The 72,089-nt window shown below is 38.3% G+C and overlaps 2 non-coding genes across 2 annotated transcripts; both read left to right on the top strand.

Annotated features, from left to right (window-relative positions):
• Positions 1-29,383: 29,383 nt before the first annotated feature.
• On the top strand, positions 29,384-29,490 carry LOC141635545 (small nucleolar RNA R71). The gene has a single exon (XR_012540225.1). It is a non-coding gene; the product is annotated as a small nucleolar RNA R71 (small nucleolar RNA).
• Positions 29,491-32,588: 3,098 nt separating this feature from the next.
• Positions 32,589-32,695, top strand: LOC141635140 (small nucleolar RNA R71). The gene has a single exon (XR_012539844.1). It is a non-coding gene; the product is annotated as a small nucleolar RNA R71 (small nucleolar RNA).
• Positions 32,696-72,089: the final 39,394 nt, after the last annotated feature.

The following is a 72,089-nucleotide window of genomic DNA, read 5'->3' on the forward strand; positions in this document are numbered from 1 at the left end:
TTTCTCTTTTTTTTTTCATTACTCTTTTTTTTTTCTTTTCTTCCTCTATACTTACGCCAACTCCAAAACAAGAAACACGGACCAAATTGCAAAGGAAAAATATACCGCAGAAGAACATACTAACTAGCTTGACTAGGAAGGCTTAGTTTGGGATGTAGCTAATGGGTCAAAAGGCAATTTTGGCTTATGTGGAGCTAAATGGGTGTAAAGTAATAAGAGAGGGAAATTTGCAAGACCCTCCCTGCATGTGACACCAACCACAAACCCGAATATGTGCATTTGACAAGAAATTGAATGTCATAAATGTGCAAATGAAATGAACATGCTATGCAAGGAGTACTACTCAAAATTCCTAATGAACTGGTCATGAATGTCACCAGTTTATGGCTCTAAAACTCAGAATTTTTAAGTAGTTTGCCAATTCATAGGTCAACTCTAAACAGTCAGCTATATTTGAACAAAAATTCGTAGACTATGCGTATGACAAAGCTAATAACTATCAGTGAAAGTGCAAGGCTCAAGCAGAAGGACAAGTTATAGTGCATTGTCATTACGGGAATCTACCGTTCCGACTCAACCTATAAGCAGAAATAAACGTGAAATTTTTTGAATATTTGAAATTTTCTAATTTTTTTTTTTGGATTTTTGATGGAAAATAAAGAACAATGCAAGCTGAAAAGTAAACGTGAATGCAAAACAAATGCAGATGCAGGCTCAAAAGGATGCAACATACCCTCCCCAAACCAAAACGGACAACGCCCTCGTTGTCCTCCAGCATACACCAGCAGAAATATGGGGGAACGGGAGTATACAACCAAAAAGAAAAATAAAGACAATAAATAAAGGAGACAAAATAAAAGAGTGGAAAATACATACAAAAAAGCGAACTTACCCAAACCAGCCAGAAAACTGGGGAAGTGAGTAGACCAGTAGCTACTCGTCGTCGTCGTCGCTCCTGTCTCCATCACCATCCGCCCGGTACAACGGGTCTCTCGCCTCCTCTCTCCTCTCCCGCTCCGCAGCACGAGCTCTCGCCACAGCCACCTCTGGGTCCTCGTCCTCCGACTCGTCAGAAACCGGGTACCCCTCAGGTGGGTACCGGAAGAAGGAAGGGTGTGGCCAGTCTTCCGGGATCGGTCTGTGTCGCCGCAAGTGGTACTCGTACAGAGGGTGTGGGGTCAAAGCTAAGTCCCTCTCCATACGAGCCTGACGCTCTGCAAGCTCGATCAACAAACCGTAAAATGCGCCCCCTTAGTCCTGGACCACGGGCGCTACAAAGGGAGGGGGTGGTCTAAAAGTAGCCGGGAAGAACGGCTCAGTCTGGGTCTGGTCAGTGGGAGGTGGAGCAGGAGTAGGAGTAACAGTGGGAGTAGGGGTCGGATCGGGAGTAGCCGTGGAAGGCTGGGTACTCCCTGAAGGTGTGGACCCCTCTCCAGTCTCAACTCGCCGCTTCTTGGCGACAGGTGTGCGAGAAGATGGACGAAGTGGAAGGTGAAGTAGAGGCAAGGCAGGTAGACGGTGGCCCTTTACCACAGTAGGTAAGGGCTCAAGATGGGGGAGACTGTCGCAGGGTAAGTCAACTGACAAGGAGCCGTCAATCTTCCAAGATTGGTAGTCTGGGGTAAGCCAATGCTGAGCGCGCATGGCAGCCAGACTCGGTGACCTCTCTCCCTCGAGGTATTGCAAGTCGCGTGGCCAGGTGGGGAAAAGTCGGTGGGCAAGAATGGTGGCTATGCCACCGCAGGTAGTGGTTCCCGCCTCCTTCTTCCCCTGGTCGTGGAGGTACTGGGCGGTGAGGTAAGCAATGTTGAAGGTGAAAGGACCTTCACAGTCGACGTTCAGATAACCGCCCAGGATGGAAAGCTCGGTGTTGGTAGTGTTGTTCGGCTCCTTTAGGCCGAAAATAGAGCTCCCCATCAGTCTAAGAAAACAACGAATGGGGGGATGGTGGACCTGGTGGAGCTTTCGCTCCTGAAAACGTGTCTGGGCCAAGCGCCGCCAAACCTGACGGTAAACCTTCCTCGTGTCGGATGTCACACCCGAGGAGGTAAGGTCAAGTAACCTACCAAACTCCGCCAGGGGCATCGGGAAAGTCCGGTTGAACAACCGGAAGGAGACTGACAAACAGTCGGGGTCAGCAGCGTATGCCCCTGAGGAGAAGGTAAAAGAGCTGAGAAACTCGAGACTCAGCTCTAAGAAGGTGTGGCCTCTCATAGTAATGAGCCCAGGCATCCCCGTGACCCATAGTAAAGTACAGACTGACTCGTAAATAACGAGTCTGTCTAATACCGATTTATCCAAAAATCGGGAAGGAACATGTACACACTTGACCAAGTTTAAGAATTTCGTACGATGAACAGCGGTGATAATTAATACCTGTGGGTAGTCCGGGTGGGAGTCGAGGGAAGTGTCCCCTCGGACTGTAACTGTCTCAGAGGTAAGCGGAGCGGCAGCTGGAGTAGGAGCGGAAGCAGCAGCAGTAGCTGTGGAAGTGCTAGCTGTGGTGGAAGTAGAAGTAACTGGAGCTGGTGTAGCCCTGACTAGTCGACGACCCCGGCCTCCGTCTCTGGAACGCAAAGCAGCAGCTCGCTCTCGGACTGTGTAAGGAACCAGGGCAGCTCTAAAAGCGAGCGGCTGCGGCTGCTGGTGAGTCTGCCACAGGTGTAAAAGTGGTGGCTGGTGTACACGTGGTGGCTGCTGTGGTCGCCACTCTTTGAGGGACTAGCAGCAGCGCTAGTTGTGGTGGTGACCGTAGTGGAAGTGGCAGCCTGAACTGGGCTTCCAGCTAAGCTAGCTGGAGCAAAGACCGTCCCTGCAGCTAAAACAAGGAAGACTGGGGCTGCAGTGGTGACTAAAGCGGAACTAGTGGCAACAGCAGGGGCCACTGACTCACTCAAAGGTGGACTGGAGGTGGTACTAGCAGAAGGTAAGGTACTCGACTCCATCCTGAAAACATGGGGGAGGGGGTATGAGAGGGAAACAATGGTTAACAGAGGCGAAGACATCAGAAAAACCGCATGTGAAGCCATAAACACTCCCCTATCAGTCGAAAATTTCGACTTACAGCATACAATTTCCAACAATTCCTCAGAAATTTCTAAATAGCAGTACGTGAATGGTGATAATGTGACAATGTAATGACTGCTAACGGAGACTAAAAACAGCACGAAAAACTGCATGACAGCATGTAAGTCCCCTAGCAGTCGAAGATTTCGACTCACAGTACTTGAATCCCAACAATTTACAGCATGTAAAGGCGATAGGAGACGGAAAAAGCAGTTAACAACTGCAGCAAGTAAGCAAGAACTGAGGTTAAACAAATCATGGCAGCATAAAGACCGCCTAACAGTTGAAAAATTCGACTTAGAAGCCCTAATCGGGGAAATCTTGCGCAAATTTCAAATTAAACATGCAACAACAGCGAGGAATTGGGATATGATCATCAAGCAAGCTAATTAAGGGCATATAAAAACAATTAAGTCGAAAAAATTGGACTAAACATGGATTTTCGAAACCCTAATTCAATTTCACCTAAAAAAGATCAAAATAGTTGACATTAAAAGGCAAGAGGAAGGAGGAAACACTTACTTGATGATAAAGGACCTACAATAAGCAATTAATCTTCAAGAATCAAGCAAAAACAAGCGGTTTTTCAGTCGAAAAACCGCAAACCCTAGACCCTCTTACAAATCGTGAAAACGAACACAAATAAGGGGAAAAACAAAGGGGCTTTTGAAGATTAAAATGCAAATAAAGAAATGTAGGTGATGGATTTGGTGATTTGGGCAAGAAAATGGGGATTTGGGGGAGTTAAAATCGCAATTAGGGGAAAGGGATAGACGGAATTAGGTGAAATATGAAAAAGAATTGGGAACAAAAGAGTTTAAGTGAGAAAACTCCCTGTACACGGCCCATTTCACTCGATCGAGTGATTTTAAACCACTCGATCGAGCCCTTTTATGGTCCAGCTGCTTGGTCGAGTAAAAAGTTACTTGATCGACCAATCCTTCTTTTTGCTTTACTCGATCGAGTAAATAAACTACTCGATCGACCATATTTTCACTCGATCGAGTACAAAAAGTACTCGATCGAGGACTTTCCTCTCGTAGGCTCTTGAATTTTCGTCTTTTCTTCCTTGAATTGCGTGAAACTTCCCCAAACCTGCATAAAAACACATCCAAGAGTTTCCCAATTAAAATACCAAATACGCAAAAGCACAGTCTATAGTCTTATGTTTACGCTAACAATTGTCTAAAACTAATTGTCCTAATTAAAACGCAATAAAACAAATTCAAAAGAAATTCAAAAATTATCTATTACAAAGTGTTACATGGGGCATTTCCCCGTTCAATTCCCATCAAATTTCAGTAGCCCCTGAAGGAAATGTAGATCTATATACATACAAACATACTCATATATGTCGAAATTAATTTGTCATAAAATTAAATGCGGATTTTATGCATGCAAACAATATTAAAATAGAGGAGAAATCATGTCCTTACATTGATGATTTCGATTTTATTGGGCACAAAAGAAATCTCCTTTTCTTTTGTTCTTGAGCTTTCCTAAGATGGAAGAACAAGATCCAAGTATAGGATCTCTCCTTAGGATTAATACCCAAAGCTTTCTCTTAATTTAATTAATATTACAAGAACTAGTATAATATTAATTAGTAGAAAAATGACCCAAAAATAATATAAACACTTATTATTTTCGGTTTTGTAGAGAGAAGAAGGAGAGGATTATTATTCTCTCTAGAATTGTATTTTGGATGATAGTTAGAATGAATAATCACTAACACATTTTAGTGTAATATTAGGTAAAAATTAGATGAAAAACCATGATGGTTTTTGTCATAAAAAACCGGGTGGAGGGGGCTTAATGGGTGAGCCAATGCATGCCCATATTTGTCTTCACAAGGTTAATAGGGTTGCATGGCTACTCTTGCTTTTTAATCAATATGTTTACCACTAAATAAAACAATTAATTAGCTTAAACCTCTCCTATTATTTCGGTCCATTTGATAATATGGAATCCATATTATTTTTGTCAATTGTCAATATGTCACATGTCACATGTCACATAAATTTGTTATGTATTTTTATCATATTAAAAATCAACGTATTATCAAAAATACGTCACATACAAAAATCGACTTAGTAATATCATAATTACTTGTACCAAAATTTTTACCAATTTATACATCACAACAGTTTGTATTTATAACAATTCATTCAAATTTAATTGTTACATTAAACAATTATTTCATCCGAGTAATGATATAATTCAATTACTCAGACCGTATCTCATTTAATCACATTTCAATTTGATACGTAAATTTTACTTCCAAAATCGTCCGTCAATTTTCAAGTAATTTAATTAACTCGCAACATTATACGATTAATTAAATAATCAATTAAGAGTGTTGCCCTATAGGTATGACCTAGGGGGTCAACTGATCACCACCGTCGCACGACAGTAATGTCAAACTCTAGTCAGCCAATCATTACCGATATATGTTGACCGAGTTGTGATAACAAAATTACTTCCCAATTGTATTCTTTATAATGAGATTTAAACATGTGATCATCATGATCAACAGTCGTGATCGCATTATTGTCGGAGGACACATATTCCAACAATCTCCCACTTGTCCTCGACAAGTGTGCGTCACCAATTCTCTTGTCCTATTACTATCTCCCACTCAATGCAAGGTGTCTTTCAGGTCGTACTTGCAAGTGATCATATCGAGAGTGGTTTCCTCGATCTGGAGAATAACTGATTGACCGGACTTATCTATCATAGATACTTTCCGAGCGTGGCCACGCATTTCCAGTTCATTACTCCTGGAGTGGCCCTGAGATATTGTTATAACCCTGACTAGGGGTGGACAATTCCTATCGCACTCATTCCCTTCGACTAGCCACAACCATCATAACCCAAAATATGCCCATTTGACCCCATTTACGAAGGTCGTAGTAACACAAATCAAAGTTAATCTGAAACTGTGCCATCTTAGGCGAATAGTCTTTAGTCAAAAGAATCGACTCATTCGAATACTATAGTAGCTTTCGCCACGACCAGGCTATATAAATTTGCTAGAACTCTATAAGCAGTCATTAGGCCCGACAAAATGTTCCTAACAGTCTGCCCTTGTGATCGACTAGTCATCTCACATGACTCTATGGCAATTGAACTTGCCATCAATCGCATCACACTCTAGTCACTTCGAGACGTCACCTCATACAAGTAACTATGGGAAAATACAATGTTAATCCATGTTCACTTTAACGGGGTTCAATTGTCTTCACAACCCGTTTGGATATAACAATGTACAAGGTGAGTTAATAATAACTCAAACGACAAATGTCGACATCACACTCGGGTAGTCAATATCATATTACAACCTTGTGATGTATATCATAAGTGTAAACACTCATTGGCTGCAATAGAAGTTTAACATCCCATGTGTCCATGTGTTCAAACTTCTTACACTTGCAATTTCCTTTACATTCATGTTCTCTCTCATAGCATGAATCTTACCAAGTACACATCAAGGTTCCCGACCTTGGTTTTGGTTCTTTAACTTGAAAGAACTTTCTTATCGATTATCTCATAACGAACGGATTTGTGATGAATGATATAACTTGTACTGATCAAGTACTCCATCCACACACAATGCACCAGGTATATGTTTTGTAGAATCTTGTAACAATTGACAAGATTATTTAGCTTAGTACTTCTCACAAGTCCTAGCTTAACTAGGAAAGATTGATTTTTGAATAACCTCTTATTCAACCAAGCATCTTTCCAAAAACTTCTCATTTCCCTTTCTAGGCTTGAAAGAATTGGGATTCTCATAAATCCTCATATGTGCTTGGATTTTCTATAATATGTGCAACCTCTTGACATACAATAGAGCATTCCGTCAAACACTGAAATCGCTCATCGGATTCCACTTGAGAATGCATGACGTTTCTATTATGGCTTACCAATCAATCATCATGATCTTATGCATATGATTTATAATTGGACATGTACATGATTATTCTAATGGCGGAAACATTAGTTACTAATAATCATGAGATCAACCGTTCATAGATTCAATGAACGACCATGACTGCTAATGGTAATTCCATTTTCATCTATATGAATAACCTATGTGAATGTTGATACGATGTGTGTCTCTTAATACTAATCCAACATCCCTTGATGTAATTGGATTCATCATTGTCCATTTTCATCCAGAATTGAAAACTCAAAAGCTTCTTTATGAAAGAAGGTATTAGCTGGTCATTCTTTAATGAGTGATGAGTCGTAAATATTCAAAGGATGATAGCTCCCACTAAATTCCATGTCTTCACATGAGAATTTCCTAACTCCCACTCAATTCTACACATTTCGAAATTGACTTCTCAATCGAAATTTATTCAAGAATTTAAATATAAATTGCATTGCCAAGTTATTAAGATAGAACCATATATGTTCCCATCATATCCCTTCAAAATACCTATTTTGAAGTGGTCTCATCTTAACCTTACGGAAAGATATTTTAAATCTCCAACATACTCATGTAATAATGATGTGTAGTAATGTCATTGTTCAAATATAAACAATATCTAGAATACGTCCTTCGAAATACTCTTTTGGAAGGAGGTTTAACCATTTCATAGTGAGGTTAAGTGATGACATTTGCGTGGTTAAAACTTGGCCATTGAAGATATCGGTATATCAATCTTTGCAACTCGATCATAACTAGTATGTTACTATGATTCATTTAGTCTCTTAAGTAAATCTCAAGGTTGAAACTATTGGTCAAATGTTTCATAAACATAGTCAAAACTTGTTAAGACTTTACATTAGTCATTTTTCTTCCAAAACTTTCTTTTGGTCTCCTCGTGTAGTTATCTTGAGAATATACTCTTATGATTACTTCACTTGGTCTCTTTAGTCATATAGAACTAACTTGAGACCATAGATCTCATCTATTCGGCATACTATGTAAATAGATACACCTTCATTCAAATCATTCTCTCTTGCATAGATCTTCATTTACACAAGTACACAATTTTATCTTGCCTTGTGTGTTGTGTCCTCATTTTTCTCCCACTCTATCTCTAGAATAAATACACTATAGATTCAAAGATAGCATACGAGACACAAATTAATGATGTTGGAGTATAAGGAGAACTATCTCATAGATAGACTAATAGTTATTGGTTTCATATGTGTACTTGGTGGTTGACATTCCTTTAAGAGAGTTCATAGACTCAAAATCGCTTTATAAATGATCATACACAAGCCTTAAGCATGTGGACATATAATGAAACCCGTCATTATATTTGTCTATTAGATCACTTTTAAGTGACTAATCTTATGTTTCAAAGTGCAAGCATTTAAAGATGAATTTTAGAACATAAAAGGATAAATGATAAAACGGGTGACTTGGGTTTTAAACCAAGTCACCATCATCCAAAATACAAACCATTATCCATAATACTTTTCCATGTCGAACACGGAAATTTAAAGTTCTAAAATCCAAAACACAACTTAAAATAAGACAATGAAAAGCAAAGCTCCATAAAAGCTATCCTTAGCTTCTCCATGGTTTCTTATGCTTGCTTTTCCTTTCCCTTGTCTTTGCTTGGTGGAGGCACTATTTAAAATAAAAAAGGGAGATACATTATCACAACTTTACATCATAATACCATAGTTGAATTAGAAACATAAAAGAAGGATAGTCATTTACCTACTGGAGTGATCTTTCCAGTTTTGATATCACCAAGGTATTTGGAACAATTTCTTTTCCAATGTCCCATGCCATTACAATAATGGCACTTATCAAGAGGACCCTTCTTGACTTTCGAGGTGCTAGCTTCATTAGGCTTAGCTTTGGTGAATGTGGGAGCTAGCTTCTTGCCCTTTCTCCCATTCTTCTTGAACTTCCCCTTACTCTTAGTGCTTATGTTAAGCACATCCTTGGGAGGGTTCACATTTAACCCCATGTCCCTCTCGGCTTGCACAAGTAACTTGTGCAACTCCTCAAGAGACACGTCCTTGTCTTGCATGTTAAAATTCACCCGGAATTGCACATATGCCTTGACTTTGGAGAAGGAGTGTAGAATCCTATCTACGATGAGTTCTTTGGGGATTTCAACCTTTTGAATTTTCAAGGTCTCGACAAGCTCCATGAGTTTGAGCACATGAGGGCTAACCTTTTGGCCCTCTTTGAAGTCGAGATCAAAGAATGCCGCGCCGCCTCATATTGGACGATCCGCGGAGTTTGTGAAAACATGGTCACAAGTTTGGAGTAAATCTCATTAGCATTGCCCATTTTAAAGGCTCTCCTTTGGAGGTCCGCCTCCATCGCAAATATCAAGACATTTTTCATTGCGGCGGACTCCTTTTGGTAAGCCTCATATGCTTCCCTAGTGGCGCGGTGGACCTAGTGGAGGTTCGGGTGGAGAGGCCTCGGTAGCATGTGGCTTGTCGTCACCTTCGGCTAATTTGAGTTGGGCATCCCATTCGGAGAAATTTGACCCATTCTTTTCAAGTTTACATCGATCCATAAAGGATCGGAGCCATGATGAAGTAGCGAGAGGTGTGGCGTTAGGAGTTGGTGTTGGTGTTGCCATTTGTTATGAAAAAGAAGTGGTCTACAAAACAAAATATAAGGAGTAAAACAATTGTCGTTTTAATAATGATACTCGTAAAAATGTATGATTTAAACAAGTTTTATGCATTTTTCTAGTGACCTCTACCCAACTAGATAAATGATTCTAAGACCCAAATTCATATCAACTTAGGCACGGGGTAGCCGATGCAACCTTTATCAATATAACTCGGTGGATTAACCTTTTAATCGATTCTACTTTTAGAACTCTTGGTCGATAAAATTACTCTAATGTTTATCTATAGCCCAAAACACATCAACAAGGACACGGGGTAGCCGATGCAACCCTTATCAATAACTTTTGTTGAGTACAATCCCAATTTCGAATAAATGTGTCCATTATCCAAACCCACATCAACTTGGGCACGGGGTAGCCGATACATCCCTTATCAACATGAATTCGGTGGATTAACATTCATCACCCACTTCCCCTACGTAACAAGGTTTGTACCCCGGGGTAGCCGAGTGCACTCCCTCGCGAAATAGGTTTTCATGGTTTCTACTATTTGGTAAGGCTATATCTCAATTGTTCGTTTTAGCGAGAGGTCATGCCAATTTATTATCTATCACGTTTTAAGTGAACTAAAGCGGTGAACTACGATAATTTTAATTGACACGGTCGATAAACTCGATAAAATAAGGATGCATGTTTTAGTTATGACGATTTAGCGATGCATGCGACATAAAATAAAATGCAAGCATAAAAATAAATAAATAAATAAATCCTAGTATGGCCTTTCCTAAAATAGAAAAACTATTTGACTATTACATATTCGGAAACGAACTCCATTGGTCCCTTGAACTTTGGTTGTGGCACGCATCTCGAGGTAACACCGTCTTTATGTATCGCCATTCTTGAAGAAATCCGTCTTTGGGAACTCCGGAATGAATAAAATTACATAATAAATTACATAATTTCCTATTATACATTTGTAACTAAAATAAAATAAATCTATTAAATTACAAAACGGTGATACGAGATCACAATAAAAATTAAAACCGAATCGATATTCCCATACATTTCGGGAAATACCAATTAAAATCTAAGGCCATACTAAGTAAAATTACATAATTCAAAATTACATAAATTAAAATTATGACAATCATAAAGAAAAATGCAGCATTATATTATGTATAAACATGCTCAATTTTATGCTAAATCGCCTTTAATTAGCCAATATCGTATATTACGCGGTTTTTACGGATTTGCGTGATTTCAACATTTTATAATCACAAAATACATAAACTCATATTTATGCATAAGTTAATTACCCTAACCTCTTAGGACTCAAAATTTAGTCTTCACTAATAATTTGACCATAATTAACCCATATTTTATAAAATTGTTCATAAATGGACCAAAAATTACAAAAATAAGCTATTAAACTTCAAATAAATCACAAAATTTCAAATAAATTTGAAATTTGAAATTTAAATTCATGAACATCCTGGAAAAATACCATGACACTCATAATGTTCAAAATCTTAGGTTAAAAATTTCGAAATTTTCCCGGAAAAACAATGTTGCGGTTTATCGATTTTTAATAAAATAATCATAAAAACATGGAAAAATTATTTTCATTAACTTTTCAATTTTAGATCTGAAAAAGATAATAAAATGCAACATTAGACGTTTTTCCTAAGTCATAGATTATGTTTTATTAATTTTTCACTAATAATGTCACTATTTATGCTATTTTTCTTCAAAAATCCATAAATCATGCAAAAAGACTTCTTTATAGCCAATTATTTTACACACATCTTGTAAAATCGTATGTGACAACATATTAATTTTCTATGACCAGATTCGAAATTTAACTCATATTAACCTATTTTTCACCTAAATCCGAATTTAATAATGAAAAATTCATTTTTCGAGCATAAAAAGTCCAAAAATTACAAAAATTTACAGGTTATATCAAAATAATATTTGTGACAACATATCCAAAAGTCAATGAAAAATTCAAAGTATAGCTAATTTTAGACCAAAAATGACATTTTTACTCATAAAATCATATTTAAATGCCATTATTGTAAAATATGAACAATAAAAATCCGAAAAATTAACCAAAATATCCTAAAACATTTTAGGACCAGAAATATTAACATGCATTGATTAATTTCGTGATATCTCATAATAACACAAATTTTTACAAGTTTTATTTGTTATTCTTATAACTCGGAAAAACTTTTAACCGATTTGCATGCAAACAACCATGGCTCTGATACCAATTGAAGGAAATGTAGATCTATATACATACAAACATACTCATATATGTCGAAATTAATTTGTCATAAAATTAAATGCGGATTTTATGCATGCAAACAATATTAAAATAGAGGAGAAATAATGTCCTTACATTGGTGATTTCGGTTTTATTGGGCACAAAAGAAATCTCCTTTTCTTTTGTTCTTGAGCTTTCCTAAGATGGAAGAACAAGATCCAAGTATAGGATCTCTCCTTAGGATTAATACCCAAAGCTTTCTCTTAATTTAATTAATATTACAAGAACTAGTATAATATTAATTAGTAGAAAAATGACCCAAAAATAATATAAACACTTCTTATTTTTGGTTTTGTAGAGAGAAGAAGGAGAGGATTATTATTCTCTCTAGAATTGTATTTTGGATGATAGTTAGAATGAATAATCACTAACACATTTTAGTGTAATATTAGGTAACAATTAGATGAAAAACCATGATGGTTTTTGTCATAAAAAACCGGGTGGAGGGGGCTTAATGGGTGAGCCAATGCATGCCCATATTTGTCTTCACAAGGTTAATAGGGTTGCATGGCTACTCTTACTTTTTAATCATTATGTTTACCACTAAATAAAACAATTAATTAGCTTAAACCTCTCCTATTATTTCGGTCCATTTGATAATATGGAATCCATATTATTTTTTTCAATTGTCAATATGTCACATGTCACATGTCACATAAATTTGTTATGTATTTTTATCATATTAAAAATCAACGTATTATCAAAAATACGTCACATACAAAAATCGACTTAGTAATATCATAATTACTTGTACCAAAAATTTTACCAATTTATAAATCACAACAGTTTGTATTTATAAAAATTCATTCAAATTTAATTGTTACATTAAACAATTATTTCATCCGAGTAATGATACAATTCAATTACTCAGACCGTATCTCATTTAATCACATTTCAATTTGATACGTAAATTTTACTTCCAAAATCGTCCGTCAATTTTCAAGTAATTTAATTAACTCGCAACATTATACGATTAATTAAATAATCAATTAAGAGTGTTGCCCTATAGGTATGACCTAGGGGGTCAACTGATCACCACCGTCGCACGACAGTAATGTCAAACTCTAGTCAGCCAATCATTACCGATATATGTTGACCGAGTTGTGATAACAAAATTACTTCCCAATTGTATTCTTTATAATGAGATTTAAACATGTGATCATCATGATCAACAGTCGTGATCGCATTATTGTCGGAGGACACATATTCCAACAGCCCCTTTGTGGGCTTCTGACTGGAGGACGTCACCTCAGCAACATTGACTGTCCTCTTCATCTTCCATGAGCATGAATTATCACTTGAAACGGTAGGAGGAGAATAGCTCGCATCCACGTAAGCGTCAGCTTTCCTCGTCCTTGCTCCTCTATCACCAACCTTACCGTTAGCATTTACAGGTTGATTGATAATGATTGCACCATGTCCTTTGACAGCTTCCCCTTTGGTTTCATCTGTACCTGCAGTGAGGACAACAAACGAACTTTCCTCCTCTTTGCTCTCAATCTGAGGCGGAGGGTTAACAATGGCAGCACAGTTCTCCAAATTTTCATTTGGAGTGTCAATAGTAGGAATAATAGAAGAGAGAGCATTGCAAGGCTGGGCTTGCATGGGAGCTCTTCGGAATTTGGACTGATGAAAAATTAGCTCCTCATCCCCTACCTGAAAGGTCAAAGTTTTCCCTCCGACGTCTATTACTGCATGGGCAGTGGACAAAAATGGTCTCCCTAAAAATATAGGGGTGTGTGCATCTTCGGGGATGTCTAAGACAACAAAATCAACGGGAATAAAGAACTTCCCGATCTGAACAGGTACGTCTTCTACTATACCTAGTGGCCGTGATAAACTACGGCCGGCCATCTGGACAGTCATGTTGGTGCAATTCAGCCTTGTCAAACCAAGTCTCTTAGCCAGAGATAAAGGTAAGACACTTACGCTAGCGCCTAAATCGCATAGCGCGTTATCAATCAAATGCATACCGATATGACACGGAATTGAAAAACTACCCGGGTCTGATTGCTTAGGGGGTAACTTATTTTGAAATAGGGCTGACCCCACCTCAGTCAAAGCTATGGTCTCACTGTCGTTAATAGTTGTCTTACGTGCTAAAATTTCTTTCATAAACTTTAAATAAGAGGGTACCTTAGTCAGCAATTCAGTGAACGACACGGTGACTTCCAAACTCCTCAAAAGTTCGACAAATTTGCCGAACTGTTGATTAACTTTGGTATTCTGCAGCCGCCTCGGGAAGGGAACCGTGATTGGTATCTCGAGTCCCTTGTTTCTCGCTTCAATGTATCTTCGGTGCAAGTTTCAGTATCCTTTGGACGCTTCTTACCTCTCGAACGAGGTCTTTCCGGTGATATCTCACTTAAACGAGCACTAGCAGGCTCTCGAATAAGCTTCCCGTCATCAATACTACTCGATCGACCAATTTGCTCACTCGATCGAGCTGTTTTTTCATCACTGTCAGTCGATCGAGCACAATTTCCACTCGATCGACCGACTCCACTTTCTGCATCAGTCGATCGAGTACAATTTCCACTCGATCGACCAACATGCTCTTCCTGTTCACTCGATCGAGTGGAAAAACCACTCGATCGAGGACTTCCATCTTCGACTCTACTCGATCGAACACCAGATTTCAGTCGATCGAGTAATTCCTTTGTCGTGAGCCCTTTTCTCTTATCAGAACACTGATCATCACCAGTTATAGCTTCCCTCGGGCCTGATTTCGACACTTCCGGTCCCTCATAAGAAAGACCGCTTCTCAATTCTATCAGGTTTACCGTCTCATGTGGGTTCTTCTCATTTTGAGTCGGTAAATGACCCCGCTACGGAGGATTGATTTTCAGCAAGTTGGGCAACTTGAGTCTCAAGTGCCTTAAATGATGCGTCATACGTTGATTTTGTTGATCATTTAGCTGCAATTGCTTTGAAATGGACTGCAACATAGACTTTAGCTCACCCATTTCACTCACCCCACTAGAAGATGATGCACCTTGGTTAGGAGGGTTGAAAGAAGGAGGCTTCTGAAAGCCTTGTTGATTCTTGTGTGGAGGAATATATGGCTGCTGCTGATGCGGAGGAGCGGTAGGATTGAGTACATTCTGACTAGTCCACCTCAAATTGGGGTGGACATTCGGCTCGTATTAACGTTGTTGTTCGCCCCTGTAGTGTTGGAAGGCAGCACATGACTCATAGGAATTGGGACAATTATCTGAAACATGCCCCTCTCCTCCACATCTCTTGCAGCTGAAGGGACCGTTTGTAACGGCATTTACATGGTAAATTCCTCCCTTCGAGGCTACTCCCAGCTCGTATTTATCAAATCGGGCCGTAAGAGCCTCTAAAGCAGCTACAGAAGGAGATTCAGCACTCCTCCTTTGATTTCCTCTCGAGTTCCCATATTCAGCTTTATGGATGGCCAAATCATCTATGATCTTCCACCCCTTAGTGTCTCCTAGATTCTCAGCAAACTGGCCACTAGCTGCAGCATCCAAAATAGCCCTCTGATCGTCGTACAACCCATTATAGAACTGATTACAAACACTCCACTTCTCGAACCCATGATGCGGAATGGTTCGCACCAACTTCTTGAAGCGGACCCATGCCTCGTGAAAGTTCTCGTCAGGCCCTTGCTTAAAGCTCGTGATCTGAGCTCTAATTGCATTAGTCTTTGAAGCAGAGAAGTACTTCTTGTAGAACGCCAAAGCTAACGAATTCCAGTCAGTTATCCCATGAGCAGTCCGGTCCAGATCCCTATACCACTCCCTTGCAGCATCTCGGAGTGAGAAAATGAACATGGTTTCTTTTATCTGATCTTGAGTCACACCGGGTGGTGGGGGTATTGAGCAGCAGTAGTCAATAAAAGTCTCCATGTGCTTAGCTGCATCTTCATTTGTAGCTCCCCCGAACTGGTTCCTCTCAACCATATTAATGTAAGAGGGCTTTGGCTCAAATTTCCTACCATCGCCTGGTAATTCGAACCCTTTATAAAGATTAGCAGCTGTCGGTTCAGAATGACTAGCTATACTCGCTTCCTTGGCCATAGCTGGAAAATCTGGAGAAGTGACTGTTTCAGCTGATGAATTGGAAACTGGAGATGAAGGTGGACCTTCCTCGAAAAGCTCGTTCTCGTAAAAGCTTGACAAAGTAATTAGCTCTTCCTCTGTCGGTAATACCCTTTGTGATCCCCTCAACTCGCGCAGAGATTTCTCAAGCTCAGGATTATAAGGCAATAATTCACCGCCCTGTGACCTGCGCATAAGAGGAAACTACAACCAGGATATAAGAATAGTCTAAGGAACGGGTGTTCCTTAAACTGAAAAAGGACTAAAAATAAAACAACTAATAAATTGAACAGTTGCCTCCCCGGCAACGGCGCCAAAATTTGACACGGCTATCGCAACCCTATCAAAGATAAAACCTAACGGTCTCAACTAAAATGTAGTAGAGGCAGTCGAGTATCGAATCCACAGAGAGGTAATGTAATTATAGCTGTCTAATTCTAATCCTATGTTAACAATTGGGGGTTGTTTTAATTTGGTTCTAACTACGCAGTTTGAAAGGAAGAGAAATAAAGTAAAAAGCAGTAAAGGCAATAAAATATGATTAAACTATCAAGAAGAGAGGGACATGTCGGGAATTCGGTTCACTACGGTAGTCCATTGACTCAGCTGTACATGATTTAGACGAACTAGATGTGAGACGGATGTTAAAAGGTCCTTTCGGTCCACTTTCTATCCTAAAATACCACTAACTTAACTTTCGTCCTCATTAGGGTAGTCTACTGTTTATAGCAGGCCTATTTAGTCCAATCTTTCGATCCAGGATTAATTTTAGCCAGATTAAAGGGTGACATAGAAGCGTGCACTCAACTAGGTCGGAAATTACAGTTAAATTACTATAGTGACAGAATCTCGTAATTAATTCATCTAATTCATTCACTACATCGTCACATTTCTACCGCAGATCCCCTAATCCCAACATGAAGGGGTTTAGCTACTTATATTCTTAATTAAACTAACAGCAATTAACTTTCCAGCAGTAAACATAATGAATAAACAATAAATTGCAATAAGGAAAATTAGGGCAAAACTATTATAACGAAAGTGAAGAATTAAAGCAATAAAAGATCAATTATTATTAAAGGAAGAGAAAGGAATTACAATCCGAGCGATTCCGGCGTAAAGAACACGAAATCCGAATGAGAATAATCCCGAAATAAGGTAACAGTAGAGGAAGAAAAGCAATGTAATAGTGTTTAACAGTAGAGAGTTCGATAGTCTGAAAGATGATCCTAATTAACCTAGTAAAGCGTGCTTAAATAGAAAAGCAAAAGAGTTTAGCGAAATAAAACTTCACGCGGGCTAATTAAAGCCCAAACCCATCAAAACCACTCGATCGAGTGGATTAAAACCACTCGATCGACCAACTCTCAGCCAAAACAGCTCGATCGACTGAAAAGCTACTCGATAGAGCAGCAGCTCTTTGTGCAAGCTAATGGTCGAGTGAAAAATCACTCGATCGATCATCAGAGGGAGCAAAAACCACTCGATCGAGTGGCAAACTGCTCGATCGAGTAACTGTATCTCCATTTCAGCTCATGTCCGCGTCTAAGTGCCTCGTAATGCGTGCCGCGACGCTTCCAAATACAGTATCTCACACTGGAACAATCCCGTCTCCTCTAAATGCATGCAAAAAGGACGAAAAAGGGTACGATTCCACTACTTTCGCGTTCATTTCTACAAAATGGACAAAACGAACCAAAGTAGCCAATTCGGGGCAAAATATCATAAAAAAAATATGAAAATGCATAGAAATACGTGCTGAAATAGACTAAAAAGACTATACATTAGGCACGTATCACCTAACACTTCACAAAACCCTTGTCGACCTCAACCTAGTAAACCTATTCACAAGGGAAGTAGTCAAGAGAGACCTAGAGAAATTCCTAGACCTAGAGAAAACCCTAACCCTAGAACTCCTCCTAAGCAAAACAAACCTAAGGTTAGAAAAACGGTCATTAAACATGTTTGGATTCAAAAGGATTTAGTATATAGAGTAACTAATCATAAAGGACCCAACTTAGCTTGGGTACCTAAAAACTGTATCTAATTTTTTCTGTAGGAAGAAGTGAAAGAAAACAATCAGTGGTATCTTGATAGTGGATGCTCAAGACACATGACCGGAGATAAGAATCTTTTTCTTTCACTCAAGCCCTTTAATGGAGGAAAAGTGACGTTCGGGGACAATAAAAAGGGAAAAGTAATCGGAGTTGGCAAAATCGGAATTTCTAAGTCTCACGCAATCAGTGATGTTTATCTCGTGGATGTTCTAAAACATAACTTGCTAAGCATATCTCAACTATGCGACAAAGGTAACAAAGTAGTGTTTCATACTGATAGTTGTCGCATTATTATCGAAGGAACTAGCAATGTTATTCTAGAAGGCCAAAGGAAAAGAAATGTTTATATGGTAGATTTAAATATTGTGCCTACTAACTCTTTTTCATGCATAAATGTTACTCTTGATGATCCTTGTTTATGGCATAAATGGTTTGGTCACATTAGCTCACTAACCTTGAATAAACTCAAGAAGTGGGACTTGGTTGAAGGGTTACCTAAGATAAAGTTCGACCAAGAAAAGATGTGTGACACGTGTGCAAGGTGCAAACAAGTAAGATCATCGTTTAAGCCGAAAAGAGTAGTAAGCACAAATCAAGCCTTGGAGTTGGTACACATGGATTTATGTGGACCTATGAAGGTTAGGAGTAGAGGAGGATCCAGGTACGTCTTTGTTCTTGTAGACGATTACTCAAGGTATGTATGGCCTATCTTTGTTCATTCAAAAGACGAAACTTTTGATGAATTTGATTGTCTTATGAAACGTGTTCAAAACAAATATAAGACTATTTTTGTATCTATTCGTACGGATCATGGCACCGAATTTGACAACCAAACTTTTATAGAATATTGTAGAGTTAATGGTGTAGGTCATAACTTTTCTGCACCAAGAACTCCTCAACAAAACGGTGTCGTTGAACGTATGAATAGAACTTTAGAAGATATGGCACGAACAATGCTTCTGTGTAGTGGTTTACCTCGTAATTTTTGGGCTGAAGCCATAAGTACTTCTTGCTACATCCATAATCGTGCTATGATCCGACCTATTCTCAAGAACACCCCCTACGAACTTCTTAGAGGTCGAAAACCTAATATCTCCCATCTTCGTTGCTGTGGGAGCAAGTGCTTTGTACATAATAACGGTAAAAACCGTTTAAGCAAATTCGACCCTAGAAGTGATGAGGCGATCTTCATAGGATACTCAGATCATAGCAAGGCTTACAAAGTCTTCAATAAAAGAACTCTTTGTATTGAAGAAAGTGTCCACGATATTTTTGATGAAGATAACGTGTTCGATAAGCCTTTACAGGATGAGGAAGAAGACTTGGATGAACCCGACTTTCGTCTTTCAAGAGACGACCCCCGGAATTGGAATTAGAGGATAACGAAATTGAGGGAATAAGTGATGAACTTATTCGTTCCTCAAAAGATAAAAAGGAGAAAGGTAAAGTTATAGTTGATGATACTATAACATTGACTCAAGACAAGAACTCCCAAACCAATGTTATAGATGATGTTACTGTAACATTGAATCCAAATCAAGGTATAGAGTCCGAGGTTATAATCGGCTCAAATACAACACCTGGATTGGATTCATGGGGAACTTCCTCTAATTCCGAACCAAATGAAGTCGGGACAAGCTCAAATAACGATGAAGAACCAAGCACTTCAACGAAGTGGAAATACAAAAACTCACACCCCATGGACAATATTCTTGGAAATATTAAGAAGGGTGTTCAAACAAGACGTTCCTTGAACAATTTCTGCTCTTTCTACTCTTTTTTGTCCATGATCGAACCAAAGAACATGAATGAAGCTCTTGCTGAATCAGATTGGATTATAGCTATGCAAGAATAGCTACAACAGTTCAAAAGAAACAAGGTTTGGCATTTAGTTCCTAGACCAAAAGATCGTACAGTCATTGGAACTCGGTGGGTCTTCAGGAACAAATTAGATGATGCCGGAGTCATTGTCATAAACAAAGCAAGATTGGTGGTCCAAGGGTATAATCAACAAGAAGGTATAGATTATGATGAGACCTTCGCACCTGTTGCTCGTCTTGAAGCTATTAGACTTCTGATAGCATTCACCGCACACAAGGGAATGAAGCTCTTCCAGATGGACGTCAAGACGGCATTCTTGAATGGTTATTTACAAGAGGAAGTCTTCGTTGAACAACCCCGTGGTTTTAAGAATATCAAATTTGAGGATCACGTATTCAAATTAGATAAAGCCCTATACAGATTAAAGCAAGCACCTAGGGCTTGGTACGATCGATTATCTAAGTTTCTACTTGACAGTGGATTCAGTAGAGGATCCGTCGAAAAAACCCTATTTCTAAAAACTAAGGGTTCTGACCTTTTGGTTGTTCAAATATACGTCGATGATATCATCTTTGGATCGACTAACCGAAGCTTGTGCAAATATTTTTCTGAGTTGATGACTTCCGAGTTCGAGATGAGTATGATGGGAGAATTAAAATTCTTCTTAGGACTGCAAATACAACAAACTGATGAAGGCATTAAAATCCATCAACATAAATATATCAAGGAGTTGATTCGGAAATTTGGAATGGAAAATTCGCACGCTATGCCTACTCCAATGGTCGAAAACAAGAAATTGACATTGGATGAAAACGATAAATCAGTTGATGAAACTACTTACCGTGGGATGATTGGGTCACTGTTATATTTGACCACAAGTAGACCCGATATTATGTTTAGCGTATGCGTTTGTGCGAGATATCAATCGTCTAAAAAAGAATTGCATATGACGGCCGTAAAACGAATTTTACGTTACTTGATTGGAACGGCCAACTTATACCTATGGTACCCAATGGAGTGCAATTTTGATCTTGTCGGTTATTCTGATGCCGACTACGCAGGATGTTCTCTAGACAGAAAAATCACGTCGGGTGTCGCCACGTTTGTAGGACCATGTATCATCACGTGGGGTTCGAAGAAACAAAATTCGGTTGCTCTCTCAACTGCTGAAGCCGAATATATTGCCGCAGGACTGGTATGTACTCAACTTTTATGGCTTAAGCAACAATTACGTGATTATGGTGTTGACGTAGGATGTATTCCTATTTTATGTGATAATACTAGTGCGATAATAATTTCTAAAAACCCCGCACAACATTCACGTACCAAACATATTGAAATAAGACACCATTTTATACGAGACTATGTTGAGAAGGGGAATATAAAACTTGAATTTTGTAGTACTGAAAAACAATGAGCAGACATTTTGACAAAATCATTAGCTAGAGAACGATTTGAAACTTTACGGTTGGAAATTGGTTTAATTGGTGGTACCTAAGCTTCTATATTTGTTCAATCTTTTTATGACTGACTAGTTAAGTTAAGATTGTATGACTGTTTCCGTATATTGCGTTGCATGAATAATTTCGTTTATAGAAATATTTTTATCATAATATTGTATCTGCTATTTAGAATTTAATTGTTATACAAACTTATTCTTTATCACAATAAACAAAACACACCATATTTTTATCTTTCCAATTCATAAAAATCTTCCAAATAGCTCTCCTATACACGGCTCATACTTCCTACATAAAATCAATTTCCTAATTCTTGTTTTATCACCATAAATTCCCATACCTATCATAATAACTATTCCTAATTAAAGACACTTACCATAATTGACCTCCACTTGTTAACCCTATACCTAGCCTACACCTATTTCTACCCTCCTTATTGCGTGTTACCTGTCCACCCAACCCCACTTGCATACTTTTCTTTCTCTCATATTTTTGCCATCATCACAATTCATCTTCTTTACTCTAACCATCACCATCACCTCCTTTTTTCAACAATCACCATCATCATGAATCCATCTCATGCAAAAAATACCCGATCCTCAACCCGTCACCACCAAAACCGCCCCATTCCTAACCAAACATCACCTCTACCACCACATGATCCTCGTTCCATTAATTGTCCTTCACCACAACCAAACCAAAATTCGCCCCTGTTTCGTAGTCGAGACGAATCGGTGTCCGAAGGTAAAAGACGCCGTCTTTTCAAGGGTAAAAATAAAGTAGTTGTTGATGATAGTGAAGCTGTGGAGGAACCCGAGGCAATAGCTCGGAATGGTGTTGCTCGTACCTTTCTTAGGGATGCTTCCAAAGCCGCGACCAAGGAAGGGTTAAATCGTGTTCGGCTTACTCCTGATGAAAGCATCCTAGTTAATCGAGTTTTGAGGCATTCCATTCATGGTGGTAGGTACTATCCGAAATCTTGGTTGGTTAGTGTTCCCGCTCTTGCTTTCTTTGTTAATTTTCTTGATTTTCAAGGGTGGAGTCACATTAGTCAGTTTTCAGGTCCTGTTTACCCAGTTGAGGTGGTTCAATTCTTTGCTAGTGTATCAATTAAGAAAGGAGTTTTGCATGCGGTTGTTAATGGCGTGGATGTGAAGGTCTCTGTTTCGGATTTTTGCTCTGCTTTTTCGGTTCCCGATGAAGGAATTGAATTAAATCCGAGTCTTGAGTGGTCTAATGTTGTGAGTGAAAAGGATTTGTTGGTAAAGAAGTATTTTGAGTAGATGACGGAGAGAGGCAATATCGTGGTTCGTCCTCTCTCGGCAAAAATCAAGTTCCTCTTGAACTTTTTGTCGAACACAGTGGTGCCGAGGAGAGGAGGCCGTGATAAGGTGTCGAGTTATGAAGCTATAATGGTTTATTCTTGGTTGGAAGGTTAGAAGGTGAATTTGGGAGGTGTCGTTTTGCACCGTATAATTCAAACAAGTCTTACGGTAACTAAGCAGAAGTTGAGCACCACTATCGATTTGCCTTATGGTATGTGGGTGTCTAGATTATTGGAAATAAAACGAGTGGTAGGGCCTGACAGTTACGGTGTTAGTGCGCGGGACTGTATGTGTGACAAGTTGATTAAGCTAATGGGTCTTGTTGTTGATGGACCCGAGTTGCTTCTTGCAAAAGATGTTGAGAAAGCCCCGATGGATTCGGGTTTAGGAGCTATGGAGTCAAAGTTGGAGGGGTTTATGAGTGGCTTAATGGAAAAATTCGAGGAGCATTCGACTAATTTGGCTACGGTGTTGTCACGAGTTGGACCATCTCGGTCTTTAGACTCGGGCTTGGATGCTACTCGGGTGTACTCTTGGATGGAGGAAGTGCACAAGAGGTTAGCGGGTTTTGAGAGGGAGTTGAAGGCAATTCGTGGGGAAGTATTCCCACACGGTGATCGTCTCACTTTCCTTACGAGTCAGGGTGGTGCTTTGGTTATGCACGGGAAAGCCATGGCGGGTGATCAAGCTCTCACGTTGGAGGCCACGAAAGCTCTTTCCTTGAAAGTGCTTAATTTTGAAAGGAGCATTGGTACTCTTTCGTAGCTGGTTCGGAGTTCGTTTGACTGTCTGGATGCCTTGGAGCACCGCACTAAACCCGACTACGTAAACCCGTATAAGACCCTCAACATTTGATCTCCCGGCCTTACCATAATTAGCCCTTACCTTAATTAGCTTTCTTTTTATTTCTTTTCATGGTGTGTTTAACAAACTTCTTATTCGACCCATTTTGGCAATGCACTTGTGGTTATGGCCCAAGTGTTTCATTAGACATGTGTTTATTCGGCCCACTTTGGCTTTAACATGTTTAATTCCTAGTTTGTATGATAATTATCTTTTGGATGCTTCTAGTCTTGCGTGTTATTTTTATTTCTTATGGCGTTTTTATCTCTTGTCTCGTCTTATATTATTCTAGTCATTTTTGATTTGTTCTTAACTTTTCGATGATGTCAAGAGGGGGAAAGAACGTCTCTAGTAAGCATCTACCTAAGCTTGCTCCTTGTCAAGACCAATTGTCTCTTAAAGTCCTTAAGTTTCGGTTTTTGAACAATTGTCTTGATCTTGCGTTAATCTTTATTATCAAGATAACGGTATTATATTGAGGGGGAAGTTTTTACGTAGTCACAATTTTAGGAGACTTGCCATCATCAAAAAGGGGGAATTTGTTGAACCATATAGTTTATATGTTTATGTTTTGATGATGTCAAGGTGTTTTACATTTTATATACTTGTTGCGTGTAATCGTTTGTTAAGTATTTTAGAACTAACCTATTATGAGCAACAAAGAAGAATGTGACAATTGCGTAAGAAGTTCAAGAGCCTTCGTTCAAGATCAAACGATTCAAGATTCATTCAAGAACTATGTGAAGACGAAGTTCGTCTAAAGTTTAATCTAGCTTGGATGATGACGTAGCCTATACTCGAAGATCTCCTTGAAGATTAGAATAGTATAGGTCTTTATCTGGTAATGGTAATCAAGAATGAGTTTCTTGATTAGTAAAGTTATAGCTTTGCAGCTATAACATTACTAGTAAAAGAGCTCAATGTTATAGCTCTTCTACTATAACATTGAAAGGCTGAGTTTTTATACACGACTTATAATTGTCTCGAAAATTGTTTTTTAATTGTTTAAAGTTTGTTTTAAATGTTTTAATAAAAGTATTTATATTATAAAGCCCGGTTTAGTGAGGAGTCCAGTTTTATAGTAAATGTTAATTGGTAGTCTTGATGGATCAACTTATGAGTTGGACCTTGCTACTAATTAGGGTTTCTGTATAGCCTTTCTTAAAACCTAAATTCTAATCATATGTTAAGACTAGGGTTTGCACGAGTCACGAGGCACATGAGCCGTGACATCTCGTGTTACCTAGGGTATATTAGGTAAAAAATTTATTCTATAATAATATCTTTACATATCTTATATATCTTACTTAATATATTTGTTTATGGTAAAAGATATTCTTGTTTTAGGAAATCTTATCATAATCTTAGAATTTATAGTAAAGATTATATTTGGAAAGATTATATTCTATCTTTTAGAATATTCTTTTTTATCTTTTAAGGCTTTTAGGAAAGAGATAATAAGAAGATATAATTTGTTGTTATATCTTAATATTTCGGCTATTAGGGTTTGACAAAACCGTGTAGCCTACTCTTCCTTCTCCTATAAATACTTTGCTATTTACAACATCTAAAATAGAGACCTTAAGCATAAAAATTGTTTTCATCTTTACAAAGCAAAACCGTGTGTTTTAAACAGAAAAACCGTTTTGTTATTTTGAAAGGTCGTATGTCTTAAAACTCGCATACTCGTTCTTCATTTATCGTTATAAGATAATAGTGCTTAGTTGAATTCTTAACTTGTTCATTAACGTGAACCTTTGTTAGAATCATTAGTGCTTTCTTATTAGCGTAAGTTAGTCACTCGAGTATTTAACGGTACTCATTGAGTTACAGCTAGAGTTAGTTGTACGAGTTCGGTTAGTAAATTTGTAATCCGTAGAAAGGTACTAAATTTATTAATCGAGAATAGTGGACGTAAGTTTCGACTTGTGAAACTGAACCACTTCAAAAACCTTGTGTCTCTTCGTTCTTTCGTTTGTTTCGTTTATTACATTAGTTGATTAGTTAAAGTTTAATCAATAAACTTTAAATAATCAATTACATTAGAATAATCGAAAACGCTTTCAAAAAGTTTTAAATCCTCAATTCAACCCCCCCCCCCCCCCTCTTGAGTATTTTGGATCAATAGACTCTTCAGAGGAGCGGGGTCATACTTTTTGGGCGTCTTGTGATAGTATGGTGTATCACTAAGGCCTAATGCTTTACTCAAAACATCAAAGGTGATGCGCCTATTCACATTAGTAAGACGAAATTAGATGTATTCTCTAGTCTCTACCTTAGTCACTTCTAATGGACTTAAGAATTCCAAGGTAAGGGAGGGGTATGTCAATTCTCTTATAGTAAACAATTTACCCAAGCCCATGGCTTCAAAGAAGGCTTTTGTTTGGTCAAGGACACCCAATTTATTCAAGACATCTTCACAAATGAATTTGGTGGGAAAAATGGCTTTCTTAGCATACTTGGCAAATGTATCCCTATGGGAGTTAGAAATGAAAATTACCTCCGGATAGTTTGACAATTGACCGATTTCCGGAGTTGTTGTTGTTGCTTCCAAGGGAGGATCTTGTTGTTGTTGAACTTCCAAGTTTTGCACTAGAAACTACCATAGCCATTGAAGCTTTCTTTGCTTGAAGGCTTTGTTGCCTTTTCGAAAGTGTATTTGCCATGAGTGCCTTTGTTGCTCCTTTTGTTCTTGCCATTGTTGTTTATACCAAGAAAAGATTGAAAATCTTCAATTTTTAATTATACCCAAATCGATTTAAGATGAAAGAATTTGTCTTTGTATTTCAAAAATCGACTCAAAGGTTGAAGATTTTGGTGCTTGGATTGATTATTGTTGTAAAAGGAGTGATTAATTGTTGTTGTAAGGAAGTTTGGATTTGATTTTGTTGAATTTGGTTGAGGAAATTTTGTTTTTGGTGATGGAGAGGATGAGGGTTTTGGGGTTTATGGGTAGTGTTTGAATGAATGAATGAATGAAATGAATGTGAAAAGGTGTATTACAACACCCGAAAAATTCGAAACTGCAGGGGGAAGACGAGCGGATTCCTGTCGGGACGCTCGGATTCTGCTCAATTTGGCTTCAGGAAAACTTGCCTAAAGACGAGCGTCTTTCAGTGAAGATGAGCGGATTCTGCAATTCAGGACGAGCGGCTTTCCTCAAAGACGAGCGGATTCTCTTACAGGAACTTTACTAAATCTGCACTGCCAAAAAGACGAGCGTCTTTCTGCAAAGACGAGCGGCCAGTTTCAGACGAGCGTCTTCTCAGCTAGGACGCTCGGATTCTCTTACAGACTAAATTTTTTTATTTTGCAGCTCATTTGGATGGACGGATTCCTCCACAGACGCTCGGATTCCTATAAGACTAGCGGATTACCCAGAAGCCGCTCGGATCCACCTAGTCTACCCGAATTCAGGACCATCCGTGCGCTTGCATATCCCGTGTCATTTTCATTCTTCAAATCTCGTGTTCTTCATTGTAGGGGCACTACAAAGGCATGAATAGCCTAGGCAATTGCTATCCCCACACCAAGTTAAAGTACACATCAATAAAATCATTAGTCCCTCCCTTACTTCTCTAAAAAATGATAAATATCTTGATCAAGGCACAAAAACAAATCCAAAAATGACAAAAATGCAATGTAAGAATTAAAATGCAAGTTATGGAGTTAGAAATATTTACAAATGGTGGTTTAGAGAGGACTCCACCAAACTCTCATCCTTAGTGAGATGTCATGGGGGCATGGCCAAGGTGTTGTTGATGTTACTCAACACCTTGAAGAAGTAGTCAAAAGCTTGTTCATTATCATGATAAAGATTCTCAATAGATCTTTGCACTTGTTGTCCTTCATGTTGGTCTTGATCGATAGCATTACCAATGTAGGGATTGAAAATTCCTTCAAACTCATCGTCCCAAAGACCACAAACTTCGTCTACTTGATCATTAAAAATCTCTTAAGTTGATGGAGACAACTCTCCTCCTTTCTTGTTTTGGCCAATGAGGCCATCCTCTTCACTTGTCATAGGTGAGCTTTTCAAGCTCTCTTTGTTGCTATTCCCTTGCTCTTTTGATGGAGCATCATCAACTTTCTTTTTACATTGGAATTCCGACTTCTTCCTCTCATCATTCCGGCTATAATGATCAACCATAAAACATGGTTCATGCAAACGGGGAGCTCTCATGGTCTTGTCAAGATTGAAAGTTATGCTCTCATCTCCCACTTCTAGAGTGAGCTCTCCATGCTTCACATCTATCACCGCACCCACGGTGTGCAAGAAAGGTCTACCTAGAATTATTGTAATATTGGAGTCTTCTTCCATGTCAACATTGACAAAGTCCACCGGGATGAAAAATTTCCCAACTCTTACGGGAACATCTTCCCATATCCCTAATGGTGTCTTCGTCGATCTATCGGCCATTTGGAGTGTGATATTGGTACATTTAAGCTCTCCCATCCCTAACCTTTTACTTACCGAATACGGCATAACACTCACACTAGCCCCTAGATCACATAGGGCTTTGTTGATCGTTGTGTCGCCAATGGTACACGGTATTGAGAAGCGTCCCGGATCTTTAAGTTTCGGAGGTGAACTCCCTTGAAGGATTGCACTACTCACCTTAGTGAAGGCGATAGTCTCAAGCTTCTGGATTAACTTCTCTTTCGTAAGGATGTCCTTCATGTACTTTTCATAGGCCGGCACGTGATTGATTAATTCCGTGAAAGGAATCGAGACTTCCAAATTCTTCACAATTTCCATAAATTTTCCAAGTTGGTCATCAAATTTGTGCTTAGCTTGACGACTTGGAAAAGGAAGTCTAATCACAATGGGTTCCTTCTCCTTGGCCTTGTCTTCACTTTACTTTGCAACTTCTTCTTTTGATGGTTCTCCATCCTTGGAGTTTTGCACAACTTCTTCTTTATCACTAACTTCCACAACTTCATCCTCAACTTGCTTCTTTGGTGCTTCATACCTCGTACCACTCCTCAAGTGAAAGGAACTAATCGTTTCATGTCTCGGGGGATTACTTTGAGGTGGTAATTGCCCCTTTTGTCTTTGTGAGCTTGAAGATGCTAGTTGAGTCAATTGGGTTTCCAACATTTTGGTGTGGTCTAGGATGTTGTTGATGGTGATTTCCTTTTCTTGACTATACTTTTGCATTTGAGTGAAAAACTCTTGTTGATTCTTTTGCATTTGGAGGACCGCTTTTTGGACATCAAAACCTTGGTCATTTTGTTGATTGTATGGAGTTTGGTTTTGGTAACCTTGATTTTGGTTGTAAAAGGGTCTTTGATTTTGGTTTATCATGGGAGGTGGGGTGTATGTTGGTTGAGGGTTTTGAACATTTTGGCTTTTGTATGAGAGATTTGGGTGGAATTTGGTGTTTTCATTGTAATAATTGGAATAAGGGGTACCACTCTTGTATGCTTGAAAAGCATTCACTTGTTCATTTGTTCCCCTACATTCACTTTGGTCATGTCTAAAGTTCCACAATTCTCACATATCTCACTTGGGATTGATGAAGATGTCGTTATGGCATTAACATGATGCTTTGGTGATTTTGAGGCTTCTTCAAGTCTAGCCATAACTTTTTCGAACTTCAAATATGGTATCAATATGAGCACTAATTTGAGCACCTAATTGGGTAATAGAGTCCACTTCATGCTTTCCTCCTCTAGTAGCCTTGCGAGGTCTACTATATTGTGAATTATGGACCGCCATTTCCTCAATCTTGTTCCAAGTTTGATTATCGTCAACTTCGGTGAACATACCATTTGATCCCATGTTGAGAATGTTTCTTGAGTCTTCATAAAGACCATTCCAAAATTGATGTACCAAGAACCACTCGCTAAATCCATGATGAGGACATGAGTGACAAATTCCCTTGAATCGCTCCCAAGCTTCATACAAAGATTCTTCATCTCTTTGCTTAAAACCCGTAATTTAAGCTCTTAGCATGTTAGTCTTTTCCGGTGGGTAGAACTTTTTGTAGAAAGCTAGAGCCAATTTCTTCTAAGAGTCAATTCTGAGAGTAGCCTTATCAAGGCCTTTCAACCATTGTTTTGCGGTGCCAATTAGAGAAAAAGGAAATAAGACCCATCGAATTTGGTCTTGAGTTATACCGGTTTAAGAAATCGCATCACAATAGTCACAAAAAGTCTCCATGTGAGAGTGAGGGTCTTCACTAGGCATTCCCCCAAATTGGCTTCTTTCCACTAATTGGATAAATGCGGATTTGGCAATGAAATTTCCGGTTAAGTGTTGTGGTGTGGGAGTACCATTGTGTAGGTTCTCCTCGGTTGGTACGGAATGTGATGAAAATTTAGGCATTGTGGGTTGATTTTGTGTTGGGTTCTCCTCACCTTCTCTTGAAAAAGGTTTGACGAACTCAATAGTGTTTGGTTGAATAACTACAACCTCACCAATACCTCTCAAAGTACCTCTAGCAAGTCTTCTATTGTTTGTCAAAGTCCTTTCAATTTCGTGATCAAAGGGTAACAAGTTACCTTGTGATCTTCTAGACATGTAAAATATCAAACAACTCGAAAATAATTAGGCCAAACCTTGAGGAGTTTTACTTCCCCAAGGCAAAGAAAGACACAACTAATAACAATCTAAGAAAATCTAAATCAAGTTAACACCGTCCCCGGCAACGGCGCCATTTTTTAGTCGAGCCCTCTTTGAGTTATAGTTTTCGGTACTTGTCGTTAGGAGCACCTAGACCAAAACAATATTTATAACTCCACAAACAACTCTACTATTAGTAAAGAGGCAAATAAAGGTCAAATACCAAGGGACGGGTATTGAAGTGAGTTTTCAATTGCAACAAGCGGTGTCTAGGGGTGTCACAATTTGGGGTTTGAATAGAAGATCACTAAACTAAATAGCAAAGAAAGTAAACAAGCAAGATGATTAAAAAACGGATGTAAACAATTGATAAAAGGCACTAGGGTGTCATGGGGTCATAGGGGATTCATGGAAATTGATCATACAAACATATTCTCAAATTATAAGCAAGCAATTATTGTTGTGATGGATCGAGTTGGTTTATATCTTACAATCCTAGGAAAGTTTGGGTCCCGGAGCCGAATCGATTAGATTGTACAACACCTACAAGTCGACTTAATCTTCCCTACTCAACTATATGCATGGTCTAATAAGACTCGAGTTGGTTTATGTCTTACAAGTCTCATTGAAAAGATAGGTGATGGGTAAAAAATGCAAGAATTCATAGGCTCACATTTCATCAAACATAACATGTGCATAAGTTGAGATCACAACAAGCAAGCAAATAAACTATGAAAACATTTTAAATTAAGCATGAATCATCCCCCATGTTGGTTTTCCCTAATTATCCATTAACCCTAACTAAGGAAACTACTCACTCATTATCATGTTGAACATGCTAGCAAGGTTGTCAATCATACCAACAAAGTAAAACATGATGAATAAATGAAGATAATTAACAATAATTAAAAACGGATTAAGAGAATTATACCTACTAATGATTCCAATAATAAAGCAAAGAATAATAGAAGTACTTGATGATTGATTGGAAGGTTGTCAATCTCCCAATAATAACCCAAATAATCTTCAATTACCCAAAATGAAAGATGAACAAAAGAAAGATTAAGGAAATAAGATTTGTATTAAGACTTGATTAAAAGTTGATTACAAGATTAAAGAGAGATTAGAATGATATAAACTATACTAGAGATTGCAAAGAAGAATATGATTATCTAATTAGACTAATGGGGTATTTATAGTGGGGATTAGGTACACAAATTAGGGTTTACTAAGGGCTTAAATGACGATTAACTTCTTGAGGAATCGCTCCTCTCAGAGAAATATGCGAGTCTCCTTTTTGCTAGTCTTTCCTGAGGTATGCGTATCCTTTATAGAACAAATAGAAGACGGAGTAGCTGCCACACAATCCGAGCGTCCAGGGCACGGGACGAGCGGATTGTGGGTATTTTGGACGAGCGGATTTGTGGGGTGGACGGGCGGATTGTGGTGGTTTTTGACGAGCGTCCTTCTGAGGAAGACAATCGGATTCCTTGTGCTGGATGGGCGTCCAGTAGGCAATCCGCTCGGATTCTTGATAAGCTTCTTCCTTTCTTCTTTTCTTTCTTTTTCTTCATACAATCCTTGGGGATTTCATTGGAGATGCAAGGATCTTTTCTCATCATTGCCCAACTACTATAATATGTACAAAGGCCTTCTAGTCTTGTCTTCTCTTTGATGCTTGGTCATTGAATTCAATCAATTTAGCTCTATTTTGCCATGAAAATGGAAGGTTTGCACTTCTTTACTACCAAGGGATCAAAACCTCAAAGAATATGCAAAAAAAAGGCCTAAAGACAATAAATGACCCAAATATACACTAAAAAGCATGGGAACAAGGCTAATTCGGGGACTAAATATGCTCACATAATGGTCACATCACTTTTATTTTGATTTTGATAGCCTAGGGATAATTGAACCTTTGTTGTGGTGGAATGCAGGCATTTTGTTGTTGTTGTTGTTGGGGTTGAGGCACAAAAGTATTTTATGGTTTTGGATTTAGCACAGTGTTGCTTTTGTATCACAAATTCAGGTGGAACTTTATGTTGGGATTGTAAGTATTTGAAAAAGTACCAGGTGGAAATGAACTTTGTCTAAATCTTTGAAAAGCATTTACTTCCTCCATAGTGGCTTGGCACAAAGCAGTGCAATGTCCCGCACATCCGCAACCTTCACAAACAACAATTTGGCTAGTAGTGGACATGGCATTGACTTGTTGAAGAGAGGCACTTGTATCTCTAGCCTCCAATTGTTGTTGAAGCAATGCAATTTAAGCGTTCAAAACGGAAGTATCGTAAGATTACTCCTTGCCCTTGATTAGTGCACTTCCGGAATTGACATATTAAGAATCATGGATCGCCATGGATTCAATTGTGGCATGAGCAATATCGGTGTCAATTTGATCAAACCGCCCATTGTTGGCGGAATCAAGAACTCGTCCGGACTCGGCACTACATCCATTGTAGAATGTTATAACAAGAAACTAAGAATCCAACCCATGATGTGGGCATTGTTTTTGCAAATCTTTATATCTCTCCCAAGCTTCATAGAGGCTCTCTAGTGCTTGTTGGCGGAACCCCGTGATTTGGCTCCTCAAAGTTTAAGTTTTCTCCGGTGAAAAATATGTTTGGTAAAAAGCAAGAGCCAAAGTCTCCCAATTGGTTATCCCCATGATTTCTCTATCAAGGATATTGATCCATAGGTTAGCCTTGTCCTTCAATGAAAAAAAGAGAAGAGTATCTCCCTTATTTGAGTTTGTGTGACTCCCGTTTGCCTAATCTGGAGCAATAGTCACAAAAATTTTGAACGTTAATGAACTAGAACCTTCTTCCTCGTCACGGATTGGGTTAATGAAAGCCGGTTTGTTCTCGAAATACACGGCTCCTATTTGGGTAATAGTGATACCCCTTGGAAGCATGACCGCAGTGGGCTTGGAATGATCGGAAAGCTTCACCATCTTTTTTATAGGAGATGGTGGTGGCGGTGGAGATGATGAACTAGAACCTTCTTCCTCGTCACGGATTGGGTAATTGGTACAAATGCGACCCAAACCGCCGGGACTAAAAGATCCGTCAAGCTCCTTGATATAATTGAGTCGGCTACGGAACGTTCTCTCGGGCTCCGGATCAAAGGGAATCAATTCTCTGGTACGAGAGGACCTGGGCATAAGATACAATTCTCAAGAAACTTGTAAGTAAGGGTCTCAAGGAACAAGTGTTCCTTAAGACAAAAGAAAACAAGATAGAAATCAACAATTCTAAGCGCAATAAAGCCGTGCTCCCCAGCAACGGTGCCAAAATTTGATAGGATGTCGCAACCTAATGAAAGATACCCTAAACTCGGCTAACAAATTAATGTAGTAAAGTAGGGGTCGAACACAAGGAGACGGGAATTGCGTTATGAAATGCTATGAGTAGAATTCTATCTAGGTCGATTCAATTGGTTGGTTGGTTTGATTGTTGAACTTGTAAATAAAATGATGTAAATTATATATGAGAAAAGAGTCTAGGAGAGTCGGGTCACACATGCAAATATATAGGTGTTCATGATAAACTCGGAAAAGATAATATTGTCAATTGTTTAGGTCTTATGAAAACCACCTATCGGCCTTATTGTCAACCATAGAACGGTAACGAGCTCTCGCTATATCTAGGTCGATCAACTAAAACATGCTTAGTCTAATTCATTTTCATGCCTCTCGACTTATAAAAGTGAATTAATAAATTAATCAAAGATAGCGATCAATTATCAAAGATTAGCAAATAAAACAAGCATGTGATAGAAACTAGTAAACAATATTATGTCATCCTAATTTTACATTTACAAAAATTAATCATGCATGGCTTCCCTAATCTCTAGAAAAAATGGACTACTCACTCATGATGGAAATTAAACAAATAACAATATATGAGATGATAAACATGATAATAATAGAATTATAACTAAATCAAATTATAAGAATTATAAATGTGCTAAATGATGATAACATATGAATTAGTGAAATTGTTAATGATAAGAAATGTAAATGAAATGCTATGAAATAAACTAATTATGATAGTAACTTGATAGTAAAGTGTAACAAACTATTATGAAAATGCTAATAACTAAAATGTAAACTATAAAACAACGATAATGATGAATTCAATAACGAAATAAACAAGTAGTGAAATTACCGTAATCAAGAGAATTGGAAGTTGAACAAGAAGAATTCAAATAACAAACCTAAATGACTTTGAATGGAATGATTATATTAAAAGAACCAAATGCTTAAGTAAATTGTTTATGACAAAGAAAATGCTTAATGAAATGTAAACTAATTCTGAAAACTAGGAGAATTTGTGTGCTAAAGTATGTAAAAGTTAATGTAAAAGTGTGTCCTAAGATGACCTACTAACACCCCTTATATAGGAAATGAGGGGTGAAACGTAAAATTCATGGATCATGGTCAACTCGATCGGGGACAGGCCACCCCGATCGGGGATGCTTAATCCCGGATAAATTGCTTTAAATTATTGATTAAATGGCATATGGCATCCAATGTTGCGTGTTAATGCTTCATAATTTCTCAGGTTGAAAGCATAATTTGGCATCCTATACTTGCTAATTGACTTGGTCTTCTTGGACTTTGCTTTGAGCTTTATTTCATTTCGTTTTCTTGCAACAACCCATGTCACCTTTCATGCTTGGGATTTCTTTACTCGGATTTCTCCAAAATGCCCTTCCTTTTGCATGATCTCATCTCTTTTAGCCTTATGAACTCTTAGTGCTTGCACATCCGACGGAAAAAAGCTATAAAAGCTACATTTCCTACAAAATACAATAAAAACAAGCAAAGACACTAGAACACGGAATTAGCTCACAAATACACTACTAAAAGTGTGATATTTAATTGAAACCAAGCTAAAATAGGGGGTAAAATTGTATATAAATTGGACACATAACCCACCAGAAGACAAGAAAACTCGATTCTAGGATGGTAATGCGTACTGCATGTACCACCAGGGCAAAGGTCATGATACCAAAATTTGCTACAAGCTGAAGAATGCCATTCAAAATATGATCGAAGCTGGCAAAATCTCAATCGCACCTGACAGTCAAGACAATCCGCCTGAATGTCTCAAGCCAAACAAAAAAATCGAACGTTCCCAAAGGACATCCACTAATCTCAACAAAACTTATACCGCGGCTCTTCAAAGGCTTATGTCTGAAGGGAAGCAACAACCAATCGGACCCACCCAGACCTGCGTGAATAGAAGAAAACCCGTTTCTGGGATGGCAGCGCCTATTGCAAATATCTTCAGGGAAAAGGTCACGATATTGAAACATGCTTCAAACTGAAGCATGTTATTCAAGACTTGATCGACAATCGTGAATTGATAGCTTCGTCCCTAGACTAACCAAGTGATGAAGACAACCCTAATGGACATATCGTTATGCTCGGACATGGAAGTCTCATTGACTATTATCCTCATATCATCCCAAACAACGAGAGTGGAGTGCTCAAATGGGTCAACGCTCAAGACCAACAAATCAAGCCACTGGATACTGAAGTAGAAATCTTTGAAGAGGAAAGTGATGATTAGGAGTCTGAGTCTGAGATCGAGTCTGAGTCTGAGTCCGAGTCCGGGTCTTAGACTTTCTCATATCTATCTTAGTGTCTGTTGTTATATTCCTAAGTGACAAATTGGGGGTTGTTCCCATGAGTCACGCATATTCCTCGAGTCTGTGTTAGTTTTTTTTTTTTTGGTAGAATGTGAAAATTCTCATTAAGCTCGAAGAATCTGGTACATAAGTTCGAGAAAGATAGGACCCTATAAATTAACATACGGTCCTAAGAAATACAATCAAAGCTCACTACAATTCACTCATTCAAACAACAACCAAACCCCTGGCAGTTAACCAGTCGCGACTCCTAAGAATGGTGACCTCAGATGTAACACCCGCCATTTTTGTAATCTATTTTCGTAACCGTATTTTATTTACGACTACGATTTGATTTGTATGACTCAGAATTATCTGTGAGCTATTTCTTTTCTTTCTTTGAATTCTTAAGTTCTCTTATGTCTCGAATATTTCCTTGTTTTCGAGAATTATTGTTATTTCTAACTATTTCAGCTTCGTCTTATTTATTCATTTAATCGTATTCTGATTCTACTCTGAGTTAATTCGTTGGACTTTGGAAATTATTTCTATTGAACCCTATTTTTATTCTTACTCATTTCTAATCTCATATATTTTAATTCTTATTTATGAGATTTGAATTTTTACCTTTTAATTCACGGTTTTGATTTATTTATTTAATTAAATCCGTTCTTAGTTGTTTTGCAGTCCAATTTTTCAAATGGACCGAGTTTTATTCAAATGATCATTTTAAGATCAAAATCCAAGCCTTTTTCGAGATATTTTAAAAGGTATTTAACATCTTTTTATTTTATTTGCTCACATAATATCTTATCATTCACATTTCTATCCCTCTTGCAAAAAAAAAAACAGTGGAACGTAACCCTACTGCTTCCGCCGTTCTCTGTTTGCAAAAATAAAATTTACGTACGTGCTTGCCTTTTGCTTCTTTATTTCCGTTTTACAAATTAATCTACGTACGCGCTTGACTTCTTGCTTCTTTATTTCGATCGACCTTTCCACATCATCCGTTCATCCTTTTCTAAGGGTTTGTAGAGGATATATTGAAGTCTAGCATATGTGGATTCGGATTCGTAACAAGGTAACTACGACGTTACTCGGTATTACATCGATTTAATTGTTGTAGTTGTATGTATTATTGCATTTTTGTGGTTTATAAAGATTTATTCATTAATATGATTTTTGAACCATATAATTTCTGATCCCTTAATGTTTATAAATTATTTTGACTATGTATAAATTTTATTTTGTCAATAGGAATTTATTTGGTTGATTTGCAAGTTTTATGTTTAAACCGTTTAATATGATATAAAGATGGTATAACTTCGTTTTTGTGATTTTCAGGAGGTTTAAATTATTTTTCTGGGTTCAATGATAGATTTTAAAATACCATGAATTTTCGTGGTAATTATTTTGGAGTTTTAGTATTTATTTCGTAATTTAAAGTATTGACGCAGTTTCTGCGATTATAGCGATTCTGTTCGGTTTTAATTATGTTAAAAATACTAAATAAAATTGTAAATTTACAATATTTTAGTATATGGCAGAGACATGGAGTATTAGGTTGTGTATAAATTTGTAAGTCTTCAATCATTATTTTCGATTTATGGTGTATTTTACAAGTTTGATGAAAACCGTTGTTAAATCTGTCAATTATGTTCGTCTGTTAGTAAAACTCATATCACCTGTTTCTATTTCGAATTTTCAAAAGTGTAAAGAATAAACTCCTGTTATTTTAAAGTGTGTAGTCTGCATAAAAAATTTCATAATATTTAGACTTACGGTTTGGTCAGAATAAATTATTTGTGAACCGCTCGCCTGTAAAACGCGTTTCCGACTTCTCTCAAAGATTCATTTTTAAAAGATATTTTGCTTTTGATACAGTAGCTAATATTTTTCCCAATGAAGATTTATCATGTTTAATTATGTTTAAAATTATGCCTTGCCTTAAAATGTTTTTTTAAAAGTGGATTTATGAACTGAAACATTATGGGTGACGTTTTCTGACACGTTTTAGAAATGAATTTGTAGACCCCTGATACTTTCCTAATTTAAAGTTTATTAAAAAATGAAAGTTGTAGCCAAAAGCTACAGAAAACCATGAAAATTGGCCTTGCAACATTTCGATTTTTATTTAATTAATTATGAATTTTACAATATTGCTGTTCAGTTTTACAAACTAATGTAGAGCTCCGTCTCATTTAAGCCTAAGTAATAAGTCTTTACTAAAGTACCTTAAGTCAAAGGATGGTCTTTAAAGTTTAATTTCAGTTACTTAATTTATTTAAAGTCCTTAAATAAATTTTATACTTTTGGTTTTAAGTTTAAGTTTTCTAATTCGAAGAAAATAAAAGTGTAATTCACTTACGAACCATTTGAATAATATACTATATCACTTTGGATATTTTTAAGTTTGGAGTAATGAAAGTAAAGGCAAAGAATAATAAACTAAGGCATACGGTTTTACTAAAACAGCTATATGGTTGGGTATCCTGCGGGCGGTACAAATCGTCGTAGAGTCATGTACATGTACTTAGACTAGGACTTCGCACTGCGTGGTAAGTCGTGTCCTATTATAGTTTGTTGTCTAGTAAGTGAGCTTGGATTTGGTCATCTTCGCGTGACACTGGGTTCCCGAAACTAGTAAAGATGCTGCGGTGTCAAAAGTATAGCTAAAGTGGATATCTATCCTGAATTAAATTATTTCCATTCTGTCTTTTGAATATTTTGCTTTTAAGCATGCAGCACGTTGGTTAACGTGATTTGGTAATCATATTTTGTTACTTATGTTTTATAACATTTCAATTTACTTTGATATATTATCTGCTTCTATAATAATTATATCATGTGATATGGCTGGGAGAACATCGAGTTACTCCCCACTGATTGTGGCTGTTATGTTTATAACATGACATGTGTTAGCTTTGCTGGGATTTCTGTGTGAGCTAGCGAGTAGTTTGCAGATCCTACTCTGTTCTTTCTGCTTTCTTTTATGGTTTTAGTCTTGAACACTTTTGGAGGTTTTCTTTATTTTCGCCCTTTTATAAAAGTGGCATTTGTTTAGACTTAACCATTTAATTTTATCCTTGAGAATTTTACACATTCTCAATTTGTAACATTTAGAACTTTTATCTTTGTGTATTTAATCCCATTCGACAGTGTTTCCGCCACTGTTTTGCACTAGATTTTATAGGGGATTACAGTTGGTATCAGAGCATCACTGCTCTCGACGCTCACACATTGATCTTTAGGAAAATGCCTAATAAATGATTTGACTAAATAAATTATTTAGTGAGAGATGGGTAGAAATCAATAAGAACTTGGTGTTAGACTATGTGTTCGTGCAAAATCAATGACTAGCATTGAATCAATGATTTATTTCTCTGATGAAGAAGATGAACGATGGTGGACATGGACGTGGTGTATTCCCGGACCAGAACGCGATCATTATGGTGATATTGAACTCGCTCCACAACCTAGCTGACCGCATGGAGAACTTGATGGGACAATGGTAGTTTCAGCCCAGATTCATTCCTGCTCAAGCTGCAGACAAGTTGGCCAAGAGTAGACTCAAGTTTCACGATGGTGCAGTAGACCAAGAGATGATTATACTGTGGATCTGTTAGACGAAGTGGCCCAAGACTCGTGTGTTTATTTCTCTATAAGAAGATGGTGTGACCTAGTGAGCCTTCTTGCAACTCTAGAGCCTTGAAATTCCTTCTCTGGTCTCTAACCTTATTAGTCTATGATCATCTTTCTTCTTCCTTTACTTTTTCAGCCTTAGCTGCTTCCTATATCCTTATTATAAATTTTCATCTCCTATTCTGATGAATGATCCTTCTTTGTGATTCCTCCACCGTGATATCTATTCTCTTGAGATTCATTGGTTAAACTGGCTCTTCTTGAAGAAATGTGATGAAAGTTAAGTAAGTTTGAGGTTTAGTAAAGTCTTGTTACTTATGGTTTGAGGATAGTGAGTTTTACCCTTAATGCCTAACTTGTGAGAGCTTTCATTCCATAAGGATTAACTTGAATGGTGGCTAGTGGATTATGGACTTAGGATTTTAGCTTGGATGTTGGCGTTGAAGTATAAGCAGCTTGCATATTTTGGTCTAGATGTGATAAAGGTTTTTATAGTAACCATCTATCATTATTGGTTGACCTAGATTAATCTCAGTTTTGATTCTTATGGATTTAGATTGTTGAGTTCTGATGTAAGGTTGTAACCTTGGAACTTTTGGTTGTGTGACTTAACTTTATTTGGGTTGTTTAGTGTTAACCTTGGAAATAAGGAGTGTCTTAGCTCAACTGCAGTTTGGATTGATTATATTGATTTGAAGAATTAAGAACCTGAAGTTGGGAATTATGCATACCTATCATATCTTAATGTCTTAACCTTAGTACTGGTATTTCTCGGAGGAATATTTTGGTATGAATTACCTTAAAGGAAATTGTTGTTTGATGACCTTATATGATCGAAATTGTTGCTTGGTTGAGTTCTTAACTCCATAGTTGTTGAAGTGTTATGATTAGGAATTTAATGAACTTCTAAAAGACTTTGATGGACTTCTAAGAGAGCTTTATCTTTTTAGATTTTACTTGTGGATATTAGAGGCCTTGTTGCTTTTAGTTCAGAGGAATCATCAGAGCTTTGTTAGACGATGTTTTCTGTTTGGTGTTTCGAGGAGTCTTATGGATTTGATAACTTGAGAAATTTAGTTAGTCGGTTGGATGTTGAAGTACTTGATGTATTTTTACCATGATGTTTGACAGGATGATCAGTTATGTAAGGATTTGAGATGGGAGTTGTGTTAATCGATAATCTTGGAGGATGTAGACTAGGAAGTTTGGAAACTCTGAGCTTGACAACTTAGTTGCCTAGTGTTAATAACCTTGGTGTTGTTTTCGATGGAAATAGCAAAAGCTTGGGTTCCATAGAGGAGTCGTATCAAGAATCTTGAGATCTTTAACCTCTTCTGTAATCCTTGAGAGAGCTTTGTATGACTCTTGAATATCTCATTCTCACTTATTCACCTGAGCATCTGTTACTACCTTAACCTTGGCTAAAGTTTGAAAACTTTTTACCTTTAGCCTTTTTCCTCGAATATTTCTGTTTTATACAAGGTTTGACTCCTATTAAGTTTTGATTATCTTTGAAATTTATGATTTTAAAGTGTAAAACTTCCATTTTTGTTTTACTCTGGATTAGTGGCTAAACTTGGTTTTGTTTCAAAATGTCTTAAAACTCGTTTGGAAATATACAAAAATTATTTCAAATAAAGTTATTTAATGCATAAAAAAAAAACCATTCTAATGTTATGTTGTATATACGAATTTGATTTCTCGTGAACCTTTTTCTTTGAGAAATTCCATCTTACACAAAATATTTTGACTTTTATAAAGATATATTGATTATCTTGGAAATTTTGAATTATGACTAGCTTCAAAGTTTTGAACTTCTCTTTCTCTTTTAGTTTTGGATTATCATTTAAATTTGGTTTTGTTTCGAAATGATTTGAAATTCGTTTGAAAATACTTCCGAATTTTGTTTTTCAACACTTTGATGCCTTGAGAAACTTTCAAAAGTGATGTATTTTCAAAATTCGATTTGTTCAAAGGTTTTAAGTAAAATTGGCACATTTACTTTTGAATTTCGACATTGGTGGATGCTAGGACTTATCATTAAAGACGTCTAATGACCGGTTCAGCACTTTCTGATGCATGGTTGTAAGATTTGATTTTTCCAATGTTGACTTACCCTTATCTTGGACGACAGAATCTTGGTTCGCGACAGTATTCCCTCGTTCCATGAGATGAGACAAGTGATTTTTAATAGTTCAATTTTGAAAACTGGTTTAAAAATTGTATGACCTCAACGATGATTTCTCGAATTTTATTGTCAACTGAAATGATTTAAAAAAAAAATCTTGTTCTTTAAATTTTGTTTCCTACTTTTAAGTTTCAAGGACGAAACTTTTTCTTAGTGGGGGAGGTTGTAACACCCGCCATTTTTGCAATCTATTTTTGTAACCGTATTTTATTTACGATTACGATTTGATTTGTATGACTCGGAATTTTCTCTGAGCTATTTCTTCTCTTTCTTTGAATTCTTTAGTTCTCTTATGTCTCGAATATTTCCTTGTTTTCGAGAATTATTGTTATTTCTAACTATTTCAGCTTCGTCTTATTTATTCATTTAATCGTATTCTGATTCTACTCCGAATTAATTCGTTGGACTTCAGAAATCATTTCTATTGAACCCTATTTTTATTCTTACTTATTTCTAATCTCATATATTTTAATTCTTATTTATGAGATTTGAATTTTTATCTTTTAATTCACGGTTTTGATTTATTTATTTAATTAAATCCGTTCTTAGTTGTTTTGCAGTCCAATTTTTCAAATGGACCGAGTTTTATTCAAATGATCATTTTAAGATCAAAATCCAAGCCTTTTTCGAGATATTTTAAAAGGTGTTTAACATCTTTTTATTTTATTTGCTCACATAATATCTTATCATTCACATTTCTATCCCTCTTGCAAAAAAAAAAATAGTGGAACGTAACCCTACTGCTTCCGCCGTTCTAACAGTGGAACGTAACCCTACTGCTTCCTACTGCTTCCGCCGTTCTCTGCTGGCAAAATACGTGCTTGCCTTCTTGCTTCTTTATTTCCGTTTTACAAATTAATCTACGTACGCGCTTGCCTTCTTGCTTCTTTATTTCAATCGGCCTTTTCTCATCATCCGTTCATCCTTTTCTAAGGGTTTGTAGAGGAGATATTGAAGGCTAGCATATGTGGATTCGGATTCGTAACAAGGTAACTACGATGTTACTCGGTATTACATCGATTTAATTGTTGTAGTTGTATGTATTATTGCATTTTTGTGGTTTATAAAGATTTATTCATTAATATGATTTTTGAACCATATAATTTCTGATCCATTAATGTTTATAAATTATTTTGACTATGTATAAATTTTATTTTGTCAATAGGAATTTATTTGGTTGATTTGCAAGTTTTATGTTTAAACCGTTTAATATGATATAAAGATGGTATAACTTCGTTTTTGTGATTTCCAGGAGGTTTAAATTATTTTTCTGGGTTCAATGATAGATTTTAAAATACCATGAATTTTCGTGGTAATTATTTTGGAGTTTTAGTATTTATTTCGTAATTTAAAGTATTGACGCAGTTTCTGCGATTATAGCGATTCTGTTCGGTTTTAATTATGTTAAAAATACTAAATAAAATTGTAAATTTACAATATTTTAGTATATGGCAGAGACATGGAGTATTAGGTTGTATATAAATTTGTAGGTCTTCAATCATTATTTTCGATTTATGGTGTATTTTACAAGTTTGATGAAAACCGTTGTTAAATCTGTCAATTATGTTCGTCTGTCTGTAAAACTCATATCACCTGTTTCTATTTCGAATTTGCAAAAGTGTAAAGAATAAAGTCCTGTTATTTTAAAGTGTGGAGTCTGCATAAAAAATTTCATAATATTTAGACTTACTGTTTGGTCAGAATATATTATTTGTGAACCCTTTGTAAAGAAACGCGTTTCCGACTTCTCTCAAAGATTCATTTTTAAAAGATATTTTGCTTTTGATACATTAGCTAATCTTTTTCCCAATGAAGATTTATCATGTTTAATTATGTTTAAAATTATGCCTTGCCTTAAAATGTTTTTATAAAAGTGGATTTATGAACTGAAACATTATGGGTGACGTTTTCTGACTGGTTTTAGAAATCAATTTGTAGACCCCTGATACTTTCCTAATTTAAAGTTTGTTAAAAAATGAAAGTTGTAGCCAAAAGCTACAGAAAACCATGAAAATTGGCCTTGCGTCATTTCGATTTTTCTTTAATTAATTATGAATTTTACAATATTGCTGTTCAGTTTTACAAACTAATGTAGAGCTCCGTCTCATTTAAGCCTAAGTAATAAGTCTTTACTAAAGTACCTTAAGTCAAAGGATGGTCTTTAAGGTTTAATTTCAGTAACTTAATTTATTTAAAGTCCTTAAATAAATTTTATACTTTTGGTTTTAAGTTTAAGTTTTCTAATTCGAAGAAAATAAAAGTGTAGTTCACTTACGAACCGCTTGAATAATATACTATATCACTTTGGATATTTTTAAGTTTGGAGTAATGAAAGTAAAGGCAAAGAATAATAAACTAAGGCATACGGTTTTACTAAAACAGCTATATGGTTGGGTATCTGGGCGGTACGGATCGTCGTAGAGTCATGTACATGTACTTAGACTAGGACTTCGCACTGCGTGGTAAGTCGTGTCCTATTATAGTTTGTTGTCTAGTTAGTGAGCTTGGAGTTGGTCATCTTAGCGTGACACTGGGTTACCGAAACTAGTAAAGATGCTGCGGTGTCAAAAGTATAGCTAAAGTGGATATCTAGCCTGAACTAAATTATTTCCTTTCTGTGTTTTGAATATTTTGCTTTTAAGCATGCAGCACGTTGGTTAACGTGATTTGGTAATCATATTTTGTTACTTATGTTTTAGAACGTTTCAATTTACTTTGATATATTATCTGCTTCTATAATAATTATATCATGTGATATGGCTGGGAGAACGTCGAGTTACTCCCCACTGATTGTGGCTGTTATGTTTATAACATGACAGGTGTTAGCTTTGCTGGGATTTCTGTGTGAGCTAACGAGTAGTTTGCAGATCCTACTCTGTTCTTTCTGCTTTCTTTTATTGTTTTAGTCTTGAACACTTTTGGAGGTTTTCTTTATTTTCGCCCTTTTATAAAAGTGGCATTTGTTTAGACTTAACCATTTAATTTTATCCTTGAGAATTTTACACATTCTCAATTTGTAACATTTAGAACTTTTATCTTTGTGTATTTAATCCCATTCGACAGTGTTTCCGCCACTGTTTTGCACTAGATTTTATAGGGGATTACATCAGATGTGATAGCTTGCAGACGATAATTGATCATGTGCTACACCTGTTGCAGAACCTTAGCAGGACTAGGAACACTGCTCTCATGCTTAGCAGAATTCCTGCACATCCAGATTAGATAGACCAGGCTTGCAAAGCTAGCCACATTAAGCTGCTTCTGCAGTAAACTGTTAAATCTTTTCCGTAGAATAGTGTCCAGGGAATGAAAAGGCCAGGTCACCCCTAGCCACGGCTTAACCAGCTTCAAACATTGCATGCTAAACTGACAGTCAAAGTAAAGATGCGCCTGTGACTCCTGAGCAGCAGCACATATGCAGCATACTCCATCAGACAAGACCCCAAATTTCAGGAGTCTTTGCTTGGTGAGTATTCTATTCCTGGCATACAACCAGTTGACAAAGTTTACCTTAGGTAAACTCAATCAATTCCAAACAAAGGGCCCCCATCTAACCTTATCTCTATTGCCCATCAAACCGTTATAATTCATCCGAGTAGAGTAAGTAGAATGTAGCCAATGCTGAATATCAATACCAACTTTCAGCTTATCTTTCACTTTACAGATTTGACGCCAAACCCAACTAGTGTTGATAGCAGGGGAGTAATTCCACCAATTATGTTGCTTGATGTAAATATGATGTACCCAACGAACCAACAGGCTATCCTTCTTGTTAGCTACCCACCAGGTATATTTACCAATGCTTGCAATATTCCATACAAAACAGTTGTTGATACCCAGTCCTCCATTATCTTTAGACTGACAGCAACTGTCCCAAGATACTGCAGGTACTCTGTGGTAACCATCCTTACGAGACCACAAGTAATTCCTTAAAATGTTGTCCACTCTGTGAATTACTCCTTTAGGAAGCAGGTAAATCCTAGCCCAATAACAGTGTAGTTGAGAGAGAACTGTCTTGACTAGAGTTAACCTCCCAGCATAGCTGAGTTGTTTAGCTCCCCAGCTACGAAATTTAAGCACCATCTAGTCCACAAGCTTGCTGCATTGCTGATTAGTGAGTCTCTTATAGGATATATCCACTCCCGGGTATCTAAAAGGAAAACAACCCTTTTTTGAAACCAACGATGGTCAGGATCTGTGCTTCCTCATCAACAGTCAAGCCATTCATGTAAAGATCAGATTTGGTACTGTTGATGGTGAGTCCATAGGCAATTGAAAAGGTGTGCAGTGCCCTCATAAGAATCCTGACAGAGTTAGCATCACCTCTACAGAAGAGCAACAAGTCATCTGTAGAAGCTAAATGGCAAAGACCTAGTCCTCTACACATAGGGTGATATCTAAACTCAGGTCTTAAAGTCACCAAAGCTAAAATTCGATTTAAATACTCTAAGCATAAAGTGAAAAGGAGGGGAGACAGGGGGTCCCCTTGCCTTAACCCCCTACCTCCTTTGAAATACCCAAAATAAGATCCATTAAGAGCCAAAGTGAAGGAGGGAGTGGTCACACACTGTATGATCCAAGTGACCATTTGATTAGGGAAGTTCAAAGCCACAAGCATATCCTCCATAAAATTTCATTCAATGGAGTCATATGCCTTCTTAAGGTCTATTTTCATCATAATCCTAGGTGAGAAAGTCTTCCTGTTGTATAGCCTCATCAAATCCCGACAAATGAGAACATTATCCACAATTTCCCTCCCATGAATGAAGGCACTTTGATTGGGGCTAAAAATGCCAGGAAGCACCTTGGTCAGTCTAGTCCAAATAACTTTAGAGATGCATTTGAACAGGACATTGCAACAAGCAATGGGCCTGTAATCCATGACAGTCTTAGGGACCTCTTTCTTAGGGATGATAGTCACCACCGTGGCATTCAACTGTTTCAAGAGTTTGCCATTCTCAAAAAAATCTTGAACAGCCTGAATCACATCTTTAGCAACAATATCAAAAGCATCTTTTAAGAAGCAAGAAGTGAAACCATCTGGGCCTGGGGCCTTATCAATAGGAATGGAGAGCTAAGCTTCCCTGATTTCAGCTCCAGTAACCCTCTGAACCATGCTATCAGCTTGACCTCCATTAACACAGATGCCTCTCCTCAGAACACCAAGATTAACCCTGACTACTTCCTTTGAGCTGCCTAGGAGATCATTGTAGTAGTCAAGAAAAGCATTCTCAATGTCTTTGTTATCAGAGCAAAGCCTACCATGCTGATCCTTAATAGACAAAACCTTATTTTGGGCTCTCCTAGCTTTAATGAAGCTATGAAAGTAGTGGGAATTCTCATCATTGCATTTCATCCATTGAATTTTAGCTTTCTGATTGAGAAACATATTCATGGCCACATCCAACTACTTAAAAGTAGCAGCTGCAGCTCTTTCCTCAGTCTGAAGGCTAATATTTTTTGGATCATGATGGAGCTTCTTTTGTATGTCTTCAAGTACAATCTGAGCTACCTTAGCAGTGTTAAGAATGTCCCCAAAACCTTCTCTATTCAGTTGCCCAAGAGGGTGTTTGAGAAGTTTGAGTTTCTTGGCCACCTGGAACATCATACACCATTTTATTTGCTGCTGCCAAATGGATTGAACAGTAGCTTTGAATCTCTCATATTGTCCCCACATGTTGAATAAGATTTCAGTCTATCATGGTCATCCCATAGCCTAATAATGCAAGGGCTATGATCATACAGACCCTCAGGTAAAAAAGATGCAATCCCGGAAGGACCATTAGATAACCACTGATCATTTGCAAGGACCCTGTCAATTCTGCTAAAAACTCTTTTGTCCTCATCCTGCTTGTTGTTCCATGTGAAATATGCACCTTGAGTCACCAGGTCATACAAACCACATAAGTCCACACATCTTTGGAAGTCTTGAATTTCAGCTAGAGACACATAAATCCCAATGCGTTCCCCGGCATGAAGAACATTATTAAAGTCCCACATGATGAGCCAAGGGCCATTAACAATTGCCTTACACTGCTGTAAACACTGCCAAAGCCCTACTCTCTCACTGTCCTTGTTAAATCCATAGACAACAGAACAAGTCCAGGAAAAACCAGACAATAAGTGATCAACAGAAATATGAATCACTTGTACCTCCTTCTTCAGAAGAGTCACATGAAAAAGAGTAGGGTCCCAAAGGAGCCAGATCCTACCTCCCTTATTTAGGTCATTATTGTTAAGGAAATGCCATCTATCCCCCAAAACATCTTGCACTTTATTGATATTAATAGATTTCACTTTAGCCTCCACTAATCCAAACAAACCTACTTTATTAATATGTAAGAGATGTATAACATCACCTTGCTTATTCTTTTTATTCAGGCCCCGAACATTCCAAAAGCCAATACTAACCATTGATATATGATGAAGAATTCCCCTTGCCCATGCTATTCAACAGATTCTTCCTTATGGAATAGCTAAGGACATCAACAAACGTGGGTCCAGAATGACTCCCCTCACCTTTCTTGGAAAATCTGTTTAGGATTCTGGCAGGGGTTAGGGAGTTGAGCACAGAGCCTTGATATGGCATTGGAGTGACTACCACATTAGGTTGCAGCACTGGGAGAGGTGCAACATCCCTGCTACGTACTCCAGCCTGACAGCCAGTAACAGTTCCAGAAGGTTTTGCAGGTATTGGTACCTTGGGTTTCCAGACCTGTTGCATCTTTTTAGGCTTCATTACTGCTGGTTTCTTCTTGTATAAACTAGTTTCATGCCCAATGCCATGGCACAAGGTGCATACAACCAGTTTCCATTCATAATGAACTGATTGTTTTTTGCAAACATCATTTTCATCAATGAATTCAACAAATTCAGGCAGATGGTCTCCCAGTTTAACCTCAACCAGATACCTAGCAAACCCCAAGAATTCCTTATCCTTAATAGCATGGTCACTGCATAAAGGTTTTCCCACAAGACCATCTATCTTAGGTAAAGCTAACCCCCAATACTTAATGTCTAAATCATAGAGACGAATCCAAATAGGTACTACGTCAGGTTTATCCTTAGCCAGTTTCATTCCAGGGGTCCAATCCTTGACAATAAAAGGTTTATTGTCAAAGAAAAGAGGACCTGAGTGGAGAGCACGCTGTTTGTCCTCCTTGTTCTTAAAACGAATCAGGCAACCACCATTAGGCTGATAGGCAACAGTAGAAATCGATAAATCCTTCCATATACGCCTAACAAAACCTCCTAAAACTTGACTCGGCGGGTTAACACCAAGGACAAAGCAAGAGACCGCAGACGACCAATATTCTAACTCCGGATTGACATCTGATGCATCAATTTTCAGAGAAGGTATCTTACCAGTCACTACAAATTTTTGCTTCCTTCGATTACTCCCCACCGTCCAGTTCTCATCATCAGTTGATTTATCCTCATTAATGGAGCTCAATTCTTTGTCAAGGGTGAAAGCTCGAATCTCAGCCATATTCGAACTTTCCGCCTCAGTTGCTTGTGAATCTGTTTCACTCAAATTTGTATTATTTGCCATAATAGTACTATTTTTTGAATGATTTTTAATATTAGCAGATAAAATATTATTTTTAGGTAATTTTGATGTACTGCTCGGGGACGAAACCCTCCTAGTTCTTGCCATTGTAGGAGAAACGCAGAATAGCTCAAGGAAATCGCTTTATCTCTCTAATCGCTTTATCTCTCTATATGGTTCTCTATGCATTTAAATTTCTTCGAATCTGTGTTAACCTCTTATCTATCTAAATAAAGGCATAACTTTGATATATCTTTTTCTCTTCCTTTAACATTTCCTGTTAATCCCCGAGGATTGGTTTGATATTGATTTAAAATAAACACATTCCGACTCAATGTGAGTACACTCGAGTGACGTTCCGTACCGAGTAAGCAGAGGTTTGAAAGTCCGTATCCATTTTCTTTACTTATTCCATGTCTGGCAATAAAAACCTTTCATTAACACCCAATTTAGAACGAGCTTTCAAAAAAAGGGATTTTATGACAAACCCATATAACAAACCCGGAACATCTCCTTGTTTATGATCAATAACTCAAGGCAAGCCCATTCTCCAGAAAAAACATCCCGTCACCAAAACATTTCATCACAAAGCACCAACCTCTTACCTTCAGGTCCGTTCTTGCCTGCACCGACCAATGAGTTTAAAACACCAAAACCGCGGACAAAAAAAACTCCGGACCAAGTAGTCCAAGACATCAAAGTCGCAGTCAAATGAGTCCAGAACACCAAGACCCTGGACTAATGAGTCCAACACACCAAAATCCTGGACCAATGAGTCCAAAACAACAAAATCCCAGACCAATGAGTCCAACACACCAAAACCCCAGACCAATGAGTCCAACACACAAAAATCCCGAACCAATTAGTCTAACACATCAAAATCCCGGAACAATGAGTCCAAACACCGAAATTCTGGACCAATCAGTCCAAGGCACCAAAATCCCGTACCAATGAGTCCAAGACACCAAACACTAAAACCTCAACCTCTCTTCCCATTAAGTCCTGGACCAATAAGTCCAAGGCACCAAAGTTAATGTCAAAGAGCTAACATAAGAGCCCAAGACTCGTCAACTAACAACAAACCAAACCTTTACTCACCCTTAAGTCCTTCTGGAGACTTTTACAGGGAGACTTATCTACGATCATGGGGATTCCCCTCAAGACCATAACCAAGATCGCTTCATCCTTAAGTCCGTCTGGAGACAGTTAGAGGGAGACCTATCTAGGAACCTTGGGATTCCCCTTAAGATCATAACCAATATCGCTTCACCCTTAAGTATTTCTAGAGACTGTTACAGGAAGACCTATCTAGGATCCTGAGGATTCACCTCAAGATCATAACCAACATCGCTTCACCCCTATGTCCTTGTAGAGACTATTATAGGGAGAACTATCTAGGATTCTGGGGATTCTCCTCGGGCTCAAAACATCACACTTTAACCCTTAGGATCCAGACGAGAAAATCTGATCCCGCATTATTTACCAACCCTTTCGTGCTCGGGCCACATCAAGCTCGGGACCCCATTCCGTACCACATCGCAAGCCATAACCAATTAGTCTTAACACCACAAAATACAAGCTCCACATTTCTATCTGTCAAACAAACCTCTTACTACCAAGCTTTACATTCCAAAATGGTGAAGCCATTTACACCCTGACCCAGATACGGAGTCTTCAAAACTTTGCTACCCAGAATGGGACATACCTAGTCTATCCTTGTGGTGCACTTTTTAGTGTGCTCACATGATAAGGAACATTTTCACAAACTATATCTCTTCGACTCATAATCGAGGGTAATTTCCCCACTCAATTTTTCGAGCCATCAAACGGAATTTATCGTCGTGACCCTCCCACTTTAAGGTCCTAATAGCTAGCTTAGGCACACACCTTAAAACTATGATCTGGTTTGATTTCGCAACACGTGAATACATAGGCAGTCATATTACAAGGACACAACCACACCCCAATAAACATTCAATTTTCATTCACCTCAATTTCATTTACTAACACACAGCTCTAGAACTATGAGCATGGTTTAATTTCACTTCACGTCAATACGTAGGCAGTCCTTCGAGGACGTAACCATACACCTCAAAGTTAATTATCGCACATAACAAGAACTACGATCTGGTTTGATTTCTCAACACGCGAATATGTAGGCAGTCCTATTATAAGGACACAACTGCACATACCTGACACAACCACATATCCCTCTTCATCCATCACTCCCAATATACTCAGCCGCACGCTAAATGCTTTACCTCTTTACTGGGGGCTCCTTCTTGGGTACGTCACCTAATGCTTCCTTCTGCCAAATTTTCACCTTCTTACTCTAGGGCTTCTCTTCCGAGATGCTACTCGTCGATCATCCCCTGAGTCTAACAAAAGTTAAAAATAATTCACCTTTAACCTAGTGCTCGGTTTTGACGATGGTAAGATGTTGGTTCCACTTAATCATCAAAACTCGAGAAGGGATCTCAAACAAGCAAATGGAGGCATTTTATTCCTCAATAGTGGTGGCACATTAGTTTGTTGTGGTTGGGGCATCGGACATTTTGTCTTTCATAGGAGAATTTTGGATTGAATTTTTTACTCTCATTATAGAAGTTAAAATACAGAGTTCCACTCCTATAAGCTTGAAATTCGTGCACTTGTTCATTTGTCCCTCCACATTCACTTTGGTCATGGCCAAATCTACCACAACTCTCACAAATTCCATTAGATAATGATGGTGCCATTACCATATCATTGATTTGTTAAGTGGGTTTGGAAGCATTTTGTACTTGTGCTACGGCTTCTTTGAGCTGTAGATTAATGGTGTTTATGTGGCAATTCAATTGACCTCTAAGATCGGCACTTAATTGAGTGATAGAGTCCACCTCATGCTTTTCTCCTCTAGAACCACCATCTTTTCAATCTTTCCCCATTTTAGTTGTCATCCACTTCGGTGAACAATCCAATGAAAGCCATATTCAATATGTTCCTACAGTCTTCAAAGAGTCCATTCAAAAATTGTTGCACTAAGAAGCATTCACTTTGTCCATTGTGAGGACAAGAACAACAAATTGACTTGAAACGTCTAAGATCGACACTTAATTAAGTGATAGAGTTCACCTCATGCTTTTCTCCTCTAGAACCACCATCTTTTCAATCTTTCCCCATGTTTAGTTGTCATCCACTTCGGTGAACAATCCATTGAAACCCATATTCAATATGTTCCTACAGTCTTCAAAGAGTCCATTCAAAAATTATTGCACTAAGAAGCATTCACTTTGTCCATTGTGAGGACAAGAACAACAAATTGACTTGAAACGTCCCCATGCTTCATATAATGACTCTTTTTATCTTTGCTTGAATTCGGTGATTTGGGCTCTCAACATGTTTGTGTTTTCTGGTGGATAAAGCTTTTGATAGAAGGCTAGTGCAAGATTTTTCCACGAGTCAATACCAAGGGTCGCTTTATTCAAACTCTTGAGCCATTGTTTTGCGATTCCAATAAATGAGAATAGGAATAGTACCTAACTAATTTGGTCTTTTGTTAGTCAGGTTTGGGATATGGCAGCACAGTAGTCACAAAATGTCTCAATGTGAAGATGTGGCTCTTCACTCGACATCTCTCCAAATTAGCTCCTCTCTTCGAATTATATAAAAGCCGATTTGGCTATAAAGTTTCCGGCTAAGTGAGCGGGTGTAGGAGTGTAATTTGGTAAGAAATGTTTGGTAGGAATTAAGTGGGAAGAAAAATGAGGCATTTTTTGTTAATTGATTTGTGGGATGTTTGGAATTAGGTTGGAAATTTGGTTATCCTGTAATTCTTTTTCAAAAGGATTGGTGAACTCAACACTATTCACTTGTGAAATCCCTAAATCCACTAAGTCGTCAACACCTAAAGAAGTTGTCTCCTCCGTTCTTGAAGTAGACGCTCTCCCAAGGGTTCTAAAGCCTCTTCTTATAACTCTCAAAGTCCATTCAATGTTAGGGTCAATGGATAAGCGGTTGCATCGTTGATGTCTCCTAGGCATGCAACAATCTAAACACTAGAAGATGATTAGTACTACCTCACAAAACTAAGCTCCCTAAGGCAAAGAAAGACACAACTTAAAGCAAGTAAGATAAAAAATTAGACATACACCCTCCCCGGCAACGACACCATTTTTAATATGGTCTAGGTCATCACAACAAAATCAAATGTAATTTATACTCAACAAACAATTAGTATAGAAGTAAGTAGAGATTGAACCGAAAGGACGGTTTGTTTTAAATAGTTATCAATACAATTAGCTATGTCCTGTGTCACGAATTAGGGTTGTGTTGGTATTCTAAACTACTGTAAGAAATAACAAACAAATGAAAACTAAAGCAAGTAAATAGATGGAGATGTAAACAATAAAGAGAAAACACTAGGGTGTCATGGGATCATAGGGGAGAACAAAGGGAGATTCACATATAAATGAGTCTAAAATCAATCAAAGTTGTAGTTGGATTAGGATCGAGGCTCTCGATCTTATGGCCCCACCTAGCTCGAATCAAGTTAGCTCTCGCGAACACCTAGTCTTCCTACCAACATCATGCATGGTATAATTACTCTTAAGACTCTCGATCTAAGAGCAGACTTTGAATAGAGAGAGATTTATGAAAGGTTTTCAATCAAGTATTTCATCAAACGTAACATGTACACTAGTTAAAACCACAACATTCAATCAATAAAATGGACTCATTATGTAATGCCCCTCATTTCTGGGAAGCACACTCGAACGAGTGTGAGGGAGCACTCGACCATGTGCTTCCTTACTCGATCGAGTTAGGGTGACTGAGTGAGTAGGTAGTAGCCAGGGCCTGATGAGGTGGCACTCGACCTAGTGGCTTGCACACTCGACCGAGTGCTCGGTCCACCCGATCGAGTGTTCAACTCACTCGACCGAGTGAGACGGGTCAGTTCAGGCTTTTACGTGGGCCATATTTCCTTGTTTGGCTTTAGTATATAACTAGTTTTAAACCCGTGCAAAATTGCACGGGTATGTATTTGGGCCAGAATGAATGTTTTTTATGTATATTTGTTTTTGCATTTCTATTGTACCTATATAATTGGTCTAAATCAACGATGTACATAATTAATTTTTAAATTTGTTACAAACATGTGTTCACATGCACTGGTTTATAAGGAAAAAACGTAATCTACTCTTGTAAATAAAAATTGCATACATAAAAAAATTTACATTCGGATAAAAGAAATATAATCTAATAATCAACTTTAACATATGCAAGTTATTCTAAAAATTGAAAAATTTCATGATACACTACATTAGTAGTCGTAGTAGAAGTACGCATATCTGAGTCACAAATTAAAATTTTCAAGCCTTTTTTTCGGGTGACCCTGGAAAGTGCGACATAAAGCTGGCCATGACTAAACACTGGTCTTGGAAGATAGATGCTGACCTGAGATAAAGACTGCCCTTGACTCTGGTTTATCGTCATTGCAAAACAAACAACGATGGAGATTTGTCTTCTACTGAAACGTACCGGAAATCTACTGGTGTCCGATGGAGTAAGTGTTAGTCGAGCAATATGCACTCTATCACCTTTATGACTACCAGTTAAGACAGTACATCTTATCACGCGTGCCCCCAGATCAGTCACAATTAGTCTCGTGCCGTTACACAACTTCAAAAGCATCACCATAGCACCGACATTCAACTTCAATTGGTGATTCGGGAGTCCGGCACATTTAATCACTTGTAAATTAAAATAAAATTTTTTTATTTGTTTTTTAGAGTAAAAAAAAATTAAAAATAACTTTAAATGCTTGTTGAAGACAATATTAATTCGGTTTCCTATCATTGTCACCTACCAATTTCGGTGTGCGCGGCTGATAGCTAAGATGCCGAGTTTTATATTCCAAGTACATATGCCGTCATTATTGTTTTTTGAAAAAAAAAATGTGTACCCTGTAGTTTTAAAAAATTATGTTGTGAATTTGTGGTACAATAATATTAACAAAAACACATGTAATTCATTTTTGTAATTCATTTCCGTTGTATGTTCGATCACGTATATAACTGTAATTCCTTCTGTAATTTTATTGTGTAAATCTGTTTTAAAAATTATGTAATTTAATCACATTTACTCGCATTTGTAATTAATTTTGCGTAAATGTTATGCATTTTCTTTACACGGAATGTATTAATTCGAAGAAGTATTCCATAAGATTATTTTATATAATTTGTTGCGACACAAAATTTAGCGCATGTTCGAAAAGACGGATATCTGAATAATTAAATACGTTGCACACTCATGGGTCCCACCATAACCTGGGTTTTCCAAAAAAAAAATTGCATTTATGACGTGGCGCGTTGTACAATGAGTATTGTCTTCTAAATTTATATAGATAAGATTCTTGTAATCAGATTTTATTTATTTTTAAAACTCTAATTTCCACTCTCTAAATTCTTAACCACATCTCTCTACAATACCTCCATCCCAAATCCAAGATCTACACCTTGTTTTGAAGAATTTGAAGATTTTACTCACATATTCTTGTTCTCCTTCATCTAGTGAGTAATTCTATAACTTTATTCTTTTGTTTTCAATACTTTTATTTAAGACACCAAAACCTAGAAATTTGGTGTTTTTGTAATTAATGGGGTTTAAGGATAATTAATACTATTTGATGCTAATTAATGATAATAGTAATTAAAGTAGACCTAGTTTATTACTCTAGAACAAGTTTGTGATAGATTGTACTTTATTAATTGTACGAGGAGAATTTATAGATGATGATCGCTAGTCTTTCCTTGTTCTTCCTTGCTGTAATACCCCGTATTTTAAGGCTTGATCAATGGTTACACCACTACAAATCCCTTATATTAAAGACGCTTTCGTATTGATGCTATCATAAGGCGTCAACCTCATAAAATAACCCTCCAATTTTTTAATTTGGAAAACCACCGTATACTAAGTAAAAAGGCGCAATTTTATAAAATTCAAGTGGGGGTGACTGTAACACCCCACATTAATTGAAGAGCTCTAGTGATAGGCTTAAATGGCTAGTGCTTAATGGAATTGAAAGTACTACTCATATAAACAAAGTGCACTTTGTTTTATGGTCATCCATGCAAAAGAACTCCACAGTTAAGCGTGCTTGACTGCGAGTAGTCTTAGGATGGGTGACCTTCTGCGAAGGTTACCGGGATGTACATGAGTGAGAACAAAATGCCCTATAAATGACATGCGTTGATCTGCGGGCCATGTACACAGCTTGGTGAGCTATCATAAGTAACCGCTCCTGACCCGGTGTGGGTCGGGGTGTTACAAGTGGTATCAAAGCAACCCTTCGACCGTGTGGCAATCTGCGGGCTTTTGGTCACGTTGTGTGGGCCTTATTTCCGCATGATCAACCACCTAGCGGGAGAGGATTCTAGGTTAGCGGTTATACTCTCAGGCACAACGAGGACGTTGCGTTCCTCAAGTGGGGGTGATTGTAACATCCCACATTAATTGAAGAGGTCTAGCGATAGGCTTAAATGACTAGTGCTTAAAGAAATTGAAATTATTAATCATATCAACAAAGTGCACTTTATCTTATGGCCATCCATGCAAAAGAACTCCACAGTTAAGCGTGCTTGGCTGGAAGTAGTCTTAGAATGGGTGACCTCCTGGGAAGGTTCCCGGGATGCACATGAGTGGCGAGAAAATGCGCTATAAAGGACCTGTGTTGATCTGTGGGCCATGTACACCCCCTGATGAGCTATCATAAGTAACCGCTCCCGACCCGGCGTGGACCGGGGTGTTAGTATTATCCACTATTGAAATCAGCACTCTACTCAGATCTCTGTCATTTTCTTAGAATAAAAAAACCCTAACCTTTAAACTTCTTCAATCATCAGCAAAATCAACGATTCAATCTGCCGATCACTTCTAATTTTTCAAATAGATCACAAGTATACAATCCTCTGCCTATAACATATTGTAGGCACGGTTATACTTCTCATTCATTTTCAATTACTTGTATATTATTGATGGTATTCTTAATTGATTTAATCGAATTATGAGCGTGCTTCATAATTTCGATCAGTAGTAAAGACGATTAAGTTATTGTTTGATAATTCCAATTACTCGTAAGTCACAAAGTTGTGATTTATTCATATGTTTGGGATATGATTGTCTGTTTTCTTATTTCAAGCTACCTTTTATTTTTGTTTGTCAACTGATTTAGATCCAAAACTATGAACTCGCGGTGGCGATCGATGAGGAGGATAGATTCAATTTCCATCTTTGTTTTATTTTCATTCAAATTTAACTGATTTCGAGTACTACGTTTCGAATGCTTTTGGGGCTTTCCCATCTTGTTCGTATAATTTGTTTTGGTAAAAATTTACCGATTATGAATTAATTATGTGAATGATAGTGATTAATCAACGGCCGAGTAATATTCGATTTGTGACAATGACAACGAACGAAATAAAAATGAATAGAAGAATGACAAGGAGGATTTTTTATGACGCAGAAAACCCGGTGTGGGAACAACCGCGGGGAGAGTCGGAATCTCACCAACTTTGCACTATAGTCGAGATTAAATACTCAAGTAAGGAAATACAATTATTTTGCTAGAGAATTAATGCCAAGTGTAGACGGGAATTTTGAGGATTGATGCGTTGCTTGAGGTAATTTTCGAATGCCCCTTGAATGTTACTCCCTTCTCGTTTATATAATAGCCAGAAACAGACTTATGGTTTTCCGGAGCTGCCTATGCTTCTGTTGCTAAATACCAGGTTAACTCCCTAAAGAATAGGGGTTGGTTGTTGACTCAATTCCTCTTCCCTTTTTGCAAATGTGTTTTCTCCTTGGCCCATTTGTGTTTGTTGCTTTTTGATCTCACGACTCTCTTTGTGCCACGTCATCGGTCCATCTCCATTATTTTCCTCCAATCGATGGCCGGCACGTCACGAGTGATAAAAGTGTAAATTTTTAGGCGGGAATTTCTGTTTGCGATGCGGAGAACTGATGAAGTATTTGCAGTTGCTTCGATTTTGGTAACTCCCTACTTTATATCTTCTCAACCGCCACATTTACTCTTCCACTCTCCTACAAAATCTCTCTCTTTCCCATATATTATCCCCTCGGTTTCCCAACTCCATCATTATTCCTTTTCTTCTAACTTCTTCATCACTATTCTTTAATTTTCCGGCCGCCGTTCAGGTACACCGCCTTCCTCTTTCCCTTCTTTGTTTTTCTTTGCTATGTCTCAAAATACCGCTTCCTCGACCTCTGCCGCGGATCCCTTGACGTCGCCCGATCTTTTCTCCTCCAGCGGCGTCCTCTCTTCTAAGCATTCCTGCGATTCTGACTTCACTGCGGAGGACCTCGCCTATATCAAGGAGACCTTCGGGTTTTCTGATCAGGTAGTATTCCATATTCCCGCGCCTGGTCACAAAGCTGATTCTGTGCGAGAGGGGTGGATTTGTCTGTATGAATATGCGTTTCGTCTGGGCTTGAGGTTCCCGTTTCCTCCTCTGATCCAGGAGTTCCTGAATCTGAATCATTTGGCTATTTTCCAAGTTGCTCCGTATACCTGGCGGACCTTGCTCACAATTCATGCTATGAATAGCCGCTTCGGCTATGAAATTGATGTCTCAGACCTTGCCCAACTGTTTTCAGTCAGATCCCTTAGCCGAGGTCAAGTGACCATCCGGGTTCGAGATGGGGAGAAGAACTGCATTATCTTCCCCGTGAAGCCGGATGACAGCAAGTGGTTTACCCGTTTTATTTTCGTGAAAGTAGACACTTTGCCTCCTCCCACTGATTTCGTTGTCAGCGCCTGGCGATCAACTCATGTTATTTGCATGCCTTGAATTTTTTTTTGAAGTTTTCCTTTTGATGCTTATATTTCCTTACTTGGTTCTTTGTGCAGATATGTGCCATTTGCCTCCATCTTCTGACAAGGTTCCGTCTCTCTCCAAACTTTTTGGTCCACCTCTTGAACACAGGACCTTTTAAAACATGGTTCAGGACTCTGTTTCTACTTCGAAGGAGGAGGAGATAGCGGCTGAGGAGAAAGAACACCGTGAATCAATGTCGACTGGTGAGTTGTTTTGTTCTTTTCGACTGTTTTCTGCTTCTGGAAACTTGATGCTTTTCTGGTTCTGACTCGATTTTCCCTGCTTCTGGCTTCTGCAAAATCTAAAGTTTCACTAGATGACATTCTGGCTCTAAGAGAAAAGAAACGTATCGAGGTTGCTCCTAAGCCTGCTGAAAAGAGGAAATCTGTTCCTGCTTCTGGTTCTGGAGCTCGTGCTAAGAGAAGATATGTTGCTGCTGGTCAGGCTAAGGAATATACTCCCATCAAAGCCACTCCTCTAGCCGTAAGGCCTCCAATTCCTGGGTATGTGTCGTCTGCTTCTGGGGATCCTCCTGTTCCCAGACCTGCCCCTGCTTCCGTCCCAGTTTATGCTACTGAGTCTGCTTCTGCAGCTATTCCTGCTTCTGGGGCTACTCTTACTTCCAAATCTGCTCCTGCTGCTAGAGTTGTTGCCATTACATTGCCAGATGACTTTGGCAAGGCCAAATTGCGCGTAACCTGGGTCTGATGGATCAACTGTTGTTTCCTGCCCCCGAGTCTGCATTGGGGACAAGAGCCTTGCATGATTTGGTGGACCGTGCAGCTAAGCACTCTTTTGAGGTAAACACACGCTGACTACCTCGAAATATTCTCTCTTTTATTTTTTTTATTTTTTTTTACACTTCATCCTGGCATGGCAGTCTTTCCAGATGTCCTTATTCCTGAGGAGGAAAGTTCCTCTCCTTGAAGCTGAGAAGGTGGAGCTCCTGAAGCAGACAAAGGCAGCCGAGGAGGGCAAATTCAAAATTCAAGCTGATCTAGACAAGGCCTAGAGTGCGCTCTTGGAGGAGGTCGCTCGAAGCGCGAAGTTGCAAAGCAGATTTCGATCTTTGAAGAACGGATCGTAGTCTTTGAGAAGAATCTTGCGATGCTAAGGAACGTGATGCGGAGGCCAGAAAGTCTGCTGCTGATGCTGAGAAACGCGCCTTCGACGCTGAGAAACATGCTTCTGATGCTGAGGCTCGTGTTTCTTAGATTCTGGAAGAGAAGGTCTCCCTCGCTTCTGAGGTGCAGGAGCTGAAAGAGAAAAATGCTGAGCTTGGTGAAACTTTGGCGAATGCTCTTACCTATGCTGCTCTAGAGACAAAGATCAGGTGTATAAAGGCGTTCCAGAGTGGAGAGAATTCGACTTGGGACCTGGAAGCTGAAGAGGGGAAGCTCACTGCTGATTTCCCTGATGGTTTGAACCTGGATCTGCTAGCTGGTATGGTGGGAGCGGGCGTTTCTTATGTTGAAGATCCAGGTGCTGAGGAAGAGGTGACTTCTCCTGCTCCTGACACCCAGGCAGCTTTTCCTACGTCTGAAAACTTTTATTGTGCTTAGTTAGTTTTTGGCCCTGCGGGGCGTAACATTTTAGTTTCGTTTTGAACAGTTTGGTGTACTTTGGTCTGGTCCTGGGGCCAGATATATTTTCTTTTGAACTTAAGTATTTTCTGTTGGGCATGTCTTTGTGTCGTACCGTTTCTGGTGCTTTGATTTGTGCATGCACGTCGTTTGTTTGGCCATCGTTGTCTGACTGCTGGCTAAGGGGTCTAGTACGCCCACTCGTTCAGAGAAGCCAAGCTTGCATGGGTGATAATGCATCGCGGGAGGCTGATTGTCCCGGTTGTACGTTCTTAGCCACGGACACACGCCTTCTGTAGTGAATACAGACCCTGCCAGATTAGTTTGCATGTTTATTCACTTGGCTATTTATTTGAAAAAGTTTACAAAAAGGAATTTCTTTACTTAAAAACTTTTATAGTGGTTTTATAACTTGAAAATTATAATCTTAATTAAAATACATGTAGAGTTATTTCAGAACCAGAAAATGTTAAAATCTAAATATGCTAGAAAAATTTTAGAACTAAAAAATGTCAAACTTGGAATGTATGCAGAACATTTTCAGAATCAAAAGGTGTTCAAATTCAGAATTGTTGCAAAGTTTTAAGAACCAGAGAAATATTCAGAGCCACAGAAATATTTAAAGCAATATCTAGAACCTGGCTGAGCTGTATCTGGTAGGCTGAGTACCCAGTTGCTGACCATGCTGGTGACTTAAGTGAAATACTTTTTCAAGTGTGTGATATTCCAGGATCTGTGAAGCATTTGTCCTTCCATAGTCATGAGTCGGTAAGCTCCATTTCCAACTGTGCTTTCTACATGGTACGGCCCCTCCCAGTTGTAGGCGAATTTTTCCGCTCGCTCGTTTTTGGTATTCTGGAAGACTTTCCTCAGGACCAGATCTCCTACCTGCAGGGTTCTTACTTTTACATTCTTGTTATAGCTTCTGGACACAATTTGTCGGTAGGAAGCAACCCTGGTCTGGGCGCTAATTTTGAGTTCATCTATCGTGTCCAGACTGCCTGCCATCTCCACCCGATTCCGATCTTCTGTTATGCATCCATATCTGTGGGTTGGGACCCTAACTTCGGATGGAATGACTGCTTCTGCTCCGAACACCAGGCTGAAGGGGGTTTATCCTGTTGCAACCTTGGGTGTGGTTCTGTTAGGCTAGAGAACCAGAGGTAGCTCTTCTGCCCATTTGCCCCCAATCTCCTCCGGCTTATTTTTCAAGTTTTCTACGATAATCTTATTGCTGGATTCGGCTTGTCCATTGGACTGGGGGTTCCTAGGATAGATTTCTGCAACGAGATATTCCATCTAGCACAAAAAGCTTCTGTCTTATTTCCAATGAATTGGGTCCCATTATCACAAATAATCTCAAATGGAATGCCAAACCTGCATATGATATTGCGTTTAATGAAATATATCACCTGGGTTTCTATAACCTGGGAGGATGATTCTACTTCTATCCACTTGGAGAAGCAGTCCGTCATGACGAGCATATAGATTTTGTTTCCTGGTGCTCTGGGTAATGGTCCCACGATGTCCATTCCCCACTTCATGAAGGGCCATGGTGAGATTACCTGATGCAGAGGCTCTGCTGGCTGGTGGCTAACGTGGGCGTGCCTCTGACAAGCGTCACGTCTCTTTACGAATTCCATGGCATCTTTGCGCATCGTGGGCGAGAAGTATCCCTGCCTCAGTGCCTTGTTGGACAGGCTCCTGCCCCCTGCATGGTTTCCACATTCTCCACTGTGGAGGGCATGCAAAACAGCCTGAGACTCTTCCTGATCCAGGCATCTGAGGTAGGGTCCAGTGAGAGATTTCCTGAAAAAGACACCATCAATTAGTATGAATTTGGACGCTCTTATTCTGATGCTTCTTACCTCCTTTTTATCTGCTGGCAGGGTATCATTCTGCAGCCAGTCCAGGTATGGTTTCCTCTAGTCTGGAGTATTTTCTTCACTACTGGTGCTGCACAACACTTCTGCTTCCTGCTCAGGTTTTAGTATTGTTTGCTCCAATACGTGGATGATTGGTTTTGTGGAGACAGCTCCTGCTTAAAAGGTTGCCCCCAGGGTGGCTAATGCGTCTGCTTCTGCGTTCTGGTCCCTGGGGATTTGCTTGATGTTGAACGTGGCAAATCTGATTTTCAGCTCTTTTGCTACGTCTAGGTGCCATCATCCTGGGATCCCTGGCTTCATAACAGTCATTTACATGGTTAACTATAAGTTTAGAATCACTGCAAACCTGGAGGTGTCTGATTTTCAGATCCAGAGCCAGCTTCAGACCCAGGATCAATGCCTCGTACTCTGCTTCGTTGTTTGTGGCCTTGAATTCACATCGTACAGCCTGGACTATGAGATCTCCCTGGGGTGATTTGAGGACCAATCCTACTCCTGCTCCTCTTGCGTTGGAGGCTCCGTCCACATGTAATTCCCATACTTGTTCCCCTTTATCTTCTTCCAGACTCAGAATGTCCTGTTCCGCCTGGGTCTGGAGAGCTGGGCAGAAGTCAGACACAAAGTCTGCCAGAGCCTGAGACTTTATGGTCGTACGAGGTTCAAATTTCAAATCGTAACCGCTCAGGTGCACGGACCATTTAGCCATCCTCCTTGACAATTCTTGTTTTCTCATGATAGTCTTAAGAGGATAGTTAGTTATCACATAAATTGTATGAGATTCGAAGTAAGGACGCAATTAATAAGATGCTGTAACTAGTGCGAGGACAAGTTTTTCTAGTGACGTGTACCTGGTCTCTGCTAGAAGCAGAGACTTACTGACGTAGTATACTGGGTGCTGTGATCCTTCCTGCTCTCGCACTAGTACTGCACTAACTGCTACTTTTGTGACTGACAGGTGATGTGGGTGATGTCGTCGGGTCTCCCAATCAAACACATTTATATTTCTCAACAAACTACTAGTTAGTGGTAAGTCGAGGTCGATCCATGGGATGGTGTGCTTTGGGTTCTAAGTCTATCTATCTCAATTTATGCTAGTGTCACAATTGATGGGGTTTGTAGTTGTATTCTAAACTAATGAAAGTAACAAAGTAAAGCAAACAATGAACTAAGAAATGTAAACAAATGATTAAAAGTGCTAGGATATCATGGGGTCATAGGGGATTCATGGTGTTGATCAAACAAACATGTTTACAAAGTTGCAAGCAATTATTGTTGTGATCGATCGAGTTGGTTTATATCTTACAATCCTAGGAAGGTTTGGGTCCCGGAACCGAATCGATTAGATTGTACAACACCTATAAGTCGACTTAATCCTCCCTATCCAACTATATGCATGGTCTAATGAGACTCGAGTTGGTTTATGTCTTAAAAGTCTCATTGAAAAGATAAGTGATGGTTGTAAATGCAAGGATTCATAGGCTTAGCATTTCATCAAACATAACATGTGCATAAGTTGAAATCACAACAAGCAAGCAAATTAATTATGGAAGCATATTAGATTAAGCATGAATCATTCCCCATGTTTATTTCCCCTAATTACCTATTAATCCTAGCTAAGTAACTACTCACTCATGATCAAGTTTAACATGTTAATAAGGTTGTCAATCATACTAACAAAGCCAAACATGATGAACAAGTAAGAAAGATTAACAATAATTAAAACAAGGGTTAAGAGAATTATACCTATGGAGATTCCAAAATAATAGTGCAAAGAATAATAGAAGAACTTGATGATTGATGGAAGGTTGTCAATCTCCCAATAAACCCACTAATCTTCAATTACCCAAAAGTAATAAACTTGAATTACTCAATAATAGGCTTGAACAATGATTGAGGAAAGATTAATGTGTAATTTGTGGAAAGATTAAAGAGTAATCTATTGTAATCTACTCCTAATCTAATCTAAAGAAGGATTGAATTAACCTAATGAAAACTTGATTGTTTGATTATTACAAATGGGGTATATATAGTGGGGATTAGGTGTAAGAGTTAGGGTTAACTAAGGGCTTAAATAACGATTAAGTCCCTACTTGAGGAAACGCCGGTCTTTTTGGAAGGATGGGCATCTTTCTTGAAGCTTGAAGAGACGAAATTGGTCTGCCTTGGAATTCGGGCATCTTTAGCACGGGACGGACGTCTTCTTGAGGTTCTGCCCGGGCGTCTTGTGGGGGTTCTGCCCGGGCGTCTTCTGGAGGTTCTGCCCGGGTGTCTTGTGGGGAAGACGGGCGTCTTCTGGGGGTTCTGCCCGGGCGTCTTGTGGGGAAGACGGGCGTCTTCTAGAGGTTCTGCCCGGGCGTCTTGTGGGGAAGACGGGCGTCTTCTGGGGAAGACGAGCGTCTTCAGTCTCGGGACGCGCAGATTGGCGAACAGCTTCTTTGTTTGAGCTCGGATTATAAAACAGACGCCATTTTCACATCCGGACTCCTATTGGAGTGATTCAAAAGCCTAGATCACTTGTTTTTTTGATACCGTTCCATCTAGCATACTTTCAGAGCCAAAGGAGCAACTCTTGGTTTGGGTTCCGAGCAATTTCTTCATAAATGGCTTCCTTCTCGTCATCCTTGCTTTTAACCCTTTGATCCTTCTATATATACTTTATTCCTACCTCTTTGGTCATCATTCTTGCCTCCTCTTCATACTAGTCCATCTAATATCATCAATAAGCTTCCAAATATGCACGAAAGGCAGGAATTTCCGCCTTATTATCTCCTTTTCTACAAAACATACGAAATGCGCTAGAAAAGCAAATAGGAAGGTTTTGACGGATAAAATGACCATAGAATGTTATAATAGTATGCAAAATAGGCTCAATTAGGGGACTAAATGTGCGCAAATAATGATCACATCAAATATCCCCAAACTGAACATTTACTCGTCCCGAGTAAAGAGGTGACTAAAACTAGACCTTTATTTAAACTATCCTACTAATATGACCGATGTGAGACAATTAGCGGGTCTCACTTCGCCCCTTCAACTCACAATAAGACAACCATGAGGTAGGATGCCTTCTTGCAAGGCAACGTGGATCTTGCCAAAATGGCGACACATCCAAGCATTAAAGCACACAAAACAAGTAATGGATGCATCTACAAAAGAATAGCCACTTTCCTCATCTAAGTGGCGGAAATTATCTACAAGGGAAGCAATTCAAGTGTGCACACTCCTTCATAGATGCAATTTCTTCAAACTACTAAGCCTAGAAGGATACCAATAAATCACCTCCAAGTTGTGTCAAGCTAGGGTACCTTTGTCCTCAATCGTTAAATGCTTTTGTCAAGAGTATACTCCCTATGGTGTTAGAAACACTGGAGGATCGCGGAATTCCACCTCTTGCCTAGAAAAGAAGAAGGGTCGTCCCCTCTCTACCATGCACAAAAATGGATACGATGGATAAAGGGATCAATAGATATTTGAGTTTCACTTTGGGAGTTTGCTTTTGTTTTTGTTTTTCCCCCCAATTTCTTGTGGCATATAACATTTGAGAACACTTCCTTGCCATTTCTTTTTTGATTTTTGGCATTTCAATACTGGACAACTTTTCAACTTTTTGCATTTTCTTTTTGAACATTTTCAAAGTCACCCCATATGTAGTGAGGGTGTCTCATATTTGAAGCATAGGAGTCTATTTTTGCTCCTCTTTTCATTTGATGCATTTTTGCAAACTTTCTAACACTTTTAATTTCATTGAACTCAAATTGATTTCTTTTTGTGCCCATTCCCTTTGATGACAAAAATGTGGTAGAACATGGATGATGGATGGATGCATGGTTTCAAGGGTCACCTTGGAATAAACGGTAGCCAAGGAGTTATCACACCACAAGGTACTCTTGACTAGGCCTTAATCCATGGGTCAAAGGATACTAGCATGACACATCCTAGGGTGTTTTACAAGTATTCTAACAAGCAAAGCTTAAGAAGAAAAAGTATCTACTAGGGCCTATATACACTTGTCAAGCTTCCCAAGTAGACGGTTTCACAATATTTTTCTAACCATGCAAACTACATGCCATGATGCAACTAACATATATACATCCTAATGCATATGATTCTACCAACTAATATGCCATATAAACTAAATGCAACTCCTAACAACACATAGATACACAAACCACAACAACAAAATATACCACATCCTCCTTGACATGTAAGCCCATCCTCCTCATATAATGAAAAAGAAATGGAAGGGAAATAGAGATTAGAGCGATCATACCAAGCGGTCTTCATTTTCTCTTCCTAATGCCTCAAATGTAGTGTTGTATCTATGTGAGAAGAGAACAAAAGCACAAGTATATACAATTCTACACTACTAAATTAAAGAACATGTTTTTGATTTTTCAAATTTTCAAATTTTTATGGATTTTTGTTTTATGAAATTAAAAGACATATTTTTGTGATTTTTCAAAAATTTTCAATTTGTATGCATTTTAGAATATAAATTCTCATCCCCCACTTTATTTTGGACATTGTCCTCAATGTACATGTAGGAGTAGGAATAAAAAGGAAATACATATTTTTGATTTTTTGATTTTTTTGAAATAAAGTACAAATGCAATGATATGATATGAATGAATGCATGCTCTAACTAAATGCAATTCTATATGACATATATAACAAATAAATGCAATCTAAACTATATTATATGATGCATGTTTTCTAGTAAACTGTGGTCACCTATGATCAAACCTCCCCAAAGCGATTTAAGCACTATTTCTAGTGTAGAAAAGGAATAGGTTTGGTCATTAGTGACTATGCATGAATTCTAGTCTATATGCAACTAACTACATGAATCATATGAAATATATTACAATGCAAACTATACTATATGGACTAACTAATGTAGATACAATATGAAATATAATACAAATGCAAGCTTAATGTATATGTAGATAACTAAATGCAAGTGCAAATGTAATGCAAAGTCAAAGTAAAGGTTATCTTACAAATGGTGGTTTGAGGGAGGACTCCACCAAACTCATTCCTTCTTGCCATGATTATTAATGTTGTCCATGTTGCGTAATGCTCTCAACAACCAGTCAAAGGCTTTTGAATGGGCTTCATATAAGCACAAATAGGAGATTGGCGATTTCAAAACATAGTTTAGCCATCTTGGCTTGGAATAGAACTTGCCGAACACTCGCTCTCCCATTTGTTTTGCCCTTGGCACTTGACTTCTTACAATGCTTCAAACCAACAAGCCCATGATTCTTGTCAATACAAGGTATGAATTATTGCCCATATTCATCCGGAGGCTTCCACTCTTTACCATCTCTTTCAAATTCTATGATGATAGAGCATTGATTCATCAATCCTTCAATCGTAGAAGGAGAGTTCTCATTTCTATGATGAGGGGATAGCTGAAGGATAAGATGTGGAGGAGTCAACTTCTCACCATTGAGGTCATTCATGCTTTCATTATCTTCACTTTCTTCTTGACCCTCCTTAGAACTTGAATCATTTCCAAAGAAGAGAGCTTCAATTTCTTCCAAACTATGATCAAAGATGCCAACATCATAGTATTCCTCTTGGCCTCTCAATTCCCCAAAGATTGCAATTTCAAATTCATCAACCTCTTCTTTCCAAGTTTTACCTACACTCCCATAAGTGTCAAGGGAACACACTTCCTCTACATGGGTCATAGAGGGAAATTGTGGTGGGAGGTCTTCCTCATCATCATCATCATAGGTGTCCCAAATTGGAGAAGCAAGGCTAGTGTGGGAGCTAGATACACGAGGCAATTTAGACAAAGTGCTTGTCTCATAATTGGCCTCCAATTCATATTCACCATTGCTCTCCTCTCCAACTTCATCATGCTTCAATTCATCATCCACTCTTGGTCCATAATCAATCAAGCACTCCCCTTCCTCAAAAGTTACATCTTCATATTCACATCCATCATGAATGTTTGTAAAGTTGGGTACAAGTTGGAATATGGGATGTTCAATACTTATGAATTAAGGAGGTGGTGGGGGATTCACAAGAGTAGCTTCATAATGCCATCCAAATTCTTTTTCACCCTCATTATCTTCCCCTTCTTCTTCATTTAGCATTTGGGTGGCTTCCAATTGGGCAATTTGATTTGCCAACTTCTCACCATTAGTAACAATGTTTTTGAGAACATTGTCCCTAGCTTGGCTTTCTTCTAGCATTTGCATAAAGAGAATTTGTTGTTCCCTTAACATTTGGAGAACCACACTTTGCATGTAAATATTATGCTCATTCTCTTGTTGTGGGTACATGGGAATTTGGTGGTATGGGTGTTCATTGTAGGATGACAATTGGCATTGATTGTAAAGTGGGTTTTGGGAGGGTGGTTGTTGTGGATGTTGGATGTGGGGGTTTTGGTAAGAAAAGTCGGGGTAGTGGTTAGGACTTTCATAATATAAGTTGTAAGGTAGGTTTGTTTTGACTTGCTCCAAAAACTCTCCATACCCATGGTAGTCATACTCAAAAGATCCACCACATACTCCATGTGCCAAGCCTTCGGTCATTATCATAGCTAGGACAAAGATATAACTACAAACAAGGAAACCACAAGAAAACGGTAAAAACAATCCTTGAGGAACAAGTTCCTCAAGGTGAAAGCAAAATCAAAATAGACAAACAAGTAAAAACTTAATCACATAGCAACATCCCCGGCAACGGCGCCATTTTGATGTAGGTGATTTCGTCGGGTCTCCCAATAAAACACATTTATATTTCTCAACAAACTACTAGTTAGTGGTAAGTCGAGGTCGATCCATGGGACGGTGTGCTTTGGGTTCTAAGTCTATGTATCTCGATTTATGCTAGTGTCACAATTGATGGGGTTTGTAGTTGTATTCTAAACTAATGAAAGTAACAAAGTAAAGCAAACAATGAACTAAGAAATGTAAACAAATGATTAAAAGTGCTAGGATATCATGGGGTCATAGGGGATTCATGGTGTTGATCATACAAACATGTTTACAAAGTTGCAAGCAATTATTGTTGTGATGGATCGAGTTGGTTTATATCTTACAATCCTTGGAAGGTTTTGGTCCCAGAGACGAATCGATTAGATTGTACAACACCTACAAGTCGACTTAATCCTCCCTATCCAACTATATGCATGGTCTAATGAGACTCGAGTTGGTTTATGTCTTACAAGTCTCATTGAAAAGATAAGTGATGGTTGTAAATGCAAGGATTCATAGGCTTAGCATTTCATCAAACATAACATGTGCATAAGTTGAAATCACAACAAGCAAGCAAATTAATTATGGAAGCATATTAGATTAAGCATGAATCATTCCCCATGTTTATTTCCCCTAATTACCCATTAATCCTAGCTAAGTAACTACTCACTCATGATTAAATTTAACATGTTAATAAGGTTGTCAATCATACTAACAAAGCCAAACATGATGAACAAGTAAGAAAGATTAACAATAATTAAAACAAGGGTTAAGAGAATTATGCCTATGGAGATTCCAAAATAATAGTGCAAAGAATAATAGAAGAACTTGATGATTGATGGAAGGTTGTCAATCTCCCAATAAACCCAATAATCTTCAATTACCCAAAAGTAATAAACTTGAATTACTCAATAATAGGCTTGAACAATGATTGAGGAAAGATTAATGTGTAATTTGTGGAAAGATTAAAGAGTAATCTATTTTAATCTACTCCTAATCTAATCTAAAGAAGGATTGAATTAACCTAATGAAAACTTGATTGTTTGATTATTACAAATGGGGTATATATAGTGGGGATTAGGTGAAAGAATTAGGGTTAACTAAGGGCGTAAATGACGATTAAGTCCCTTCTTAAGGAAACGCCGGTCTTTTTGGAAGGATGGGCATCTTTCTTGAAGCTTGAAGAAACGAAATTGGTCTGCCTTGGAATCCGGGCGTCTTTAGCACGGAACGGGCGTCTTCTGGAGGTTCTGCCCGGGCGTCTTGTGGGGAAGACGACCGTCTTCTAGGGAAGACGAGCGTCTTCAGTCTCGGGACGCGCAGATTGGCGAACAACTTCTTTGTTTGAGCTCGGATTGTAAAACGGACGTCATTTTCTCATCCGGACTCCTATTGGAGTGATTCAAAAGCCTAGATCACTTGTTTTTTCGACGCTGTTCCATCTAGTTTACTTTCAGAGCCAAATGAGCAACTCTTGGTTTGGGTTCCGAGCAATTTCTTCATAAGTGGCTTCCTTCTCGTCATCCTTGCTTTTAACCTTTTGATCCTTCTATATACACTTTATTCCTACATCTTTGGTCATCATTATTGCCTCCTATTCATACTTATCCATCTAATATTATCAATAAGCTTCCAAATATGCACGAAAGGCGGGAATTTACGCCTTATTATCTCCTTTTCTACAACACATACGAAATGCGCTAGAAAAGCAAATAGGAAGGTTTTGACGGATAAAATGGCCATAGAATGTTATAATAATATGCAAAATAGGCTCAATTAGGGGACTAAATGTGCACAAATAATGATCACATCAACAGGTACAAGAATAGTGGCTCTCCTGGTTCTTGTTTCGACAGGAGTGGCGGGGTGCTGAGATAACGTTTCAGCTCCTAAAATGCTTTCTCATGATCCTCCGTCCACTAAAATCTTTGGCTCTTTCTGAGTACATCATAAAACAGCCTGCATCTATCCGAGGATCTGGATATAAATATGTTTAGGGCTGCCACTCTTCCAGTCAGGCGCTGGACGAATTTCGGTTTCTGTGGTGACTCCAGCTGCAGAATTGCTTTGATTTGATCGGTGTTGGCCTCTATCCCCCTCTGGATCACCATGTACCCCAGAAATTTTCCATTGGGTACTCCAAAGGTACACTTTGTCGGATTCAGCTTCGTTTGGTATTTTCTGAGGGTATTGAAAGTTTCTGCTAGATGTTGGTGGTGCTGTGAAGCCTGCTTCGATTTGACGACCATATCGTCTTTGTATACTTCCATAGTTTGGCCTATTTGCTCTTTAAACATCATGTTTACCAGCCTTTGATAGGTAGATCCTGCATTTTTCAGTCCAAAAGGCATAACATTATAACAGTAGATACCTCGCTCGGACCTGAATGCCGTCTTTTCCTTGTCACTGAGGTGCATTATTATCTGGTTATATCCGCTCCAGGAATCCAGAAATGTCACCATCTTGTGACCTGCAGTAGCATCTACCACGGCGTGTATGTGTGGTAGTGGAAATGGATCTTTTGGACAAGCTTTATTTAGATCCGTGAAATCGACGCAGACCCTCCACTTGCCATTGTTCTTCGGAACCACCCCCACATTAGACAACCATTCTGGATATTTTACCTCTCGAATCTTTCCTGCAGCAAGCAGGTTATCTACTTCCTGGTTTATAACCTGGTTCCTTTCAGAAGCAAACTTTCTTCTTTTCTGCTACACAGGTTTATAACTTGGATCCACACTTAGCTTGTGTGTTATCACACTTGGGTCTATTCCTATCATATCATTATGTGACCAAGCAAAACAATCCATGTTAGTTCTCAACAACCGAACAAGTTCTTCGCGAATGTTACCTGTACATTCCGATCCGATAAGCATAGTTCGTTCTGGATGCAGCGCGTCCTGGGTGACTTCGTCCA

The sequence above is a fragment of the Silene latifolia genome, chromosome Y (assembly GCF_048544455.1).
Source record: "Silene latifolia isolate original U9 population chromosome Y, ASM4854445v1, whole genome shotgun sequence".
NCBI lineage: Eukaryota > Viridiplantae > Streptophyta > Magnoliopsida > Caryophyllales > Caryophyllaceae > Silene > Silene latifolia.